At 46.0% G+C, this 72,089-nt stretch overlaps 1 long non-coding RNA gene across 1 annotated transcript; it reads left to right on the forward strand.

The window, feature by feature from the left end:
• The first annotated feature begins 6,834 nt into the window (after positions 1 to 6,834).
• Positions 6,835 to 31,814, forward strand: LOC123949658. Its single transcript, XR_006820061.1, has 4 exons — positions 6,835 to 7,312; positions 11,187 to 11,247; positions 28,430 to 28,692; positions 31,537 to 31,814. It is a non-coding gene; the product is annotated as an uncharacterized LOC123949658 (long non-coding RNA).
• The last annotated feature ends 40,275 nt before the right edge of the window (positions 31,815 to 72,089 follow it).

Consider the following 72,089-nt stretch of genomic DNA (forward strand, 5'->3'; position numbering starts at 1 on the left):
TTCTCTACATCCCCAAAACCCAAGGCTTGGAGCACCCGGACTCCTTTAGCACTCTGTGCTCTTAGGGGCCTTTATCCCTTCCACGAGCAGTGACGGGGTAACTATGATCCCCAACTTTTCACCCCACGCTGACAATAGTGCTCAGTAGGACTGGGTCTTCGTATTTCTTTTTATTTCCCCATATCGGATTGATCTGAATGTATTTCTTTTATACCTTCTTCCAGATTATCAGTTCCCTGAAGGCAAAGCCTCTGGAAAATGTTACTGTTCTTAATCACAGCCTGGATACCGCACATGAGAACACCCCTAAAGAGAGCGGCGTGCCGCCTGGATTTGCCCAACCTTGGCTGCAACATCAGAGCTCGGGGATCCAGTTGCAGACCAGCCCAGAGGTCTGTTTCTGATCAGCTCGGCAGCCATCTGTAATGCCTGCTAGATATTTAACCTGGCAGAAAGCACGGGCCTCTCCCCCAAATAGAGTGTAAAACCACAACCGCAACCCGCAAGACCCCGAGACGTGCAAATCCGGCGATTACCCAACGGCAAGCGTGGGTGTGCGGGAAGGCAGTCTTTTCCAAATCCTCTAAGTCCGGAATCACTTGGATCACATCACAGTGGCCCAAGAAGGACACAGAAGGACGGGTGACCTTCCCACTTCCCTAATCCTGACCATTTCAGTCTGAGGTTGATTTTGAATCTGAATGCTTCTTGGGCCTCAAATGGTCAGGTCACTTGGGGATTCTGCAAGAGGAAGGATTGGCTGGTAATGATGTCACAGCCACGCCAGCACTGTCCCCTCCTGACTAGCTGCTTGCCTTTTTGACTAGCTCCTACCCCGTCTTGATTTATATGTGATATTTTATAATAGCCAAAGCGACGCTCAAAGAAATTTCCTCAGCCTCAGCCTCCTCGCACCACCCCAGGCATGTAATAATGTTCCAGAAATGCACAGCCTGTCATGTCTTATTACGTAAATACAGGCCTGAGAAGCTTCTCTAGGTGACAGCAGGATGCGAATGCCATCCAGGAATGGCCCCGGGGAAGAGGGAGACAGAACACTATCATCTCAGAGTTCTTAAGTGGAATTATCATCTGCCAGCATCATTCCAATTAAAGCTGGAAAATATGGAGCCCACCTCTCCTTTCTGGATTGTCAGGGCAGAAACACAGAATGAAAAGGATATGTGCCCCAGAAGCCCTGCTCTGGGCCCCGGCTGGGCCGCTCACCACCTCAGTGTGGAGAAGGTCACTGTTTTCCAAGTTGTGCTCTCCTCCTCTCAATAATGAGGGGTAATGGTACAACTCAACAGGTGAGTTTTTGACAGGATGAAAAGGTGCCCTAGGTTTAAAAATGTGAAAATATGTCACAAACTACAGATCCACAAATTTTATCCCATAGTCATTATAATAATAGTGATAATAACGATATATTTCCATGCCTATTGACCTCAGCGAAACCCCTATTTTATATGGAATGGTCATATCAACATTAAGTATATATAATATTTCACGGTTTGACAGAGGATATTGATCTCCCCTCTCCCATGTTTTATTATTCCTCATTTATGACAGAGGTGAGTGTTTCATGAGGAGACCGTGTCACAGAGGCAGTGCAGGGTAGGGCTGAGTCCGTCTGCTCCCCACCCCCGGCCCAAACCCTGTGCTCCCCGTCTTGTGCGCTCCACAAGTAAGAGTGGGAGCAGTGGGGGGGGTCGTTTGTGTGTGGAGATGCAGGCGCAGGTAGGTGGCTGGGTACGTGGGGTTCTGGTACCCCCCCTCCCACACCCTGAGGAAACTCTAGGCCTTGGCTTGTTTATATAGAGATAACTTCTTTACCCGAAGCTTCTGTCGAAAGTCATTGCATTTACTGGTGTCTCTCTGCTCAGACCTCTCATCCTCTGCACCATTAATGGTAACTGTACCATCTGAACTAATTTCACCGCTGGCTCTTCGATACTAAAAAAAAAAAAAAAAAAAAAAAAAATTGTGTCAAGCAGACCCTTTGGGCTGAGGTAGCTCTGCTCCCTGGTCACTCTGTGCTCAGGCAACTGGGTCACCTTGTCCCTCTGCGCTCAGGTGTCTCTGGCTCTGTTCCTTTGGTTCTCAGGAATCTGTATGCTCTGGTTCTTCTGCGTCCTTTTGGGAGGCACTGGGATTTTTCTGAGCTTAATCCTCCTGGCTGTGGGTAATTTGTGAGTCTACCTGGAAACAGCACCTAAGGAAGGGGCCGTTGTGTGCAGGTAGTTTACTTGGGCAGGGAGGGCTCTGGAGAGGAGCCCGAGGGAACATGACAGGATGTGATGAGCAAGTGGCCACGGCGACGAGCCACTGATGCGCTTCCCATGGGGCCTGTGCAGGGGCCTCAGAAAATGTGTCTTGGACATCAGAGTATGAAGGAATAACATACGTATCCGTCGGCTTCTCTCCTCCACTGGTCCAGGTGGTCCTTTGGTCATTGACGTGCCTGTGCCTCCACTGGCACGTGCCTGTGGCTAGCAGGTGGCACAGTTGCTCTCAGCTTCAGGTCAGAGAAGTCCCAGTGCAGGGAGGGGATGGGTATGTGATGTGCACCTGGGCAGAGAGAGCAGGCGACCCCTGGGAAAACCTGTCACCGTCCATGCGGAACCGAGGTGGGCATGACGGTCATGGACCTTCTGGGACAGGGTTGCAAGGCAGAGGAGCTCGGCCAGATCCTCCGGGTGCAGAGCCATCAGAGGCACCGTCCCCTCAGCCGCACACCCCCAGAACGCCAGCTTGGCAAGAGTCTGCCTGAATTGATGCGGTCATAGAATCAGCTTTGGATTCCAGGGTGGCCAGTTCTCCCCGTGACCCGAGTCTGATACGAGGAGCAGCACAAACCATTAAGCATTTAATAACGTGATTATGACAACGAGACACAGTGTGGGGAACAGAGAGGCACTTGGCAGCCTCAACAGCGTGCTCCAGGCCTCGGCGAGGGCCACTCCTTCAAATGAAGGGGGGTGTTGAAAATGCAGAGCAGAAAGATTGATAATTATTTGAAACAAGCTTAAACATTTGGATTGCTCCAACCGCCTTAAATCACTCTGCCGTATTTATACTTGACTAGTGTTCTACATAACAACTTCCAAATCAAAGACTTTTGAAAAATTTCAATCACTGTGTTTTGAAGTGATTGAGAGCTCAGGGCGTGAGCGGTGTAGAAATAAGGCATATTAACATTATTAGCGCGACAAATTTCCTGAAGTAGTTACATTAAGAAATGATCAAGGCCTTAGCCTCTATAAAAGGAGAGGGGGCGGCATGTGGCTCAGGCGTTTGGGTTTGAAAGGATCTTAACTCTTTTGATGCTGAGAGCAGATTGGGGGTCTGGAAACTGAGAATTGCAAATGGACTGTGTCCTCAGAAGAGATCTTCTGTCCTCTCAGGACAGTGGGAAAGAGGAAGATGGACAGGAGGAAAAGAGGAAGAAAAGCAACCATAAACGTAATTAACGCTTATATAGAAATTACGACACGTCAGGTGCTGTCTTAAATGTCTTAAATCTATAAATAATCTATAATTATTCACCCCATGATTAATCGATCCCATGAGGTAAATACTATTGTCTTGTTTCACAAGGTGGAGGGGCCGTCAAAGTCCGATATCTGGAGAGTGAAGAAATCGTGACATAAGCCAGACTCAGTCCAGAGTGCCTGCTTTTGAAAGAAGGGAGGAAATCAACATATTTCTAGCCTCGCAGTGTGCCAGAGACATTAACCATTTAAACCTCTAAAGAATCTCCTGAGGTTTTGCCTTTCATTTGATAGATAAGGAAGCTGATGTCCAGGCAGACTGACCAAGGTCACATGGCTTGTGAGGGGCAAATGTCAGATTTTCCTACAGATCCCTTTCTGGCCCTTTCTTTCCCATCTGGGATGTTTATTAAGAAGTGGGCGACCTGGTATTCAGTGGGTACTCAGTAAATATCAAGATGCCAGACTGCCATGAAAACGGGCACCCCTGCCAACAATAATTGTAGTGATTTCAGGCTATTGTACAAACAACATCCTATCAGAGGTAATGGCTCCCTAACGCTGGAGAAAGTTCCAGTGAAATGTAAACTGTTGACAGATGCGATCTCAGGAGGTTCCTGCTGTGGGGTCTCTCAGATAAAGCCCTAAACTTTCCTCAAGTTTTCAGAAAGTGAATATTTGGGCTCCTCTCCCATCAGTTCTCTCTCCTTCCTTTTTTTTTTTTTAAGATTTTATTTATTTATTTGACAAACAGAGAGATCACAAGTAGGCAGAGAGGCAGGCAGAGAGAGAGGAAGGGAAGCAGGCTCCCTGCCGAGCAGAGAGCCCGATGCAGGGCTTGATCCCAGGACCCTGGGATCATGACCTGAGCGGAAGGTAGAGGCTTTAACCCACTGAGCCACCAAGCGCCCCAGTTCTGTCTCCTTCTGAAGGCACCCCCAGAGTCACTTTTTCTGTTGGAGTGGCCAGGGACAGATAGGATAGAAAGATTGCAGCCTTCAGTTTAGTTCTAAGACATCCATCAGGTGTAAAAAGAGCTTTTTTATGATGGACCTCTTGTTATTCCAAAGGTTATGGCAAGACTTCATCACACTTCAAACCATTCACATCTACATAACCAAGATTTTAAAAATATATATTAGCTAGAAAAAATACAAGTTCTTTGTTTTCTCCACCTCCCTTTTGACCAAGGCAGGTTATAACCTTAAGCAAGCTTTAAAACTTAACTATTGATACTTTACCTGTATCACCTAATTTAAACCTCATAATAGTACTACTGAGTCAGAATCATAATCATCATTTCACAGATGGTAAAGCCATCGGCACAACTGAGCCTCACTCACGTGAAGTGACTTAATTTAAGCAGATGATAATGGTTGCTCAATATTTTTTTTGGAGTGTTTCAATGACTGATAATCAGACTAATTTCAAATGGTGTTTCAGCTTCCAAATCTATAAAATGAAAACGCTTTAGATGATCTCTTGTTCTCTTCCAACTCATGCATTCTAGAATCTCTTCCAAGTTTAGGGAAAAAGAGAGAAGAAAGAAAAGAAGAAACATTGTTACAGCTTCAGTCATGTGCCAGGCACTTCACACTTAATCATCAAGAGAAACTTTGCGAGAACAAAATCAGCGTAGGCTTTGGACGGGGGAAGGAGTGAAGATCATCAGGTTGAGTTGTCCAAGACCATAAAGCTTGAAGTCACAAATCCGGAATTCCAATCTTCTGTCTGAACACAGAGCCTGGAAACTTTTCTCTACTTTAAAGCCAGATGGGCTCTCCAACAGTGCCTGTCCTGCAAAGATCATACATTTCAGAGATTGTATCTACTATACTTTTCTATGAACCACCTGCAGCTCTACTGGGTCTTGGAGACTTGAGGGCCCTCCTGGGGCTAAGCAGTCTCATCATGTAAAGATAAAATCTTGATCTTTGCCAGAGACAGTCATGTGTTATGAACATTGGCGTTACCTGGTCAGCTTCTATATAATCAGTGCCGAGGACACTCTCCTACCAGTAGATTACATTAGCTGCCTCTGACATGAATAGCGCCCCCTGAAGTTGTTCAGTGTGGTCTCGCTACCTGCAACCTCCTCCAAATGACTTGGGAAATGTCTGTTAAAACAATCATTCCCTAGGACTGTATGTAACTACATGTTTTATGTCTGCCTTCCTTGATGGACTCTAAGCGTCTTGAAGAAAAGGACCGTGTTTTATTACCTGTAAGCATTAGTTGTATAAACTCACCTAATGATGGGTGAACTGGAGAGCCCCCCACACTTAATAACTCCAGACCTCACTAGGTTTTATTAGTTACTCTTTTTTTACTGGGTGGCTCTGCCATGGACCATGCCAAGGTATAGATTTATGGAGCTCTTCTCAGAACTGTGTGTTTTTCTCTCCAAAGACTGATCTCTTCATCCTTTGGTGCACAGTGTCCTTTAGGCTAGGTTGAATTAGAAGATAATGATACTGAACTAAGCCTTGGTCAAGGCAGTAGGTTGTAGTTGACACTGACAAGAGGTCGGGGGTAAAGTGTATCTTGGTAAGAGACCAAGGAGGATTTAGGGGGAGGAAAGAAGGGGAGAGCCAGTATCATAGCAGGTGTCCAGACATTTAAGAACTAGGTGAGCTTAGCAGGTGGCCAGACATTTAAGAGCTAGGCGAGCTGAGGAGCATCATTCAGGACTGAACCTGTGAGTAGAGATTATGCCCTGAGATACAGCTTTTACTTAGTATCCACTCCATGGAGTTGGTCTGGGTGTACCAGGGTAAGGCGATAACAGTCTGGATACTCCGTCAGTGATGAGAGGTACTATTCTGCCTACCTGCCCTATCTTTCTGCTAAATATCAGAGCAGTTGGCTGTATGCCAGTGACTGTAATGGATTCTGTATTTGTGGCAGCTGTAAGTGACCACACTTGCAGAATTTGCTGGACTTTGATCATGTTGTCCTGTGTATCACTTATGACCAGGATTCTTGGGGTGAAAATGGGATGAGGAGGCAGCTGCCGATCAATCCTGAGCCCCTGGAACACAAAGACGCTCCCCTCACCCGACCTACCATCGGACAAATGAGATAATGAGCGTGAAAATGCTTTGTAAACTACAGGGTGCTTTCCAGATGGGAGGGGCTTTATGATGAAAATCACATGTGGTCTGGAGAGAAGTGTTGGTGTGACCTGAGGTCTACAGTGCTCCTTGCACAGTAAACCGATTCCCCAGGCTGAGCTTGTGTGAATCCTTATCAGAGAAAAGCCAAGCCCAGGCCCTTGAACTTTCATCTAAGTCTAGAAATGCAGATGATTATTCAACTTCATCTCTGTTGCCTTTTGAGCCTTGCGCGAAAGGCTGGCTGCGTAAGGGAGGAAATGCACAGGAGGGGTATTCCAGGGAAGAAAGCCCAAGGACGTCTGCAACCCTCTCTTCCTCATTTGTCATGGCTTCAGTCCTCTGCTTTCTCAAGCCTTTTCCTTGGTGAGCTTCCTGGGTTGACTTCTGTCGAAGCCGGATGATTATTGGAGTATTGGATTCCTATAGCCCTGGACAGAGCCCAGAGCCGGCACTGCTGTTCATGTTTGATCTCCCATTCAAGTTTCCGGAAGAAGTTGGCTGAAGCGAGGATCAAAGATTTCTCCACTTGCTGCTGCTTCTCCCCTCTGACAGCCTCACTGCTCACCGTTTAGCACAGCAGCAAATTAACTCCTCAACTCATCCTCGGCTCCGAATCCCTCCCGTCCTTGCAGAAAGGGCAGTTTCAATGGACCCAAGGTTTCCAAGAAGGGGATTTTTATTTCAGCTTGAATGTGCCTGCAGGTAAAGACATAGTTCAGTGTTCTTTCATTCCAAGGGGCCTCTCCCGGGAGCCTGCTCATTCTCGCCAAATGATTTTGTTTGCTGGAGAGAACTCCTTATAGGGAGTTTTCCCACAAACACCAAGAACTTGGATGCTTCCATTGGAACATCTTGGTTTCTGAAATGCTCAGACTGGAGACTTCACAGTTTTGAACAATCACTTGGGCTCTCCAGGGAGGAGTCAAATTCCTGCACAAAGAAAACCAAATCAGAGAATGTTATTTTCTGGTGCCAACACTCTACTAAGTAATAGTGTCAACCTTCCCCCTCTCGGCCTCAGTTTCCTAAGTGAGCCCATCACTTAAAGGAAAATTAATTCTCAACTGCTTACTATATGTCTGGCTCTGTGCTCATTTCTGTCCTCAAAATTTTGATTGTAAAGCTTCCCTTTTCAGTCTTCAAGGTGCTTACAAGTCACCTAAGGATTATGTTAAAATGCAAATTCTGATTCAGTAATTCTGGAGTGGAGTCTGACCTTCTGCATCTCTCATAACTGCCTGTGTGGTGCTGACAGTTCTGGTACTTACCATCCCCTTTGAGCAGAGACGGTCTGGATGAGCTGGGATGCTAGTGTAGACTGAGAAGGTTTATGATAAATTTGATAAATTTTATCAAAATATTTATTGTATCAAATAAATATGATAAATTTTATTGGTTTCAATGGAAGTCTAATACATAAGAGATGAAAGTGGAATTACTCTGGTTAAGGGAGGGCAGCATGGTGGAATCCTTGGATATATCCAGCTCAGGCTTTCTCCTCAGCCTCTGCCTCTGGCCTTATCCACTAATGAGGAAATCTACAAGGTGCCTCCATGGTTCCACTGAGTCCACACGGGGCAGAGCTTGAAGGCCAGAGCCCTGGGCTATCTCTGGGCATGCACTGTGTTGATGAGGATAATGTGGAAAGACGGCATTGACATTTTAAGGGCAGGAAGGAACATGGCACCTATTATGATTAATTTTAGGTGTCAAAATGGCTTGGCCCCTGTACCCAAATATTTGCTCAAACACCAGTATAGATGTGCCTGTGAAGGTTTTTTTTTCCCTTTCTTTATTTTAGATGAGATTAATATTTAAATGAGCAGACTTTGAGTAAAGCAGATTACCTTTCTTACTTTGGGTGGGTCTCATCTAATCAGTTGAAGGTCTTGGTGAAACCAGACCACAGTCCCCAAGGAAAAGGAAAAGGGAATTCTGCCTCTTAGACTCAAGCTGCAACATCAACCCATCCCGGGGTCTCCATCCTCCTGGTCTGCCCTAAAGATTTGGACTTGCCAGATTCCACAATTACATGTGCCAATTACTTAAAATCTCTCCAATTGGTTCTGATTCTCTTTCTCTAGAGAATTCTAAATAATGAAGTCCCTTCAGGAAACAATGAGTTCTTCTCTTCTATCTTAAAATATGTGACCATTTGAGTCTGCAGATGGGTGATTTGTGGTCTATGATGAGATGCAGGGCACTTCTGGCTTGAAACTTTGGGGGCCTCACAACTAATCCTCATGCTGCTCCCTTTGTGGTAGTGGAATCTGGAATGAGGCCCAGGCCTAGACTCAGGTCATCTAGGTTGCTGTCTCAACCTTACTGTTAACACACTGTGACCTGGGGCACATTATTTCCCCTGATTGAACCTTGGTTTATTCCTCTATTAAATGATATGATGATCTATATCAACATTTTCTAAATGATTTTTCTGAAGAATATTAGAATCCCAAATAAGTTTGGGAAATGATGCATGTACCTTCCCCTTTATTCATTTCAAAGGCCCTGAGAAGTCCTGTGGCAAAGAGTCCTACTTAATTTTTTTCTCAAGCTTATTAAATCTAGCGCAGACATATTTTGAGACATGTAGTAGAGAATGACTCTTCTCTTCAGCTCTCAGATTAGCTATTCTTTTCATGGGATTCAAAGATTCCAAGACAGAGGCCAAAAAAAAAAAAAAAAAAAAAAATTAGTCCAAATCTCTTCCATAATACTTGAAGGGTGTGCTGCTTTTTACATCCTTAAAATGAGATTATTAATAGAACTTACCACATTGGGTTGTTATAAGGATTATGTTAAATAATGCATGCAAAACACTTAGCACAGAGCCTAGCACCTAGTAGGCAGCCAATATATCTATATATACATACTTTTTTTACCTCGAGCCAAAAATAGTCCTATTTGAAGAGTTCGGTTCTAAGAAGAATTCAGGCATTCAATCCTTCAAACCAAACCCAAATCATTTTATGCTTGGATTAGTTCACCATGGGTGAAGGGCGATTTCCAGGCATTTGAAATCACTGCCGTCCCTCTGGCAACCCAAGAACATTCTGGAGCCAAGATACTAATGATTTAAGCATAAATAAATCCAGAGATAGGTCATTGAATTTTCTTTTAAATGCAGATCATAAAAGAGGGAAGACTATTTTGGTCAAGACGTACTGAGAGTTTTACTGAATCTGAAGGCTTTGGAATGTATTTGCAGCAGCTCCCAGGTCTAGAATCGCGCTGCATTTCCTTCTTCCTAGTGTTGGGAAGGGGTTGTTTGAACCTTGAGCCACACTTTTTCTCCCTGACCCTGAAAGTACTCCAAAGCTGCACTAAGCCTGCACCTCACCTTTGGCTTATCTAGGGATATCCACTTCTATTCCGTGCCTTCAGCAACTCAAAACCCACTGATTTAAGTAGCGTGGGTCAAACTAGACTATTTAACAGATGTGGAAGCTGAGGTCCAGAAAGTTACAGGATTTATTCGAAGTCCTAAGGTGTATTGGGCGAAGAGCCTGGACGAGGAATGCCCCCTCTTGACCCTCCAAAGGGGGCTCTGCCTAGCGGTCCTCACACCTGCACAGGTGACCTGCGGTAGCTGGGACACCACCCTCACCCCTGCACAGGTGATCTGCTGCAGCAGGGATGCAGCCAGGGCACTGAGCAGCCCGCCCCTGGGAAGCAGCAGTTTTGGTATGCAAGCTTGGTGGGCTCTGGCTAATCTTGCTGAGGGAACCCTTCAATCTGAATAACAATCAACAAGATTTTAAAGAAATTTGGGCCAATTTCCTGGAAGTCTATGATTAATCTAATTGCTGGGTTTTCCTCTGTTTTTGTCTCCCACTGTTAATTTCATTTATTTTTCTCTTTCTTCCCCGACACAGACTGCCTTGTCTCTGTGCGCGGTTTTGTCACTGTTGTTATTTGTCCATACATAGTTTATCATTGGCAATGCATTCAGTGGGATTGTTGTACTCTGTGTTTGGGGAAGGAGAATTTTTCAACAGAGACAACATCGTGCAGCAGGAAGAAAAGCACTGGGCTGAATTTCAGAGCCCCCTTTCCAAAGCCTCTCTCTGCGGATACCTGCTATCCCTCCCTGGCTCCTCACGTAGCCTACGGTTGAAAAGACCGTCTGCTTCTGCTGGCCCCTCTCTCCATTACAGAGTACCTGGGATTGCATGAGGAACTTTAGGGTCTGTGCCATGCTACCAGCTGTTGGTGATTAAAAAAAAAAAAAAAAAAGGTTTTGGTCAAATAGAATAGAAAATGCCTCTTTTCAGTAAGGAGGTTTGGTTTTCTAGACAACACATCTGAGAGATAGAGGGATGGTCATAATATTCTCAAACCAAATGGACAAAGGCATCCCAGCACTTGGGCAAAGACAGAAGTCAGGGAATGCCTTGGGGAGAGGTCAGAAGGGTAGCGGTGAAAGTCAGCGCTGGCCATGGCTGCACATGTTAGAAGAACCAGAGGTGGTCAGAGAGGATTGGAGAGAGAGGGACATTCTAATCTATCAACCAGGTGAAACAAGAGTGATGCCAACTTTTCTCCCACCTGTTTCTTTCCAATCGCTCACTCCCAGACTCGGAAGGGCAGAGACGAATGATTGGTCTGGCAAAGGAGTATCCAGAATGGTCAACTTGGTGAGTATAGCAGAGTGGCTTTGCTACCAGGGGTGAGCAACAAGGAGAGGAGAGTGTGATCTTGGTTCTTGGGCAGGCTGTCACCCAGGGGACCCCTGGCCTGCTCGCCACAGCCTGCCATCAGTCAGCACTATTTTATACCCTGTGGGGTTCCTGGGGGAATGTGTCATGTGGCCAGCCACGGTCTCTGGGTTTTTTGGGTCTGAATTCTATTAGAAGATTAAAGCCTGTCCTTGATTGTCTTTGAAGCCCAGAGATGTCCTTTCTCACCAACTACCTGCCAGAAAGCTGGAGAGGCATGAAGTACTTGGTAGACAACCAGGAGGCAATGATCATATCAGCCTTTAATACTGGGGTCTTCCTGTATGCCAGCTACAGATCTGCCTTATCTCACTGTTCTGCACCCTCGTTCTTATAAGAAATATTTTATAACATTTATTTATTTGCAAAGCCCAGCCCAATTCAAAATGAAAACATGGGCTTTTTGTTTTTAAAAAATTACAAAGAATTTCAAGACGGCAAGAGCAAGGCATCACACCAAGTAGAGGGCCCTAGGAGCATGGGGCTCTGTGCGAATGCCCGAACCAATGATCATGAAGCCAGCCCTGCTTATAATTATAACTGAGTACCCAGAGTTGCAAAGTAATTTCCCCAGGATGATGAAGCTAATAAGCTGAGTTTCCAGGAGGAGAACTTGAACTCTTAATCGCTCTGCTAACTTGTCTCAAGCTGGAGAGATGGTGAACAGCAGACCCTCCAGCTTTGACCACACTCCCCTGTGACAGGCAATTGTAGGGGAACCTGGATGATCCCATTGAAGAGGCCAGAGCCTCACACTGTGAGCATGTGCGGGAGGCTCAGTGCCCGGCTGGTCTCCAGCCACTGGTTCTCATGCCTAAGAGGCCTGCACCTTCAGGCTCTGGAGGCAACAACTTCTCCTGGACCACACTGCCTCTTCTAGAAGCAACAACAGCAACTAAATCAACAGCAACAGCAATGAGCAACGTTGTGCTTCCGGAGTGGCTTGCTCCCTGGCCCAACGGAAAGGAGTCTTCTGGGAGGAAAAAGTCTACACCCACACTCCAGGCTATGCTCCTGGGGTCCCATCTCTTCTCTGTCCAGAGAGACAGTGACAGAGGTGGCATAGAGCTCTTCTATCCCTTCCCTGGGGCTTCTTCTCCCAGGATCCCCCAATTTCTCTTCTGCATTTTCTCCAAGGAACCTAAAGCAATCCGTGCCTCACATTTCAGGGTGATTGAGACATAGAATGAGGCTGGGCCACGGGCTATCTTCCTGTCCCACCCACCATCTGGGAGCTTATACAAACCCTCTCAGAAGCTCACAGGGACTCTATGATACTATATAGGGGACCCAGGGCACAGTCACGAATGGGACTGGGTGGGTAAAGGCAGGAGGACATCTTTTGTCTGAAAGAAGAGGAAGATTTGGCGGTGGCCGTATGAGGTCTGGGAAAGGACTAACCCAACTATATGTCAGGCATGGTAAACGCATAAGCCATTTGTAAGACAAATGGGACTTCCCCCCCTTCCCCCCCCAGAGCTCATGGTCTTGCAGCTAATACAGACTGCAAATGAATTATTCTATAAATACATAACTGTGATTTTGAGAGGTGCTGGGAAAACACAAGATGATATGAAAGTGCACACAGATGGCCTGATCCAGTCAGAGGGGTCGGGAAGGGTTTGAAGAAATGACAAGTAACCAGAAACTTCCATGAGGAATAGAAGTTAGCCAGTAAATGCGGGGGACAGAGGTGGCTGGAGGCGGCTCCAGCAAAGGAAACGGTAACCTTAAGCCAGGAATTTGCCTGGCCCTTGCCCCAGGGGTGCCGGAGAGGGTCCCCAGGAGAAAAGCTGCCACAGAGAGCTCAGCTTGGGTTGAGAAGGGATCAAAAGAATGCCAGAGAGCAGCGGGAAGAAGCAGGAAGGGGAGGTCAGAGTGAGGGAGCGGGGCCAGAGACCCATGGGGAGCGTGGGGTCCTGATGTCCCAGTTCCTGGGCCAAACTTCAGGGGCTGACCCTCAGCTCGGGGAGAGGGAGGCAGTAGAGTTTCTGGACCCTCACCAGAGGCAACCTCCTCAATGGGGAATTATGACTCTGAGGGGTAGAGAAACCCCCCAGTGTCCCTGCTGTGGAGTGGAAGAAGGTAAGCTTCAGACCTTGCATGGCCAAAGTTTGAGACCTACTTGTCTCCCTTGTTCCGTGACCTGGGCGGATGGCTTGGCCTTCTGTGATCCCACTTTCATCATCTGTGAAATGGGCTATTAGGACTTCCTAAGGCAAAAGCCTAGACACACAGTTAATAATCATCCCCTTCCTCTTTATATCCTGAGTTTTTTAATCATAAATTCAGCCCGTCTTGACATCTGAGAGATGAGGGTCTTTGCACCGTTTGTCAGCTTCTCTTCAGGCCATCTCATGGATGACGGGTCTGGCTTGGAGCAGAGGGGTGCCCTTACCCACTGCCTGCAGCTTTCAAAGCTAGTCCATATGCTTTGCAAACTGCGAGGCTCAGAACGCTCTGGTAAAGGGACCCGGAGGTCAGTTATCATCTGCTTTTCGCAGAGAAGAAAACAGAAGCTCCGAGAGGTCTATTTACTTCTCCAAATGGCCGAAGATCCACACCCAACCCCACATAGGAGAGCACACCCCTTTAGCAGCTACAAACAAACAAACAGAACAAAACAAAACAAAACAAAAAAGAAAAAAGAAAAAAGGAAGATCAGAAAAAGATCTTCCAGGATGTTTGGGTATAGAGTCGGTAAAATGTTAAGGGAGGTTGCTCCAAATGATCTTGCAATAAGGAGTAATTCGGGGTAGACGTGGACTGCTGGGGGTCACAGGGTTGCGGGGGAGTGGAGGAGGGGGAAGAGATGTACCAGATTGTAACAAATTCATTGTTATGTAGCCCTTGACCTTCAGGAAACACCAGGCTCCAGAGAAGGCTAGAAGGTCCATGAGTGCCCGTGAGGGCAGGCAGATACTGGAGTTTCCTGCTGTAAGAAGCAAAAGCGGGCCCCAGACACTCCTCCTGGCTCCTCCCTCTCTCCCCAAGGAGAGCCCGCTTTGCAGCTAATCCCTGGGGGGGCGGGGGCGATGCTCACTCTCCCACCTGGGCTCCATCCAGTACTTCTCTGCTCTTGCCAGGGGCTGGAGTGCTGGTGGCCGGCTCTCCCAGCTCCCCTCCATTGGCCTGAGTGCGTCCTAGCCCACTCTGGATATTAGAGCATTCTCGCGTTTGAAAGGCTCCTTTATTTTTAGTACTAAATCAACAAAGCTGTTACTGTCATTTTCCATCAGACCGTCATCTTCCACGGATTCAAAATTACACTCAGCTGCAAACTATTGACACTCCTCTTAACAAAAAAATGGTTTTAATAAATCTTTACATTAGCCTATGAGATAAAAAAAAAATCTTTACCATGAAATATACAAGTGTATAAGTGTTTTATGAAAGTTTTATTAACTTTACAAAAGAAAAATTGGCAGTGGACCATGAACATCCTGTACTCCTAACACGTGGTTATAAATTACATGTTCTTTCCAATAACGTCTGAAAAAGAGACTGTAATTTAAATTTCAAAACCACTTGGCATACCTACTATATAGTGCTGACATGAAGTAAAAGGAGGAACTAGAGAGGCCCAGACAAAGAAGGGAAAATATAAAGACGTCCTTAGCTAAAAAGCTGCTGATGGGTACAATCCCCTCCAGCTGGACAGGGATCAAGTACTTGCTTGTCATATCATTCAATGCACTGTTCAATCTGGGATTCTTCCTTTCAACAAAAAGAGAACTTAAGTGCTAGTAATCATCGCTTGCAGAACTTTATCTCCCAGATACCTTCTTTATGTCAGGATTTCTCAATGACCGCTGCCGCTGGCAGAGGGATCAAAGTTGTTATTAAACACAAATGCAATTCCAGCCCGAGCAGGAGGTGTGAGTGGCGAAGGTCCCTTCCCGGGATGGGAGCCTGCACTGCCTGAATGATTTCTCCTTTTCTCTCCCCGCTTCTTGGACTTTTAAATAAAGTTCCTATGGGGTCTGTCCCATATCGGGACTGGGCTCCAGCTTTTCTCTGTGAGTGAGAGCTTGAGTGGGACCATCAGCCCAGTGGGATGCCTGGTGTTTGGAGAAGCCTCTGGAAGTAAGCAGACGGCAGGGGATGGGGCTCTAACCTGTAAAGTTTACAGCTTTGGGGGAAGGTGACGTCTACCAGGATCTCAGCTGCACTGAGACTGCCTTCCAAGTAGAAACAGAGCAGAAAGGTTGGTCATATGAAGTCATATAAACTTGGATTCGAAATCTGGTTTGGAGAGTCACGAGCTGTGTGACCCTGAGCAAGTTGCTTACCCTCTCTCTTCTCTTGCAGTCCTGTTGAGAATGTCTGAGGCAGCTTCCTTTGCTGTACAAGCTTGTCATGTATGTAGCTCAAAGATGGGGCCTAGAGCACATCCCTTCCAGACCTAAGAACAGAACATCTGTTGAAGATGGTTCAGGAGAGGTGGAAGGGGTGGGGTCCCTCCACAGCCATCCTTGCAGGCCTGGGTTCCCACGGCCCCATTCAAGGTCTTGGATCTTCCAGTCTGTCGCTGACCAAATCTTAGCCACTAAGAGGTGTCCCCAAGTTGGGGGCTCCAGGCTTTTTAGCACTTGTAGCTAGAAAAATGCCAACTGGCCCTTTTAGCTAGGTGACAGGTGGCCCTGGGAACTCCAGCAAAGTTTCTGAGCCGAGAGGCAGGGCCCAGGTCTTGGAAGGAGCCCTCCAAATCACATCTTTCCATAGTAGAAAGAATTTGAATTGATTTCCAGTCAGATGAGGGACCTTCTTACGGTTCTTTCAGAAACATCACAAAGGGAAGAATCTGGCTAACACACTGGCTTCCCTGCCTTTCCCCTCCGTTTGTGGTTTGTGGGGTTATTTGTGGACTCACTCTCTTGGCCGTTGGATTAGTTCACTGAAATCAGGGAAGAAAGCCCCATGCTGGAATGACTTTGGAGAATAGGGGGTATTCTGGGGGATCCATTTCCCATTACAAAAGGGAAATATGTGCCCTTGATAGAAAAAACACAACTTTGACCAAATAAATTATTTTCTTCCAGTTTAAGATAAGTGACGGTCCTTACAAAGTAGAACTTGCCCTCCTTCCAAATGTGTTGGAGGAAAACGACATGTGTTGTGGATGCAAAATTACAAGGACATCATGTTAATCTCCCAGGGTTGTGTGGTCCCCCGATGAGAAGGCAGACAGATGCTGGGGGAGCCTCACAGCGCAGTGCCGGGGAACAGCTGTGACGGTGTAGAGGTCATACCCGGGGACCAGGCAGGAGCCGGCAGTGGGCAGCCAGGGCCGCCCCCGACTTCATTATGGGGGGAACATGTGCCCGGGGGCAAGATGCAGAAGATCTGAGAATCGGTGAGAAAAGTTCATTTGGATTGACGGGGACTTGATTAGTTTGAAGCCTGGTGTGTGGCTACTGCCTCCCTGACTTAGTCCTCAGAATATTAATGAGCAGTTTGAGGGAAAAAGAGCAGCGCGGGAGGAGGCGTACCTGGGCAGGCTGTGCGCCCTTCGTGGACACAGCAGCAGCAACAGGGACAACAAGACAGAGTGGCGAGGAAGAAGGCTCACGTTCATTCAGCGCTCACGGCGCACCAGGCACGGAGGTGAACAGGCAGCATGTAACGTGTTCCTGAAAACACTTCACAGAAGTAGTTATTATGCGTTCTTGTCTTCGGTTTGCAGATGAAAAGCCCTTTGACACGGAGAGATAAAAGGCACATGCCTGAGATTAGACGACAACGTGGACACCGGCCACGTGTGCTTACCCCCAGGACTTAGCTGAAGGAGATCCCTGGCCCCGACCGCCTTCCACCGGCCCACCTCCAGATCTTACTAGGCATGGCCGGATTGCCACCGGCAGGCAGGAAGGGTTGGGCATGGATCTTCGGGGACACCCGAAGGCTGGGCATGTGTGGGTCATCTGAGCTGGGAGTCAGGGGCTCCTGAGGATGGGAGGAAAGTCTGGCATAGAAGGATGGAGCCCTCTGCCAGCCATAATGGGAAGGAAGGGAGGCTGACCTAGCAGTCAGGGAGACACAGACACAGAGATGGGGAAAGCAGGTTGGATGTTCATAATCTGGGAGGCCTTTCCACGGCAGCAAGCAGGCCCTACCACCAGCCAGCTAGGGCGACAGGTGGGAGGAGAGGTCAGGAGGTGGGGAAGGATGAGATGCTGTGAACCTGGGGCTTTGATCCCCGTGCAACACGAGGTCGGCAATGGAAGACCTGTAAGAATAAGCTTTTCCTAAGTCATGGAACCTACAAAAAGCCTGAACTCATTCACGGATGCTCTCCTCTCTCCCTCCTACTCTCCCTCCCTCCAATGTTCTCCTTCTGCGTTTATGAATGTGTTCATTCCATAAGCTTGATCTGAGCAAGTATCTGTGATGGAACCTCGTATAAAGACGAATGGGGCACGTGAGAGCACCCAGTCTGCTCAGAGAGAGTCCTACAATCAGAGGGCTACACCGGGACAAAGGTCATAGCCTTGGGGTAGATGTAGGACTGTGGAAGCATGAAGGAGGGGGCACTTGACTCCACCTGGACTCATCCAGGATGGCTTTCTAGAGGAGGCAAGAGAAGATTGTGCAAAATCATTGAGCTTAATTCACCAGACAGACACAGGGCAGTGAGGAAGGGGGTCAAAGTGCAGGGAATGGCTTGGGGAAAGGCACAGAGGACAGAGAGCGTATGGCCCATTCAGACTGGCCGTGACACCGGGGTGCACGTGTGTGGGTTAAGGACAGAAGGGACACTTGTCATTTTCAGGGGAGGAAACAGGCTCTAGGGCAGCAAGCCGACGGTGAGCCAGTGCCCGGATGCAGGCCTCTTACCCAGTGCCCAGCCACTCACTTCAGGGAGCAGGGGTTGCTGCAGAACAGTCTTGGGTTAGACTGTCCCCTCGATCCTCAGCTTCCCCCCAACCAGGCTGAGGGCCCTCAGGAAACTGCTCATTTCTCTGAGACACAACATCATTTTTATAAGGGGGCAGGCCAGGCCCTTAACACCGATCTCGCGGATTGGTGGGAAACGAACATGAAGAATTAAATCAGATAACGCTGTTTGGTGAGGAGGAACTCAGGAGCTTGCTGGTGGAGCTTTGACATCCATCTGGTTTTGCTCCTTTGTTTGGGGGGAGATTCAGGTGACTCCATAGGCAAGAAAGAGGAATAGGGGTCTGGGACTGATGCCTCTGGGAGACTGAGTCGGGAGCCTGGCCAGGACATGCTGTACAGAAGGAAGGGAGGGTGCGAATGCCTACTGGGTGCCAAGACACGCAAGGACGTTGACCCCCATCATTTCACTCCACCCTTTCACAAGCCAACATCCCAGCGTACGGTCTGGAATATATGGATGCAGTAGCTGGTTAGGGAAAGGAGCCTATGTTCTGTGCCCATTGTTTTTCATGCAATGGTTCTGCATTCTTTAAACTATACATATTTTGATATATTCATATATGTTTACTATATTTAACATACCATATATGCTCACACTTGATTCCGTGATAGCACTCACTCTTTTCATCTCGTGGATGGGGAACTGAAGACTGGAAGGAGTTGATTTGCTCAAGGTCGTCAGCAGTCAGCTCAGGACTTGCACTCAGCTATTTGTGGCTCCTAAGGCAGTGTGTCGTTTTCCACCTCCCAAAGTGCTCTCCCTCCCTGGCCCTGTCTCTCCTGGGAATTCCTGGGTCTGCAGAGAAAGCAGTTCTAGCTTTCTCCTCTGATTCCCTGGGGCCCGCAGGTGCTGGGTATAGCCAGCCTAGATGGGGGCAGCAAAGAGTTAATGCAGCTCTCAGGGGGCCAGTGTTCACTGTGGACACAAGCGGATGGCCATGCGTATGTGTGTGTGGATGGGAAGAGCTGGACAGGCACGTACGGGGCATCCAAGGGAACTCTCCCGTTCTCTGCATGGGGAAACATGTTCATAGAGGTGACCCATCCAGAGTCATGAGATTACCTGTAAGGTAGATTGGATTCATCTCTATTTCTCACTCCTGCCTTCCCTGGGACTCGCAGACCAGAAGAGTGGGCAGGATCCATCTCCCTGTTCTACTGACATTGGCCTTGACCAGGTCACCTGCTTTGACCATCGGGACATGAGTGGAAGGGAAACGGTGCCAGGTAAAAGCCAACGATCTCAAGGGGCACTTGCACTCTGGCATTGTCTTGAAAATTTGTCCCAGGGAAGCTGCTGTTCCCAGAAAGACGAGATGGCTCTGGAACCACCTGAATGCCACATGCACCTGGGAGTAAAACCCGCGGGCCTGAGGCCTGGGGCAGAGCCGCCGCCCGCGCTTCCAGCCAAATCCCATTCAATCTGCATTTATGTGAGCAGAAGCATGAACGTTGGTTGCAGGCCACTGAAGTTGTGAAGTTGTCTGTGATGGAGACAGCTCACTGACCCACTGGTGGGACTGGGGCTTAGGGCGGAGGCCCTGTTTCCAGCTCCCCAGGATTGTCTGGGGTCCTCTGAGGGGCTGGGTCCCTTCCGAGAGAGAGGATTCCAACCATCTGGGGTATGGTCTGGGCTTTGGAAGTTCTAAAAAGTCCTCAGGTGATTTGTATGTGCAGACAAGTTCAGAAACACTGCCGTTCACGTCGGGGGAGATGGTAGCCATGGCGCAGGAGGAGAGAGGTAAGCTCGGGCTTCACAAGGTGATCACTGCCAAGCCAAAGATCTTGGCTTTATTCTGCCAGCGACGTAGGACTAATGAAGGGTTTTAAGGAGGGTGAGGACATGTTCATATTTGTGCTTTAGAAGGATTGCCCAGGCCGATGCAGGGTGTTTTGGAAGCTGGGTGCTTACCTGGCCGGGCTCCTGCATTTCCTGGGGACATCTGCCTGGACAGATGTGGGGTACAGACTTACACCTGAGCACTCCTTCTGCCTTAGAGCCCATTTCCGGGGTGTTCAGGACACACTCAAGTGGCTCCGTAGCTGCTGATGACTGTCTTAGAAGAGGGGAAAGAAAAAAATCAACAACTGTTCCCAGTAATGGCTCCTCCTTGGGTTATATCCCAGCCCCACTGCCTGTCTGCTCCCTTTCCGTGCCTCCTTCCATCGTGGAAAGTCTCTCATCTCATGAGCCAGTCCCAGCTCCAGCTGCCTCTAGCTGCCAAACCCTTTTTTGGGGGCAAGACCCCTCCTGTTCCCACCCAGATCTGCCTTTCCAACTTGCTTTCCTCACCAGCTCTTTAGAGGCCTTGCAGGGATGTCCAGACATCTGCAGCCGTGCTCCTCCCCGCCTTCGAGCACAGCGGTCCCTCTGCCCAGGGGTGTTCCCCTGCCTTCTCCCCCTGTCAGAATCACACCATTCCTTCACAGCCCCACTCAGAGGCTTTGTTCTCTAAGAAATACTCTTGGGCTCCCACGACCTCAGACAGAATGACTGCCTCCTTCGGCAGAGTCCTAAAGTCTGTCCTTTGTCCCCCTCTTGTTTTCCATGGAAGGTTACTGACCCCCATGTCTTGTTCAGCCTTGGCGAGCCTTCGGAGATCAAGGATCTCAGCCTTTATTATCTTTAGCCCCTCTGCCCCTAGTGGGCCAGACAGGCAGGGGTGGGGGGCTAGGTTCGTGTTTGTTGAACTTGACTGAATTCTTCGTCCTGTGTCTGGGCTGCGGGGAGAGCAAGCACAGTGAGGCTGGCTCTGTGCCCTAGAGAGAATCTCCCAGAGGCATTCTCTTCTGCCTCCCCTACCCCCAACTTCTCAAGGATGCTCAGCCTTTGCCCTGCCTTGGACTCAGAGACAAATACATCTCCTGGAATGTTTTTGCCCTCCATTATCAGGACAAAGGCTGGGCCACTGACAGCTCTCTGGTCCTCAGGCCCAAGTGCCCTGAAAGGTCACGGGCTTTATCTTGTTTATGTCTGTGGCTTTCCTGAGGCTCCTTGCTTCTTGACAGTGTCACAGAGCAGGCCTGTTGCCTGGGATGTGTCTGGAAAGTGGCCCAGCTCACTCCTTCAGGGCCACGGGAGAGAAGCCAGTCACTAATGGTGGTGGGAATGGCAGGCCAGCCCGTGGTCAGTCTGTTTTCTGACTTGAAGGCTGGACATGAATCTGAGTGTGGGCACAAGGCACAGAACTCAGCCATCATCCACCCTGTTTCTTCTTTGATCGCCTGTAGTGACTAGCTCCTAAAAATTGAGATACTTGGGGTTGGGGGGAGGATAGAAAGGGAAGGGAAGAAAAGGAAAAGGAAGGGAAGCAAGAACCAAGAGTCCCTGCTGTTCACCTTACACCAGAGAAAGTAATAAGTGCAAAGGCCCTGAAGTAGAAACACACTTAGTGTGTTCTAGGAGTGCAAAGGAGCCTGTGAGGCTAAGTGGATTGGGCAAGAGGTAGAGTGCTAGGAATTGCAGTTAGGAAGGCAGAAGAAAATAGGATTATTTAAACCATTGTAAGGATTGTGGCTTTTCCTTTGAGTGGATCAATGAATGATCTGATTGACTTTCCTAAAGGATCATCCCGGCTACTTTGTGGGTCACAGATACCCCTTGCCTCTAAAGTGTGGCCCTTTCTCTCTTGTTTTCACTAGCCCCTAGCACTAGCATGGTGCCTCTCACAGAGCGAGCACTCAATAAATAGTTCTTAAATGTCTTGGCCAGAATTCAGTTCCCAGATCTTCCTTCTGCTCCTAGTGAGTTTTCAGGACTTTGCTACTGTCACCCAGAAAGACACTTTGTCTTAGTGGCATGTTAGGAGCTTCTTCTCTTATGGGCCCTGTTCTCCAGATGTCCTATGGGAAGGAATTGGCGTATGGTATCTTCTACAGCTGGCAAAAGCACAGCTGGATGCAAAGCTGTGCACATCTGGTACCCACATGTCTAACTGTGGACTTGATAGCCAGCCAGATATCTGGGAATGGGTTGTAGGCAAGCAGGAAAAATGGGAGGTCCTAAGTGCTAGCGACAGGGGGCAAGTGCAAGTGGCCTTCTGGACAGTTGGTGGCCATTCGGCGCATGTAATCTGGTTCCCTGTGCCACGGCCAATAAGGCTTCTAGTCCAGGAGCTCCTGAGGTCCCCCAAACACAAGCTCAAGTTTAACAGGTGGTGGGATCCAGGGCGCCTACTTTCCTCAGCCTCAACTTCCTCATCTGTAAAATGGGATATGCCTGAGCTAGAAGAAGCACTTTAAAATCTTTTGGCTGAGGAGTCAAGATGGCGGAGAAGTAGCAGCCTGAGACTACATCAGGTAACAGGAGATCAGCTCGATAGCTTATCTAAACATTGCAAACACCTACAAATCCAACGGGAGAGCGAAGAGAAGAAGAACAGCAACTCTGGAAACAGAAAATCAACCACTTTCTGAAAGGTAGGACTGGTGGAGAAGTGAATCTAAAACGACGGGAAGATAGACCGCGGGGGGAGGGGCCGGCTCCCGGCAAGCGGCGGAGCAACGGAGCACAAAATCAGGACTTTTAAAAGTCTGTTCCACTGAGGGACATTGCTCCAGGGGCTAAACTGGGGTGAAGCCCACGCGGGGCCAGCGTGGCCCCAGGCCCCGCAAGGTCACAGAAGGATCGGGGGTGTCAGAGTGTCGGAGAGCTCGCAGGTATTAGAACGGAGAAACCGGCTGCAAAGACAGAGCCGAGGACTGAACTCTCAGCTCGGGGTTACCTTGAACTGGTCGCGGGCTGGGTGAGCTCGGAGCGCGGCTAGAGGCTGGGGATACGGGAGTGATTGGGTGCTGTCCTCCGGGGGCGCACTGAGGAGTGGGGCCCCAGGCTCTCGGCTCCTCCGGGCCGGAGACTGGGAGGCCGCCATTTTCATTCCCGTCCTCCGGAACTCTACGGAAAGCGTTCAGGGAACAGAAGCTCCCAAAAGCGAACCCGAGCCGATTACTTAGTCCGGCCGCCGGTAAGGGCGGTGCAATCCCGCCTCGGGCAAAGACACTTGAGAGTCACTACAACAGGCCCCTCCCCCAGAAGATCAACAAAATATCCAGCCAGGACGAAGTTCATCTATCAAGGAGAAAGCAGATTCAATTCCTAAGACAGCAGAGCAATTCCAGAGGAGGAGAAAGCAAAGCACGGAACTCATGGCTTTCTCCCCATGATTCTTTAGTCTTGCGGCTACTTCAATTTTTTTTTCTTTTTTCAATTTTTTATTTTTTTTTCTTTTTTCAATTTTTTTTTCTTTTTTCTTTTTTCTTCTTCTGCTAAATTTTTTTAAAAACTTTTACCCTTTTCTTTTTTAACGTTTTTGACTAGTTCATCTAAATATATATATTTTTTCTTTCTTTTTTATATTTTTTTATTTGTTTTATTTTTTAAATTTTTTTTTCTTTTTTTTTCAGAACCTGTTTTTTATCCCCTTCCCCCCCCCCCCCACAATTTGGGGTCTCTTCTGATTTGGTTACAGCGCATTTTTCCGGGGTCTTTGCCACCCTATTAGTAGTTTATTTGCTCCTTCATATCCTCTTATCTGGACAAAATGACAAGGCGGAAAAAATCACCACAAACAAAAGAACAAGAGACAGTACCGAAGGCTAGGGACCTAATCAACACAGACATTGGTACTATGTCAGATCAAGAGTTCAGAATGACGATTCTGAACATTCTAGCCGGGCTCGAAAAAGGCATGGAAGATATTAGAGAAACCCTCTCTGGAGATATTAAAGCCCTTTCTGGAGAAATTAAAGAACTAAAGTCTAACCAAGTTGAAATCAAAAAAGCTATTAATGAGGTGCAATCAAAAATGGAGGCTCTCACTGCTAGGATCAATGAGGCAGAAGAAAGAATTAGTGATATAGAAGACCAAATGACAGAGAATAAGGAAGCCGAGCAAAAGAGAGACAAACAGCTACTGGACCATGAGGGGAGAATTCGAGAGATAAGTGACACCATAAGACGAAACAACATTAGAATAATTGGGATTCCAGAAGAAGAAGAAACAGAGAGGGGAGCAGAGGGTCTATTGGAGAGAATCATTGGAGAGAATTTCCCTAATATGGCAAAGGGAACAAGCATTAAAATCCAGGAGATGCAGAGAACCCCCCTCAAAGTCAACAAGAATAGGTCCACACCCCGTCACCTAATAGTAAAATTTACAAGTCTTAGTGACAAAGAGAAAATCCTGAAAGCAGCCCGAGAAAAGAAATCAGTAACATACAATGGTAAAAATATTAGATTGGCGGCAGACTTATCCACAGAGACCTGGCAGGCCAGAAAGAGCTGGCATGATATATTCAGAGCACTCAACGAGAAAAACATGCAGCCAAGAATACTCTATCCAGCTAGGCTATCATTGAAAATAGAAGGAGAGATCAAAATCTTCCAGGACAAACAAAAACTGAAAGAATTTGCAAACACCAAACCAGCTCTCCAGGAAATATTGAAAGGGGTCCTCTAAGCAAAGAGAGAGCCTAAAAGTAGTAGATCAGAAAGGTACAGAGACAATATACAGTAACAGTCACCTTACAGGCTACTAATGGCACTAAATTCATATCTCTCAATAGTTACCCTGAATGTTAATGGGCTAAATGCCCCAATCAAAAGACACAGGGTATCAGAATGGATAAAAAAACAAAACCCATCAGTATGTTGCCTACAAGAAACTCATTTTAGACGCGAAGACACCTCCAGATTTAAAGTGAGGGGGTGGAAAACAATTTACCATGCTAATGGGCATCAGAAGAAAGCTGGGGTGGCAATCCTTATATCAGATCAATTAGATTTTAAGCCAAAGACTATAATAAGAGATGAGGAAGGACACTATATCCTACTCAAAGGGTCTGTCCAACAAGAAGATCTAACAATTTTAAATATCTATGCCCCTAACGTGGGAGCAGCCAACTATATCAACCAATTAATAACAAAATCAAAGAAACACATCAATAATAATACAATAATAGTAGGGGACTTGAACACTCCCCTCACTGAAATGGACAGATCATCCAAGCAAAAGATCAACAAGGAAATAAAGGCCTTAAATGACACACTGGACCAGATGGACATCACAGATATATTCAGAACATTTCATCCCAAAGCAACAGAATACACATTCTTCTCTAGTGCACATGGAACCTTCTCCAGAATAGATCACATCCTGGGTCACAAATCAGGTCTCAACCGGTATCAAAAGATTAGGATTATTCCCTGCATATTTTCAGACCACAATGCTCTGATGCTAGAACTCAATCACAAGACGGAAGCTGGAAAGAACCCAAATACATGGAGACTAAACAGCATCCTTCTAAAGAATGAATGGGCTAACCAGGAAATTAAAGAAGAATTGAAAAAATTCATGGAAACAAATGATAATGAAAACACAACAGTTCAAAATCTGTGGGACACAGCAAAGGCAGTCCTGAGAGGAAAATATATAGCAGTACAAGCCTTTCTCAAGAAACAAGAAAGGTCTCAAGTACACAACCTAACCCTACGCGTAAAGGAGCTGGAGAAAGAATAAGAAAGAAACCCTAAACCCAGCAGGAGAAGAGAAATCATAAAGATCAGAGCAGAAATCAATGAAATAGAAACCAAAAAAAACAATAGAAAAAATCAATGAAACTAGGAGCTGGTTCTTTGAAAGAATCAATAGGATTGATAAACCCCTGGCCAGACTCATCAAAAAGAAAAGAGAAAGGACCCAAATCAATAAAATCATGAATGAAAGAGGAGAGATCACAACTAACACCAAAGAAATACAGACAATTATAAGAACATACTATGAGCAACTCTACGCCAACAAATTGGCCAATCTGGAAGAAATGGATGCATTCCTAGAGACATATAAACTACCACAACTGAACCAGGAAGAAATAGAAAACCTGAACAGGCCCATAACCAGTAAGGAGATCGAAACAGTCATCAAAAATCTCCAAACAAACAAAAGCCCAGGGCCAGACGGCTTCCCAGGGGAATTCTACCAAACATTTAAAGAAGAACTCATTCCTATTCTCCTGAAACTGTTCCAAAAAATAGAAATGGAAGGAAAACTTCCAAACTCATTCTATGAGGCCAGCATCACCTTGATCCCAAAACCAGACAAGGATCCCACCAAAAAAGAGAACTACAGACCAATATCCTTGATGAACACAGACGCAAAAATTCTCGCCAAAATACTAGCCAATAGGATTCAACAGTACATTAAAAGGATTATTCACCACGATCAAGTGGGATTTATTCCAGGGCTGCAGGGTTGGTTCAACATCCGCAAATCAATCAATGTGATAGAACACATTAATAAAAGAAAGAACAAGAACCATATGATACTCTCAATAGATGCTGAAAAAGCATTTGACAAAGTACAGCATCCCTTCCTGATCAAAACTCTTCAAAGTGTAGGGATAGAGGGCACATACCTCAATATTATCAAAGCCATCTATGAAAAACCCACCGCAAATATCATTCTCAATGGAGAAAAACTGAAAGCTTTTCCGTTAAGGTCAGGAACACGGCAGGGATGTCCATTATCACCACTGCTATTCAACATAGTATTAGAAGTCCTAGCCTCAGCAATCAGACAACAAAAAGAAATTAAAGGCATCCAAATTGGTAAAGAAGAAGTCAAACTATCACTCTTCGCAGATGATATGATACTATATGTGGAAAACCCAAAAGACTCCACTCCAAAACTGCTAGAACTTGTACAGGAATTCAGTAAAGTGTCAGGATATAAAATCAATGCACAGAAATCAGTTGCATTTCTGTACACCAACAACAAGACTGAAGAAAGAGAAATTAAGGAGTCAATCCCATTCACAATTGTACCCAAAACTATAAGATACCTAGGAATAAACCTAACCAAAGAGACTAAGAATCTATACACAGAAAATTATAAAGTACTCATGAAAGAAATTGAGGAAGACACAAAAAAATGGAAAAATGTTCCATGCTCCTGGATTGGAAGAATAAATATTGTGAAAATGTCTATGCTACCTAAAATCTTTTGGCTGAAGGGCCTCATTGCACAATTGGAGACATGCATTGGACAGATCCCTCCTTTCTCTGGGCCTCCATTCTCTGCAACGCAGGGATGCTTGCCAGAGGATTTCTTCCTATGAACCCCCAGGCAAACGGGGCGGGGGGTAGGCCTTCCCCTGAAATTCCAGCCAGCCCCTTCTCTGCCTGGGAATTGACTGTGCCTTGCACTTCAGTTGGTTTGGGGGAAAAAAATGTTCTGTTTTCTCTTCTGCATCCTTCCCACTTCCCTGGTGAGGAGGCCACGCTCTCGAATGAAAGTGGAGACTCTTAACCACAATTAATATAATTTTAAAATGCTGCATTATCGAAGCTGTCTTTCCCCAAACGGCTCTTCAATTACAGGCACTGGAGAATTTGCAGGAGCCTATTTTAAGCATTAGAGTCTCCCGTGCATTTCAGAGCCCTTCTTGAAAAGACACGGGCAACGTATGAAAATCTCAGATCTTTCTTCAATGCTCTCAGCATCTCTGAGCAGAAGATGGGGAAAGAAACCGTCAGCCGGCCCCCTCTGGGAAAGCGAAATCTGGACTGAAACTCCTCAAGATACTCTGTTACGAATTATTCCAGAAAAAAAAAAAAAAGTGTTTCCTCCTGGGAAAGGAGTGTGGAAATCCTAGGATTCCTGAGGAGGAAACGTTCTGGGGAGTAGGAGAGAGGGATGGAAGGCTGGAAGGAAGCTGGCCTTTGACCTCACGCCTAGGGCGACTGGGGTTTCCCTTAGCCGTGTCATTCAACCCTCACAAAAACCTGTGGAGTGTGTCACTCTTGCTTGGCAGGGATGAAGCCAGGACCCAGACCCAGGCTTACGGCCTTTCTACTTCCCTGGCATGTCCGGGCGGCACACAGTGCTTATGCCACGAACTCTGCAGCTGGACTGGCACCGGCAGCTGGGCAACTCTCCTGCTGCGAAGACAGAAGAGGCCCTTGAGGCTGGCAGGGTGATGGCAATCCCAGAGTCTAAATGTCCCAAACCCAGTTGGCAGGCCCCAGGACCTGCATTTCACACCTCCCAATCTGGGACATGTCAAGAGAGAAATCCAGACTTGCTTTCAAACTCTTGAGCTTCGGTGATATTTATGGGAAAAAAAAAAATCAGTATCTTCTGGAACATTTCTGAGTGGCAGCTATAAATGAAGACCCACTGACCATCATTTATTTATTCCACAGACAGTGCAGGCCCTCCGCTGGGCACCCACTCAGGCTCAGAAGTGAATTTGTGACGACATCTGTCAGAAGACTTTGATCGCCAGCAACAAAACCAGCCCTTGCTGGTTAAGTATAAAGGGATTTATTGGAAGGATAAATCCTTAACGACTCAACGGGAAATTTGGAGAACTGGTCTCCGAAGTAGGATAGAAGCAAAAAATGCAAAATTAGGACCTCCGGGTGATGTCTCAAGGCAGGAGCGATCAGATCAGGAAGCGGCGAGGGTGAGTGAACTCTAACCATGTCTTTCATCTTTCTGTCATTAGCTCAAAAATCAGACACTCAGCGAGAGCCTCAACCGGCCAAGCTTGGCCACTTACTTACCTGTGGGTCTGGCTGAGAAGACGCAGGGACTCCTTTGGTTTCCAAGGCCAGGAAGCTGGCATCTGGATTTACTCGTCCACCAATATTGCAAGTAACAAGGAGAAAATAATTTCTCCAAAAAACCGAGATCCTGGTTGGCATGGAGAATGAAGGAAATCTTACAGACAAAGACAATCAAACAAACAATCCAAGAACATCACTTCTACCTTTGTTTTCCCAGTTTAGAATGAGGAGTGTGAGTGTGTGTTTGTGTGTGTGTGTGTGAGTGATTTTGAACACCCAAATCCTCCCGCAAACATTTCCTGACCATCTACACCAAGGCAGACACGTGCCCACCCCTGAGGAGATCATGCTGTGTGGTGAGGGAGAGAAACCTCAGCAGACACGTGCACAGAGCTGGGGAAGCACATCCCTGTTGTTCCTGTTAAGATCCAGCAAGACTTCCCCACAGAAGTGACACAAGCCGGATATTTAAGCTTTAGAACAGTGGAGATAAAAATGGCTTGTTTGTGGTGCTAAGTAGTCATGTGTCCTGTTCATTTATAAATTCGTCCTACAAGCACTCCTCGGGCACCCAGATGTGTGAGACTCTGAGTCTGGCACCCACCACTGGACATAAAAGAGCCAGTAAACAAGAGGCTGCAGACTTTTCCAGAGTAATTTTCTCTCGAGTCATGTGTACCCGCTGGCGGAGGTCTGGTCCACTCCAACCACGGGTCCGGCTACCCAGTCAGGAAGACGATGAACCAGCCTGGAAGCCACAGGTCCTGCCATAGGCCCCCATCCTATGGACTTTGGGGTACCTGGTCTTTTTCACAAAAAGGCAAGGATGAGCCCTGCTGGGGCACAGGGAGAGGCGAGGATGGGAAGGCAGACCCTGTGTCTCACCTCCTTCCTGAGCTCCCAGCACAGACCTGCTGGCAGCATTCTCGGTTCGGGCCTGTCCAGATGCCTTCAGAGGACCTGAACCCCCACCCCAGCTCTGGACATCACCACAGCATGTGCCTCTGGACCAATTCCTCCCGTCTGGCTCCCTCTCTCCCATCTGAGAGCTGAGAGCTGAGATCCATGCACCTTCCATCTCTGGGATTCCCTTGCCTTCTCTCTCTCTCATGCTGCCCTGGGCTGAATCTTCATCTCTGAGACCCCGGTGCTCTCCACCGCCATGGGGGGCCAAGTCAGGCCTCCCCTGACACCCACTGAGCTCACTCCTCATGCTGGCCTCATGTCAGCACCCCCCGCCATGAAACCTAGGCTTCTCTCCTGGCTTCATTGAAGGTACCCCACCCTCTTCTCACCCCACACCAATGTATCTTATCTCTCCTAGCAGCAAAAACCTTTAGAAAACTCCAGAAGAGGTAGCTTCCAGGACAGGTGAGAAGCGAAGCAAGTGAGAGAGGAAGGCCGCAGAGACCGGACCTCATCCTCTGCTCCCTGGCCCTGTGGAGACCCCTCTGAACATTTGGCCCTGCTGGGGATGTTTGAAAGAACTCGGCTCGGCCCCACCTTGGCAGAAACCCTCCCCTCTCCATGCTCTCTTCCTCTGTTGTGACAGATTTTGCTCTGATGCCTTTGGTATCCAGCTCCCAAAGAAGAAAACAGATCACCCATCACTGGGTAATTATAGAGCAACTGAAAGGCCATTTAGCTGCTGTGTGATAAGCAATAGACTATTTTAATAATAACCAATTACCATACATTATAGTATATCATTTGGCATTTGATGATCTACCAAGGTCTCACCTGTTCCTTCCCTTACTGAGCATTTCACGGCTGTTCACACCTTCCCCAACAGAAGTTGTGTCAGTTTCTAATTGAAGCACTATTTTTAGGAAATAGTTAGGAAAAGTTTGTAGAGGTGGTGCAAATTATATCATGCCAAGTGGAAGGATGCCTTCTGCCAAGTGTCTTCGCTGACAGCTCTGCCATTCCATCGCACTCGGCAGGAGGGAGAGAGATTTGTTTCGAGATCTGTGTTAGCCTTTTGACATTAAAGGAGTGTAAACAGAGGCCCACTGTCCCTGCAGACGCGGGGGCAATCTGCCCAGACGTCCACTCTCCACTGCTGACCTCTCCTCCCCCCACTGAGACGCGTTCTCACTGCCAGTCGAGCTGGACATCATAGGCTGAGCAGCCTTCTACAAGATTCGCTGGGGATACCAGAGCAGCCCTGCCCAGGACACAGTGGCTTTACAAGGGGCCAGGGGAGATGATCCCCTACCCCCAAGATCTGCTCAGCCCAGTCTGCTCCCATCCTGCCTGGGCTCCCCCTCCCTTTACATTTACTCATGACGCTACCTCCTGAGGGTATAAGCCTGACCATTCTGGGTCCAGTGTTGTCCCCACAGCCATGTAGCCACTGATCTCTTTTCATGATCTATCCCATGCAGAGGCTTAGTTCTTAATCCTTTCTTCCCAAGAAGAGACCTGGAGTCTTCATAAAAATTTTCAGTGCTCTCACATACACATACACTTACGTTCAGTCATTAGCAGACTCCCTGTTGCCCATTTTGAGACTGATAAAGTTGTAATCATTTCTGTTTGGGACAGGCCTATGGGATCTCACACATCACCCTTCTCCCTGCACAAAGCAGATATGGTCCAGTTCAGGAGACCCTATTGTCATTGTCACAGCCCGTCACTTTGATCCCATCCAACGGTACCACCCGGACGGCCCGTCCCTCATGCTGATGACTGCAACAGTCCCATAACCAGTTTCCCTGCCCCATCTTTTCTCCCTACAGTCTGTTCTCAACACACCAACCAGAACGATTCGTGGAGACTTCACTCCAGTCAAGCCACTTCTCTGCCCAGATCTTCCGATGGCCATCTATATCATTCAGAAGAAATATGGAAGAAATATTTAAAATTTTCAGAATAAAAAATTAAGTCAAAAGTTTTCCTAACAACAAAGCCCTGCAGACTCTGTTACTCCACAGTTACTGTTACTTCTCTGCATTTATCTCGGACTAGTTCACTTTGCTTTTCTGTTCCAGCCCCACCGATCTATTTGCAATGTCCTTAGACACACTGTGACAGTTTTATTTCTGGAAAAACAAAACAAAACAAAACAAAAAATCCTTAAGCCATCTGTGATAACTTCAATAAATACAATGAGCTTTATTCTAACCGTAAAGTAATTTTTAAAGTGACATTCAAAATCAAGTGGAACTTAGATGAACCAACTGAGTCTCTGAGGTGTTTTAGGCGGGAATCTCATAGTGGCAGTAACAGAAACCCACTCGAATGGCGATCTAGCAGAAAAGGAGGACCTTAGAATAAAAAGGTCGAGCCACTTCATATACTATGAAGACATGAAGTGTTTCCAACCTAAACAGTGGGCTGAACTCAAGAGCCAGAGAGACATCTGGACCCAAGCAGCTGAGCGTTTATGTTGGGGATGCACAGGGAAATGGCCCCAATTCGGATGACTCAGAAACAGGCAAAAAGATGGAGACTAAAGATAGGATAAGAGCGGGCCTGGAAAGGGAGGTGGAGGCCGTGGAAGAAAACCACCAGGGAGGCAGAGCTGGAAACATGAGCAAATGACTGCTAGGTGAAGACTGTAGGGACAGTGGCTTCTCATTGTCCTGGGCAAAGGACCTACGCCCACTGAAAACCAAAGACAGAGTGCACAGTAACTGGTAAAAGGAATGCAACCTTCACATCAGCTCAAAGGTCCCTAGTGCTTCATCATACCCATACTTTACTAATTGAAAGATTTTATTAATTTATTTGAGAGAGAGAAAGTGAGAGAGAGCACCCACACACGAGAAGGGGAAAGCAGGGGAGAGGGAGATAATCTCGTGCAGGCTCCCTGCTGAACACAGAGCTTGAGGAAGGGGTCAATCCCATGACCCCAAGATCAAGACCAGAGTGAAACCAAGAGTTAGATGCTCAACTGACTGAGCTCCTCCAGGTACCCCCATTAAATCCATACTTAAAAAAAAAAAAAATAGAATCACAACCAGATATATATCTTCATTTTACCAAGTGTTAGTGACTATGCTAAGCTCAATGAAAGATCCAGAGGAGTATAAATCCCTCCCTTTTAGCAGCTTACAATCCAATGAGAAAGGGAAAACACACGTGGGTGAACTATTTCAATATTACCAGTGAAGGAGATCACCGGTGGTACTGGCTAGAACACGCGTTTGGAGTCAAACAGACCTAGATATGGATCCTGGCTCTCCCACTAACAAAATATACCTTCCTCAATTTTCTTAAACCCATTAGACCCCAGTTTCTTTATCTTAAAACAGGAATAATAATGGCTTCCCCCTGGAGCTGGCACAGAGTAAGAGCTCAGTAAATGTTGGTCCTTCATTTATAATGCAAGGTCATGTGTGACTGATTGCCAAGACAAATGAAACAACCAAAAAGATCTTCTAGGAGTTCAGAGAAAGGAGAATTCAAGATCCCAGGGTAATGAAAGGCTTAGAGAGAAGTCTTTCAGGGAGCAGGAAGGCCTTGAACCACTTGTGATGGTTAACTTTATATAAAGACTCAACTGGGCCACAGGGTGTCCAAGGTATTTTCTCAAACATGATTCTGTGTGTTTCCGTGAGTGTGTTTTTGCATGAGATTAACACTGAAATCGGTAGACTGGACTTGGGCAAATTGCTCTCCCTGGTGCAAGTAGGCACTATCTCATCAGTTGAAGGCCTGAATAGAATAAAAGGCCCGACCCTCCCTTGAGTAAGAGAAAATTTCTCCTGCCTGACTGCCTTCCCACTGGGACATCAGCTATTTCTTGCCTTCACATGAAAACTATACCACTGGCTCTCCTGGGTCTCCAGCTTGTCAGCTTGCCCTGCAGAAATTGGAAGTTGTCGGCCTCCGTAGCTGCATGAACCCATTTCTTATAATAAGTCTCTTTCTCTATGTGTGTGTTTATGTCTATTAACTGTATATACATGCACATCCTATTGGTCCCATTTCTCTGGAGAACTCTGGCCAGTACACACTCTTCCAGGTTGGCTTGGGTTTGAAGGGAGGGGGAGGGAGGGAGAGGATGAAGCCAAAGGCAAGAGAAAACGAATGCAAATCGATTCCATGTTTTCATGAAAACTAAAGAACTCTGACCGAGTAGTATTAGCCAACACTCACTGAACACATAACACAGAACAGTTTCTGCAATGTTTGCACTGGCTCGTGGAACCCTCCTAACAGCCCGATGGGGTTGGTACCAACACTATAGCCCTGTTACAGATGGACAAGGCTAGTCACACCAAGTCAAGAACAAGGTCCTATACCCAGGGCAGCAAGCTCAGAGTTCAGACCCTGGTAACTTGACTCCAGGGCCTATGCTCTTCGCCTCTATACAGATCAGTGTCTGACAAGGCTGAGGGGATAAAACTGGATAAAGGTGGCACAAACACAGGTGAGTCTAAGGTGCCGGACTAAGTAGGTTGGGTAACTGCACACTGTCCGCCCAACTCCCTCATACAGTGGAGAAAGAACCCGAAGTTCAAAAATGGGAGGTAGCTTGTCTGGCTTGCCGTGGCCAAGTGAGAGAGTCAGAACCTGACCACGGATCTCCTTTCAGCTGTATCAGGTCTTGACTCCCCTCAGGAAGGGCCCCTGCTCCTCTGGGAGCCTCACGTGACTCATACCTCCACTAGGACTGGGCCTCTCTAGGGACCTCTCTTCTGAGGGTCCTTCCAGACCAGCCTCTCCCTTGGGAAGCCACGAGGACAGCTGTGCCTCTTGGTCACATGCTATTGGCCTCTGACTGGATGGCACAGCTCTCTCTCTTCCTCTGGTTGCCTTCTCTTGCTCATGGGCCTTCCATGGGACCCACTGCCCACTCTGCCTCAGTCCCGACCCCCAAGGTCACAATCTTTCCCCCAAAGGGGTCACATGATACCAATTATAGTGCCTTATAAGATTCAGGGTCCAGACCCGTCCTCAGCTGGAGGTACTTTGAAGTAGCTATTGTTGGGGACCTGAGGTGACTTAGCATGGCCTCCCTGACTGCACCCTGACACTGACCTCGGGGCCCAGCACAGTTTCCAGTGGCCATAAGCTGTGCCTGACTCACCGATGACTTTACTCTAGGCCAGGAGTATACAATTGGCCCCAGTGCCCCATTACCTGTGTGGTCTTTAGTCAAATCAGAGTACATGCCTACCCTCTCTGGACGCAGTCTGTGGGAGGCTCTTCAGTCCTGATGAGGACTCCGGCATAGTCTCTGAGTCACTCCAGCACAGAAACAGTCCAACGAGAAAAACATGGTGGCCCCTCACTCCCTCAGCAATACTGCTTGCCCACTTACCGGATGTCACACGCTGGTGACACAACAATGGAAAAGACAGTCAGAGTGCCTGCCCTCATGGAGTTGAGCGCGAGGCCCATTACCGACAAATAAGCAATCCTATTCCAGATGGCAAGTGCCACACTAGCGGACATGCCAGCTGAAGAGAGGAAACACCTCAAGGGCATTTAAACTTGACCTGGACAGTAGGACTGGAGCAGGGCCATCTGAGACCGGCTCTCTACAGAGCAATCTCTGAGCTGGAGATTGCTGGAGACTGATCAGTAGGAGCTCGCCAGGCAGTCGGGAGTCCGGTGAATTCAAGGCAACATGGAGGGGTGCAGCTCTGGCTGGAGGAGTGCAGATAATCACCAAGTGAGGGCCCTGTAGACACCTGGCACGAGGACAGGAGGAAGCCTGTTTTGATGTGCATTTAAAGTGCTATGCGACAGAACAAAACTTCCCATAGCTGGAGCCTGGGGAGGCTGCAGGTACAATCCAAGGCTGGATTATGGAGAACCTCGTAAATCATTTTAGGAAGTTTCTGTATTTATCATGTAGCCTTGGGGAGCCCCTGAAAGGTCCTACCCTGAGGAATGACATGGACAGCTTTGCAACTTGGACAGAAGAGCCAGTACAATAACAGGGATGTGGGCAGTATGCTGGGGAGGGAGAGGAAGGCTAATTCACTCTGCCTGGTTTAGAAGCCAGACCAGACATTCATCCTTGAGACTCAGGGCCTTCCTCGGGATGCATTTCTGATCTGGGGTCCAGAATTCAGCCTGGGCTGCTAGGCCTCAGCTGAGCCTGACCACCAGCCCCGCTGACTGCCCTTCCAGCAGCTTGCTCCCTGCCCTGCTCCCTCCTGCCTCTGGCGGTTGGCACGGCCACCATTCCTGCCAGCTCTGGGCACAGGGCTCCACCTGCCCAGAGAGATGCCCACTCCCCGCTGTCACCAAGTCCGGCCCCAGGCTACAACTCTGCCGTAAATCATGCCAGGGTCCAGGCCCTTCACAACCTACTTCATTCCTCACTTCTGGTCTCTGACTCCTGACACTCCAGCTACAACGACAGCTGGATGAAGAAGTTCGACTGTGAATGAGGCACAGGACAGATACCCTGAGGGAGATACCCCTCTTGCCTCCTTTGAGGGTTCTAGCCTTGAACATGTTATCTAGCCTCTCTGTCCTTAATTCCCTCATCTGTAAATGGGTATAATAAAAAGACCTACTTCATGGGGTTGTTGCGAAGACCCAACGACTCAAAACACATTAAGCGCTTTAAAAAGCGCCTGACACGTAGAACCGTGAGTCTTTAGGGTAACCAAGAGCAGTCAATCCCTCTGAGGTAAGACAGAAGGCAGAAGGAGACAGGGGCAGCATGTTCGAAAGGGAAAATCAGTGGAAATTTCCCTCAAGTAAACAAAACCATAAAACGTCTCCAGAACTGAGCAAAAAGTCTTAGGAGAAAATGCTTCCATACACAGGGCAGCCATTCCATTGGCTCATTACCATCAGCTTCTGAATTTTCCTGAATCTCCAGGTCTCCCTCACTTTGAACCGTTGGGGGCAAAGGAAAAAAGCATGGCCTTTGGATTTAGAACCAAACTGAGTCTCAACACCAGTTCCACCAGGTCCTGGCTGTGTGACTTTGGGGACCTCACTCCAACTTTGTAAACCTCAGGATTCTCATCTGTAAAAGAGGCACAATCCCAGCAACCCTGGTGCAGGGATGAGGAGAAGGGAGAGGCCTTCTAACTGACCTGGTGTGATGGGGTGCTCCCGTCAAGGGGGGGCTCCTCTCTCTTGCAGTACACTTCAGCGAAGTATCCTGCAAGCAAGAGCTAGCCCGTGGTGTGCGCAGAGAAGATTCCCAGGAGGGGAGAGTTTATGGGGAGGGCACTGTGGACGCTGTCCGTCTCCTCTCAGGCTTTTCTTCTCTAAGGTTCTCAGCTCTTTCCTGGGAGGATTTGGGGAGTCGTCACTTTCAGGGCTGAGCCCTTTCGAGGACCGTGAGTGTCAGAGGGACTCACAAGGAGAAAGGCAGACCTCCTTCAGTGTTCCACATCCTGCTGCCCCCAAGCTGGGCCTTCAGCCCAGGAGTCATTAGCAGGTGGCAGGGCCGAGCGTGGGGCCATCCGTCAGAGGAGAATGTCTGCCTTGGTTCCTGAGATGCAATGGTGCCCTGAGGAGCCGTTGGCAGTAATGATGATGGGTATTTAAGCAAATGAACTGTTAATGACCAGACAGAGGTGAGCTGCCTCCCAGACCAGCTGGAGCCCAGAGCTTGTAAAGGAGGCCAAGGCAGGAATGAGAAGAGTGGAGAGGAAAGGGACTTCATTTCCTTCTCAGAAACTGCTTACCCCAGGGAATCTTGGCTGGTCATGAAGCAGGCCCTCCTTTATCTACCGCCCCTACCCCAGATCTCACCATCACTTCCACGAGTTACTGCCAGGAGACTCCTGCCCTCCCTCACCCCCATTCCCTAGCTGTGTCCTTCCCGCCACATAGCAACAAGGAATCTTGTAGGCAGCCCACATCAGCAGGGAAAGGACAGCAGGGATGCCGGCCAGCTGGGTCAGTCTCAGTGGATCCTGGGGGCAAGCAGGCTCGATGAAAATACTACCATCGGCAACCACATCATCCACCAATGACATTTTGGGGACGTCACCTGTGCACCCAACACCAAATATGTGCCAGGCATTATTCTTAACCCTTAATTAGCATGTTCCGTTTCCTCCTCATGCAATTCTGGAAATAGAGATTGACATGTCCATCTTAGAGAGGCGGAAGCTGAGACTCAGAGACATGAACGGACTTGCCCAGAGGTTAGGAGCTAGAGAGTTGGTATGAAACTCTGTGCAAGATCAGGAGAGTGAGTGAATTTAGTAATTCCAATTTTTCATCAGTCACGGCACAACGGAGGGAGAGCAAAGGATACCTGGATGCAGCCTGAGAAGGTAATGGCAGAGAGCGGGGAAGTGGAACCAAGATCATGGCTCAGTGCGCTTCAGGTCCATAGAGTCCGATGGACAGGCGGTAAGATGCCATAGCATCCTGCAGGGGGCGCTCTTGTGACAGCCGCTATTCTATTCTTCACACACACTTCACCCCATCCAAACCCACGCTGGTGAAAGAATATTTTCAAAAATCAAAATAAAACAAAACAAACATCAGTTCTGGCCTTAGAGTCTGCCACATCTTCACTATGTGACTTTGGGCAAATTACTTCACTGCTCTGAACCTGTTTTCTCTAATGTTAACACCCTGGGAATCACTGTGGTAAAGGAAGCTGATGATTTTTGACTTCCTGGCTCTGACTCTCACCAGCAGGGTGGATTTGGTAAGGGGTTTAACCTCTGTGACCGTCTGTTTTCTCGTCTGCAAAACTGGAATAATTATATCTACCCAGAAGGATCATTTCAAAGATTAGAGGTGGCGTAAATAAAACACCTGGCACATAATTGTTCCACAAAAATAGTAACCGTAATTCATCCTTCTCTCCACCAGGTGTATAAGGTGCCTGACTGGATGCCTGGGTCCCATGGTGAGAAGGTCCCGTTTCCGGTTTCTTCTACCCTCATCCTTAAGAAGCTTCCCTCGCATGTTCTCCAGGAAGGCTTCAGCTGTCCCCTACTCCATTCTATCTCCTCTGAACTCCAGAGTTTCTTCTAGTCAGTTAGTGATCAACTATAGTTCATCTTGTATTGTTTCCTGAGTTGGTTAACTACTGCTCTGGAACCAGAAGCCTTTAGTCGGGTATGTGGATTTGGACATATTCCTTCCCTAAACCTGCTTCCTCATGGGCAGATGGAGGCTTGGACCGGAGCTTGGTCTTCTTTTTCCAAACCACAGGACCCTGAGCCCAGCCCACACCTTCCCACCTCCCACAGGATCCCCTCTTCCTCAAATGCCCTGACCCCACCTCCACATCCCAGGACCCATTTTCCATGCCACTTCTGCTGTATAGTTTCCTTCATCCCCTCCAGATGGAGGTGATCTCCTCTGTAAAATCCCAGAATCCTTGGTTTTATCTGCAGCCCCACATAGATCTTCCTGGACTCTACTCAGAACTGTCATCCCCTCCTATGGGATCACAGGAGTGTGGGGAAGGTCTTTGTGTCTCCTACAGCACCAACACTCTACGTCTTGCTCAATAAGTGCCCCCTGAATCTTAGGGTCCTATTCAGGGCCCTGCGGAGGAAACCAAAGATGTACTATGCAACCCTTAAAAAGGAGAACAAACATCCAAGTCACTACTTCTGCTAAAAGGGGGACAAATCCAGACATGGGGGTCTCTATGTATCACTTTCACATGGACAGAAACTAGCACCCCATCTTCTTTGTTCCCTGATGTCCTTCCTCTTGCAAAATTATCTTCATTTTGTCCCATTCCTTTTAACACCTGTGCCAGGAGCTCTAAACCAGAGCAAATTCCATGACTCCGGGAGCTGTATTTCTCTTCTGCTGTAACTGGCACCTGTTCAGGCGGATGAGTGAATATTAATTAGATCTCAGCAGGCTTCAGTCACTTTAATTGTTTTCTAGTGGAATGTGCCCATTGCTGAAACCAGACTTTGCTGGCCATTTATCAGGTCAGCTAAGTGAAAGGGGAGCCGCATGGAGATGGGAGTTCAGGCAGGTCCAGGAAATTTTGGCCGCAAAAAGAAGTCACACCAAAGAAAAATGAGTCCCTGGATGGTCATTTGAAACTGATGGATTAAGAGATAAGCACCGGAGTTGTGATCTCGACACACAGAATCACTGGACCAACCATCCTCTTAATTAGATGCAAGTGGCAAGCATTTAGTGTATTTTTTTTTTTTAACTTTCAAAAGTGCATGAAGCAAAAGCCATTGGAAATGGTAACTGCCATTCTTCGAAAAAGACGCTGGTGGGGGAAAGCAATATTTATTAAGTGCCTAATACATACTAAATCTTTGACATGAATTGGTGATTTCCAATTTGATTTTTTTTTTACAGGGAACCATTTTTTTTTTTTTCACATGGGTAATTCCCCAAATTTCACCATCCAAAAGAGACAGAAGAGGAACTGCTTTTGTGGGAGCTTGGGTGACACAGCTGAAGCCCACATACTCCTTTGGTCTCTTCCTGCCCAAAACTCTACCAGATTAGCCCTTGAAATCTCTTTCAAAATTATGGATAATCTCAATCCTGAGCAACTCGTCAATGATGGCATTATTTTCCCATTTTATAGATCAGTTAAGTGAGACTTAAAGAGGTATGGTCACATGGCTGGAAAGTGAAGATGAGTCAGGCTTGGAACTCTGGACTCCTGATTCCAGCCAGCCCAGTGCTCCTTCCACACCATCGGAAGAGGAGAGACCAAGGTGGTGGGGGGTCGGGGGTTGTCCTTGAATCTTCATGTGAGGGTTAAGGGATGAGAGAAAGAGGAGCTGAGAAGCAGAAGATATTAGAGAGGACCAAGCAATAGGTCTTTGGCGTGATCTGGTGGAGGAGGGGAGACGAGAGGCAGCAGAGACAGGAAATCATCATGCTTCTGTCCAGCCGATACTCCCCACCTCAGACTCTGCATTTCATTGCACCTCCCATTGTGTAAGAATGTGCCCCTCCAACTCTCCATCTTCCACTTTGCCTGACTGCCCTTCTGCCTTCAGCCCTGCCCTGTCTCCAGGTGACACAAGCCAACCTCCTGCTAGGAACCTGTCCTTACAGTCAAAGAGGGGAGCTCTGAACACAGAGCTTTGGCAAGGAGAAGCCGATGCAGCCCCTGGTGGACAGTCACCAATGGTAAATATGTTTTAGTGTCCTGAAATGCCAATGTTTGTGGACATGTTGAGTGTGATAAGAGGGGTCCAGATGGAACTGTCCAGCATCCCAGCCAGTGGGAGTGGGGTGGGGTCAGGCGGATGTCTGTCCCTTGCTAGTCCTCAGTGGCATGCATGCTCACCTCACTCACTAGGTGTCCCTTCTTTTAGTACCAACGAATTCTCCCATGGGAGCTAGACTGGTAATAATCACCCAGTCCCCCAGTACAGAACCTTCAGCTCAGCCCTCTTTTTGTCATCTTGCCAACCTCCCCATTTTCTTTCTATTCCAGGGCTTCTGGCACATTCATAGGACCTTTCAGAAACAAATAAACAACAACAAAAACAATGAAAACACTCATTCAACACCAATATAGATGTGTCCCAGGACAGAGGTTTTATGCCAGCAGGGATAGTAGGTTGAAGACTCTCAAATCCTTCTTTGCCAACTTCCAGCCTGAGGTGGTCATATGACACAACTCTAGGTGTGATAAATACGTGGCAGCCTCTTGTGAGATTCCTCTGAAAGCTTTCGATTTCCTGACAGGGACACTTCCTTCTCCTTACCATTTCATTCCAGATTATAGACGTGGTGGAAGGAGTTTCAGCAGCCACTCTGCCACCATGAAGGAAAGGAGAAGAGAACTGCATAGACACCATCCCACATAGAGCTGAACTGATAACCAGCAGCTGCTTGCCTCTAGGTATCTCTTTGTGTGAGAAAAGTGAATTTGACTGTGTTTAAGTCACTAGAGCTAAGAATTTCTGTCACTCAAACCACAGTCATTTCTGACGTAACACCTGAGCTTATATAATCCTCACAACTACCTAGGAGGCAGGTATTGTCATCCCTCTTCTACACACCAGGAAACTAAAGTCACTCATCTTGTAAGCAGTAGAATCAAGATTTGAATTCAAGCTTCTCACGTGATGCTCACAATATACTGAATGAATAAGAAGTTAAGATATCATATTTATTAAACATCATATATAATATCTATATTATGTATAACCTCTTATACATATACTTATATGCAATACATACTTTCTTATATATATTTAATTCTACACACACACACACACACACACACACACACACACACACTTTCATGCTGTTGCCTCATTTCTCTTGAGCCCATGGTGATACTCCTCTTTATCTTGGGCCTGTGATGACTTATCTCATAGGTTAATATTACTCTCGCCCACTGGGCACAAGTAAAAATCACCCTGGAGAAAATACAGGTGATATGGAAATGGCATGCTTTCTAAATATGAAGGGGAAAAAAAGAGCCCAAGTGTGGAGGCAGCATGTAAAGCCGAGAGAGCGGTGACTGTGGGGCGGGAACGCGGAAGTCTCCATCCAAGGCTAATGGGCAGAGGCTTGGACAAGGTGCTTCCCCTCCCTGCAACTAGGTTTTCCCCCCTATAAAGTGAAATGAGTGTCTGGTGTGTGTGTGGGGGGGGAGGGGTGGGGGTCATCTTGTGTGTGTGTGGGTGTGGGTGTGGGAGATACATTGATATTTAAAATGATTTTAATGTTGAAAATGGTATGACTAGGACTTATATATATATGCATATACACACACTTGCTTTTATATCTATAGTACTGTATGTGTACATATATATCATATAGTATTATATATATATAAATATGTATATATAAAATATATGTATAATATATTATGAAGATATAAATATATGGGAATATAGGAAGGAAATATATGGCCATTGCCAGTATCCCCACCTCAATCAGAATCAGAGATTCTTTGATGAAGAGGTGGGGATGAACCCAGCTCTCAGGATGGAGTGGGGAGATGTGCCTGGGGAGAGACACCAAACAGCAGAGGGCTGGCTCTTCCTGAGTCTCAGAGCTGCCAGGGTCCATGTCCAGCTGCCACACTGAGGCCTCTGGGATGTGACACAGAGACTTGAGTTGGTTCCGAGTATAGACAGCCGCCCTCAGAAGCCAGACCTTCATGACCACACCCTGCCAGGATCTAGCAGAGCAACTATTAGCATGGGACACTTTTGCTACTTTCGTAGAGGCTGCATCGTCTTTTAGAATCTTTTCTTTCAGGGCACCTGGGTGGCTCAGTGGTTAAAGCCTCTGCCTTTGGCTCAGGTCATGATCCCAGGGTCCTGGGATCGAGCCCCACATCGGGCTCTCTGCTCCGTGGAGAGCCGGCTTCCTCCTCTCTCTCTGCCTGCCTCTCTGCCTAGTTGTGATTTCTCTCTGTCGAATAGAATCTTTTCTTTCTTCCTTTTTGTTCTTTTCTCCTTTTTTTCTTCTTTCTTTCTTCCTTTCTTCCTTTCTTTCTTTCTCTTTCTTTCTTTCTTTCTTTCTTTCTTTCTTTCTTTCTTTTCTTCTTTCCATTCTTCCTTCCTCTCTCTCCCTCCCTCCCTCTGTTCCTCTCTCTCTCTTTCTTTCTTTCTTTTTCCTTCTTGCAATTCATTCCAATGCCCATGTTCTGAGATTCAGAGAAACACAGCAGTGACTGCAGTCATCAGCTGGGCAGGGGACCCATCCCCTCCTAACATCATGATGTGGGGGGTGGAATGAGCTTCAGGCCTAATCAAGCTCGCATGGACAGCCTGCTTCCTCCCCAGACTTCACATACAGCCTCCTGTATCACTGAGCCACACCAAGAACAAGCCGCTCACAGAAGCTGCTTGATCTTGGATTACCCTTCCCTGAGATCGTAATGCGTGCTGGGATTACCCTGGATAGATTGAGATTAACATGTGGTGTTTCACTGAATAGCCTCAGGCTCTTGGCTTCCCTTCCCCACTTGAGCTGCCAAAACAAATTCCCACCCACACATGTCCCCGGTCTGTCTGGCTTCCTTAAAGTAAAAACATAGAGGCAGAGGAGCTGTTCTGAAGCAGATTTTCTCCGTATTCATGAAAGGCCCCCCCAAGAGTTTCTTTCCTTTCTGTCCTAACCAAAGGCTAAGAGCCAAATTGTGATCCGCTTCCTCCATTAGAGACCGTTCTAGGATCTCCACAGTCTCTCCCGTAGGCAGCCAGCCCGTTCACTCAGCCTGCATTCAGCAGACATTCATGAAGCAAATATATCACTTAACACTAGTGATGCCACGCGTGGTGCCAGGCCCTGGGAAGCCAGTGGCTAAAGGGACAGGACAAGATCCCTGCTCTTAGCTCAGACTGTACCACGTACACTGTAGCGGTCCCACTTCCCTCCTCCACAAGACCATTGCTTTGCCTGCAAAGAAAGAATCGTGGAGGAAGGCACTGCACCCTGAACCCGTGAGGGCATCTCCCATTTCAGCTTATCTAACACGTGGTGGAGTCCTCTGTGGCGGGCTCTGGGCTATAAGGCGATTTCACATATGGTCAGAATAATCCGTCAATGTCTGTGAAATTGGAATCTTTGTTAACATCATCACAGCTATGAGAGAGGTATTACTTGCCCAGTTTTCAGTTAAGATGAGGTGTAGACACGATCCTACGCGATCAGCACTTCTGCCTGACTCCCGTTACCGCTGGCCCCATCACCACAGGACTGCCAAGACCACAAGTTCTGACTACCGGCACCATGATGACTCCCCACCACGATCACCACTTCTCTATCACTATTAGCAGCTCACAAATTCTTTGGGCTCGGAATGCCAAGCCCTGTGTTAATGCTTTAAATGCATTAATTCCTTTAGACAACACAAGAATCCTATCATTTAGAGACTGTCTCCCATTTGGAGATGAGTAAGGGACAGTGACATAGCTGGAAGCAACAAGATCAGGCTCCAGACCCAGGCAGACTGACCTCAAGTCCATGCCCTTAAACATCTTCTATTTTCTCTCTAGATCTGTCCTGGCACCCAAAACTGCAGGATTCCAAAGCCCAGCTCCTAACCATGTGCTGTGCAACCACTCTGGCACCCTGGGGGCAGGTCCATGAGACAGGTAGGTGTTTGGAGCTAAGCCTGAGCCCAGTGTGGCTTTGAGGATCACCCTACACCTTGTGGCCAGGAACATTCCAGAACAAAGATGAAGTGAGTATGAAGGTTAGGTTGAGGACATGACGAGGAGGGTGAAGGATCCCTGAGAGAGCAGTGACCCAGTGAGCCTCTGATCCCTGAGCTCAAGGGGTAGACCCACACTTCCCCGATGGCCGCAGCATCTGCACTGAAGCATGACTCCGGCCTCACTCAGGACAGACTAGCAAGTCCTCTACCTCTCAGGCCAGGAGGGACTGACAACAGAAATCGGGGCCAGATCCCTCTTTATACCTCCAACCTCTTCTGCAGGTCACACCTAGCACCAAACATTCATCCTCGGGTAGCCAGACCTGAACCGGGGCCTCACGGAGTCAGTCCAATCCCCAAGCCCTTAGCCCCCTCATTCCCTGTCAACAAATGGCCTGCACAAGGGTGAAGCAGTGACTCAAGCCAGGTCTGGAAACCCCATGCCCTTCACTCCACTTGTAAGACTTGTGACATCCTCCATCATCTACATGCTCACTTCCCCTGTGAAACCTTCCCCTACTTGGGATCCCATCACTTTGCACAGCTTGGTCTTAGGGCAACAGTCGAGCTGTGTGGCTATCTTGTGGGGCTTCATCTGCTTCTGGACCAGGCTTGTGGAGACCAGGAACTCATCTTATTCATCTTGGCATCACACACACGGCCCAGACCAGTACCTGCAGCAGAGTGAGGGCTCTGTAAGTATAGAAGAAGAGAGCAAAAGAAGGAAGGAAAGAAGAAAGTCAAGAGGCATGGAAGGAAGGGAGGAAGGAAGGAAAGAAAGTGGGAAGAGAGGGAGAAGGATGGAAGGAAGGAGGGAAAGGGGAGAGGCTCAGGCATTTAGTACGCCCCTTCAGCCCTTTCCTGAGTGCGGCTCCGAATCATGCAAACTTCAGTTTTCAATAGAGGCCAGAGGAATCTGGTCTGACCTTGTGTTCATTACCAGAGACTTACAAGCAGAAGGAAGCCGATCTCTTTGGGACTAATAACCAAGCAGGGAGCCCAAGGAAGTCACTGGAACATAAAAGAAAGGAAGTATCCGGTGGAGAAAAAGGACATGGAATTTTAACTTCTAAAACTTACATTCCAGTTCTCGTAGTTTTTACTTTGGATTTGCCTTTTGACCTCCCTGCACCTCAGCTTCCCTCCCTGTAAAATGGGAATATCGTCACCTCCTTCCAGGGAGCATTGTAAAGACTTGAGCGAAAACCCCGACACCTGCAAGGGTTCTGTGGCTCGGAGCATCCCCTGCAGATGTCATTTCTTACTCCCGTCAGAGCATCTACACTGATTCGTGCTGCTTGGGATTTCTTCCAGCACACCGCGCCTATGGGTCACCACGCCTCGAAGGCAGGGCGGTCCGCGGTGGGGGGACGGCCAGCGGGCGCCACCAGCCTTTTTCAGCACAGCTACCCGCCACCTCCCCGCCGCGGCCTTGAGTGAGGAAGCCCACTCAGGACGCTTCTCCCGTGGCGTCTGGTGAGCCTCTCAACTGACCAAGTCAGAGAAGGAAGGAAGGAGTTGGAGGAGATGCTGCCGCCGAGGCACAAGCCTCCCGCGGGGTGAGCCATTCTAGAATAGCTCTTCCCCAGCTCTGCAGAGGCCTCGCCACCGAGGAAAATGCCGGAAAAATGCCGGCTAATTTCAGACGCTCCACGTTGGTGGGCCAACAGCCCAGGGAGAATGAGCAATTATGATTTTCATCTAAGCAACATATGCTGTTTGCTGGCCTCTTTCGAACAGCTGTAGGTTAGATGCTGTTAAGATTAGTCTCCTTCTCTCCTCCATATTTCAGAATTCAAATTAAACTAAAATAACAGCACCTGCTGAACAAAAACCCCATTGGAAATGTGTCCTCGTACACAATTACTGCAGGGAGGCTGGTCACCATTGTTACCCGCCTATTCTTCCTGAATGGGAACGGCAGCGAAGTTCCCCAGGCAGCTGCAGCGATTCAATTGTATAACTGGAGCTGGCCCTGCGCCAACCCTCAAGAACTCAAGTGGCACCAAAAGATACTATATTGATTTGCAATCGAACATAATAGGCCATCAGCTTAATTATTACTGAAGTGACAAGGTTCTGGGTATTTCATATTTATATTTCAGGGCCTGTGAAGGATGAATGTAAATCTTTTAAATGCACGGATTTGCATATCTTCAGAAGGGTTGAGTGCTCTTATTACATTCATAGCCTTTGAAAGACCAAAAGGACTGGCTATTGAACTCAGGTTGCCAGATCCCACCGGCATTTGCTTGGATGAAGAGACAAAAGGCATAAAATGGAAATTGCTTTTAGGCCAAAAAAAGGGGGGGGGGCAAGGGGAAAAAAAAAGCCCACTACTCCACTGCATCAAGCTCAGACCTCTTTGGAGGCCTTTGGAGGGAGCCTGGCTATATAGGTCTTCTTGGGACAGAGGCATTCGGACATTGAGAAATGAAGCCAGTGATACCTTGCACCTTGGATCCATGAGGGCCCCTCTGCTCTCTGCTTGCAGGCTGTTCCTGGCTCTTACAGGTCAGTAGACTGGAGGTCAGTAGACTGAGATGTAGGCGAGGGAAGGGTGGGAAGACACAGAAGTTCACGCTCCAAGTGTCTAGCCACATTGGTGCCATCTGAGAAAAGATGAGAAGAGAGATGGTCTCCTTGTTCTCCCATCATCGTTATCAACCCTCCTTTCCATGCCCTTTCTAATGGGAAGAAATTCTAGAGCCATTCCAAATTTCTCCCTATCCCTCACTCTCTCGATCCAATGTCATTGAATTTTCTGCCTGTTTAGTCCCTCTTGATTTTTGCTCTCCGTCCCTTTCAGACCTACTAACTCTGCCTTCTGTCAGGTCTCAAGACAAAGCATGAACCATGAGGTTTTCCTGTTCCCTCATGATGCCACTGTTTTACTGAATCTCCCCGGTCCATTCTCCATCTGGCCATCAGAGGGCTCTTCTGAGCACGCTGGGAGCAAGTATGTAGAGCTCCTGCCTATGGCCCACACTGGTATCCACAGGACCTGGATCACCTCCTTGCAGTCAGGCTTTATCTTCCCACCAGCCAAGGACTCCCTAGGCACAAGCTTTCACCCTCTATACATGGAGTTTCAGTGCTCTGTGCACGGATGCCTTCTTCACCTTGCCAGCGGAGAGAAGAGAAAAGAATCATCTTCCAAGAGCCACTTGAAATCATCCTACCATATCTGGGCCCCCACCGCCAGCAAACCCACTTCAGTTTGTTCATCTCCATGTTATAATAAAATTGATCACATTATGTTTTACATACCTGCTTACATGTCTGCTGCCTCCACTCAGAGGACCTCACAGTCAGAAAATGTACCTCTAAATCTCTTCATCCCCAGGACATAGGTCAGGACCTGGAATATAGGCCACACTTAGCAACTGCAGGTGCTTTCGACCTGAGGGAGCATCAGGCATTCATTGACCATCTCTTATATGTGACCCTCGTTCCAGGCACTGAACCAAAAACAACCCTTGCCATCTGAGAACCGAAGGCCCAAGACCAGGACACTGCTCTCAACATAGCTGTCTGTTCTATGTGGATGACCAAAGGAATGGATTAGGCATCAAGTGTTCCTAAAACACAGAGAAAGAGATCTGTGGCCTTGAGGGTTCATGAGAAAACAGAACTAGAACTGAATCTGAAATCCTATCATTGAAGCAGAGCTATTTGAATTCACCTACTCTGTTCTCTACATTTTACTGATGAGCACACTGAGAAACAAAAAGCTGAGGTTTACAAGTTTGTGAAAGCAGAAGAGTTAAATCCATGTTCCTTTCTATTACACATTATGGGATGAGCGGGACCTGCTTAGACATGGAGTAGGAAGAATATTCCAGATGACGGCTATCGTCACCCCCGCCATGTTCAGTAACGTCAGCGTGCCCACCACTGCCATCACCCCCACTCCCAGTTCCACGTCTGTCACCACCACTGCCAGCGTCTCCCCGACATTGTGCCAGCCCCGTTCCTGCCAGCATTCCCACCACCATCATTCACGCTGGGAGAGGCCTCTGGTTTGACAACGAAGTGGAAAGAGAAGGAGTTTTGTTCTTATTTCCACCATCTTTGCTGCTTTTATTCTTGCCTCTTCTCTACTCCATATTCTTTTTTTTTTTTTTTAAGATTTTATTTATTTATTTGACAGAGAGAAATCACAAGAGAGGCAGGCAGAGAGAGAGGAAGGGAAGCAGGCTCTCCGCTGAGCAGAGAGCCCGATGCGGGACTCGATCCCAGGACCCTGAGATCATGACCTGAGCCCAAGGCAGCGGCTTAACCCACTGAGCCACCCAGGCGCCCATCTACTCCATATTCTTACACCATCTCGCTGTCTTTTCGTGTCTTGGGCTCTGGCATGGCCAAGAGTGATAACCTCCCCACCCCAGGAAACATTTTCATTCTCTTGAATTGGGAAGCTGTTTCCAAGGAGCTAGATCAAAGAAGATCCACAAGAAGGAAGGAAGGAAGGGAGGGACGAAGGAAGGAATTAGAAAAGAAGAGGAAGAGCACTACAAAATTTGGGAAAGAGAAGTCTCTCTACAAAGGTAATGGGGGAATAAAAATGCAGATTCAGTAGTGCTTGAAAGCACACAGACTTTGAAGAGAGAGGTGACCCAATCAGGAAACCTTGAGACGTTCTTCAGGACAGAGCGGAGTCCCTCTCTCTGGTTTTTGAGGTCCTGACTCAGAATCTGGCTCCCCACTGTTATTTCCAACCTCTGCCTTTTGGGGGATCCCATTTAAACTCTCTTCCTTGGCTTATGCCCTTTGGGAAGCACCGAGCCCCTCCATCAGAACCAACCCAGGAGAGAACTCCCAGGCTGGCGAAGACTCAGTCCTAGAGTGCCAGGCAGCAGTGTCCCTGTGCTGGCCACCCCTGCTGGCTGAGCACAAAGGAAGGCATTATTCCGAGAAGCAGAGGAGCGGCAGAGGACACCTGCTCACGCAGTTCTGCAATAAAGGAAGTGAGGATGGAAATTGGACAATTGTTACTAAGTAGCTGAGGACCCAGCTGAGTGGGGTTTTCTTCAATAAGGATGATAGAAACCAGCTTTAAAGACAGATGAAGATTTTCCAGAATCTAGGGTTTCACTGAGAAGAATGGGAGGGGAAGGTAAACTCAGGGAAAAACATCCCTTCACATTTCCGTGAAGAGCAAGGGTTGGGATGAGGTTCTTTGTTACAGCCTTCAGAAGTATTTCCCATGGGTCAGTGTTTATTCCCTGTCCTCCTAGTGGAAGCATGGTCTCTGGGAGCCCCTGCAAGGGAGGCAGTGATCCCTGAGACTTAGTGAGGGTTCCCTAAGAACTGACTGCGAAGGAAATGACTCACTTCCTTCTGCCACTGCTCCGTAGGCTGGTAGATTACGGAATCAGAGCAGAGCAAGTATATCTGGACTATAGCAAAGCATCCGACAATGTCTTCTATCTTCTTAGAGAAGATGGAGGTAATTAGGGGGATTTGGGACCAGCTTGTACCTACGACTGACTGAGTGCTTACCATCCGCCAGGTACTGTAGTAGGATTTCCATACATTGTACTGTTGAATCACTCTGTTGTCCTTTTACAGATGAGGAGCGTGGGTCTGGGAGAGGTCTGGTAAACACAGGGCAGGCTTCGCCACCCTATTCTACAGGGTCATCTCCAGGCTAGAATGGTGGCCTCCCCTCACATACCGGGCACACTCTTCCGCTGGTGCGTAGAGAGACAGCAGTAGAAACCCTTCTAGTCACAGTCACAGACCGTTCGAACTCCCACACACACTCCCGCGGGTGTGCCTGTGTGCACACATACTCTGTAAGTTACAAAGAGGCTTCCACACGACGATCCCCTATAGATAGTCTTGCTTATTTTTTATCTCCTGTCTCCAACTGATGGATAGAGCTCTTCTCTCTCTACTCCTGAAGTCGGGGCAATTCATGATCTCATCTCTCAGAAAATAGTATTGATCATCTGGGACAGCACTTGGAAGTCTAGGGGGCTAAGCACTGTCCCAGGGGTATGGCTGTGATGGACTTGGGGACCTGCCACCACGAGCTCTGTTGCCCAGAAAGTACTCAGGGCCAGCCTGTCCTCAGGCTGTTGTCATGAGGCAGTGGGGAAGAGAGGCCAGAAGACCTGAGGGATCCGCAGGCCAGGTCTGTGTTCAGATGCCCAGCCCAGGCTTGCCTTAGTAGTGTGACCTCAGTAGCCGCTGAACTTCTCCAACCCCCTCTCCCCCCACACTGAGAAGATAAGGCAAGAAATGCCCTTCGAATACGTTTGCTCCAATGATCAAAAAGCCCGGAGTACAGAGCTGGCACTAAATGCCCATGCCTGACCAAGAGCCAGCTCTGGCCACTTCTGCCACGTCCCCATGCTGCCACCTTCTGATGCCAAAGCCATCTCTGTGGCAAGCTGCACTGCACCCTGTCAGCAGCCCCCAGGGAGAAGGAGGTGGCAGAGAGTCAGGGGGGGTTGAGACCCTCAGCTGCTCCTGGAGAAGCAGGGCTGACAAGGCGAGGATTGTTTTTCTCCCCTGGTGTGAAGCATGTTGACTTGCTGTTGATAGATGGTGGGATGATATTAATTAAAATGCAGGCAGGTGTGAGGGCTCCTCTTAGAGCTGCACTCTCTTTGGGGGTTGGGGGAAGGCATCGGGTCTCTATTTTACAGCCACAGTGGGAAGAGTGTCCTCTTACCCCCTCCTTCCCTTCTGAGATCAGGTGGGACTTGGGTCACTGGAAGAAGCAGGTGTCAGGAGCACGGGGCTCCAGCTGGAACACGGACACATCCTCCCATTCTGACGGGTGCGGGGAAGGAAGGGGCACAGCCTCTTACCGACTCTCCTTTCTGCCAAGAGGTCTGAAAAGGTTCTGCTTTTGGTGAAACTGCTTGAGGGAACACTTAGCTTCTCTGTTCTCCGCTAGCTCTACCTCTGGCTCCAGGAGGCAGGGCTGGGGAGCAAAGGGCTCCTTGGGAGGGAAGAACCCCATGATCTGCAGCGGAGTCCGCGGGAGAGAGCTGAGGGGCCAGTGCCTCAAACCGTGGCACAGGGGCTAGGTCCGGCGATGCAGGGGCTAGACCTCACAGTCCAGAGACCCCTGGAGCTATCAGAGCAAGGGCAGAGCAGGAACAAAAACACGGAGCACAGAGAGGTGGCCGCACACAGCCACGGGGCATCCTCAGCCCGGCTCTATGGCCGCTCAGTGCCTCCCTCCCTGGGTCCCTCGTGCCTTGGCCAAGTGGGACGACAGGAGGACACAGAGGAGGTTCTCTTTGCTTTCCAATTCCTCCTTCTTGCCTCTTCCTGCAAGAATGAGAAATGGCTCCTAGGACTCCCAGTTCTGAGGTGCTAATGTTGGAGGTGGTAGAAATTATCGAGGATCTTAGCAGTCACCTGATTGAAATGGTAGAATCGCGGTTCCAACACCTAACCTTGTTTCTGTAAGCCAGAGCCCTGAGCCACTCCATTTCCTTACATTTTATTTGGATAGGAGCCCATGAGACTTCCCAAGAGTAAGTTTGTCCTGTCTCCTTCCACCTCCTCCCCTCCCCCTCACTGCCCTAGGTCAGCCAAGCACTCAGGAAAAAAAAGAGGAAACCCTACCTGGGGAAAGAGAGAAGAGCCCAGCAGATAGCTCGGTACTTCTTAGTATCTGATTTTACAACTCTAACCACAGAGTTTAATCTTCAACTTCCCCCGGGAAGGGCAATGTTGACTTACCTGTAGGAAGGAAGGAATGAGATTAGGAAATTTCCATCCTGTCTGCCCGGCCTCCCTTCCCAATTTTTTTCTCCCCCTTCCCCAGGGAGAATAGGACAATCTGCATTTTGTGTTCTTAAATATGTATCATCATTTTTCCACCATCGGACCTGTAAATAAAAACTTTAATGAGGATTGTTGGGACACATTCCCCAGGTATGGCAATGAATTATAATGTAAACTGAATGAAGCTCTCCTATAAGTCTAAGTGCTAGAACTGCGAACAAAAAGGATTATTTGGGAAGTGCTGAAAAGACAAGGTGCAGCCCTAAATAAATCTCTGGAGACTCAAAAGTCCCCTCTTGTCTGTCCCATTTCACCTCGCAACAAACTTCTTCATCGTGAGGGACAAAACTTTCGTGGCACATCAGGGCGTCCCATATCCCTGGACTGTAATCAAGAATGTTATCCCAAACTAGGGCTCTGGAAAGAACCAGTCAATGCAAACAAGCAGAATGCTGTTTCCAAATCAGAGTTTAACCTCGATCTTTTGTTGGGAGGCCCTGTTATCTTTTTTGTTCATTTCCACCTCCCAGATCAGGACAAGCTAGTCATCCTCATTTACCCCATTCAGAGTTCGGGTCCATACATTTGCACATGGTTAAGCATGATGTGCTTGCTGCCTCAGCAGTAGTGGGAAGTGTTAACACACGGTTTATGTCCTTTATTAACTTTCTAAAATAATTGTTTTTTTTTAAGAGATTCCGAGTATACTTAGTCCCAAAAGTTTGAGAAAAGGGATTGTGGGTTTGGACCATGTTATCTTCAGAGGTAGATAAACAGTGTTAGTGAGTTTCTGAGCAACAATGAATAACAAAGCAAAGTATTACTTTCACTAAAGATTAATTCGGCTTTTGGTAGGTTGCAGAAGGCTTTCACTCTCGTGTTTTCAACAAGTCATTTAATAAGAAAATCAGTAACCATCCATTTCAGATGACAAGACATTCTCTCTTCCTAGCATTAAATGAAAAGAAGCAAACTGCCCTATGCATATGCTAATTAAAATTTCGTAGTGGCTGTTGGAACCAATAAAAATACAAATATCAGCAACGAAATTGGAGACATGTTTTGCTTTGAGTTGTCTTGGAAAAGTAGTAGGAAAGCTGAAAATTAGCATTCGTCCTTGGCACAAACTTTCAAAGAATCCAAGGGCAGACAGGGCCAGGTGCTGAGCCCTGAAGGAGAGAAGAGGTTCAGGCGAGTGCACCACACGGGTCAGGCACATGCAGGAGCAGTCAGGTTCCGCTTGTCTACGGTGGTTTGCTGTGGAGACTGAGACCGGAGGCACGGTTTGAGCCCACTTCAGTTTTCCCTCCCCGTCCTCATTACAGTTGCACCCTCAACTGTCATACAGTGCATTAATACAGATTTTGTGCATTTTACTCATTTCCCATGGCCTTTCAAGACTATACCACATTCTTCCCACGTACACTTCACTACTCCAAAAATTAATAAATGAAAGAAAGATCATAGGCATATACAAAGATTCACTGGTTCACACAGAAGGGGATCACTTATACGAATCAGAACTAAAACTCCCCCTTTGAAATAAATACATTCTATTAATCAAGAAGGAGCTTTAAAATACACATAATCAGGGGGCCTGGGTGGCTTGGTCAGTTAAGCATCTGACTGTTGATTTTGGCTCAGGTCATGATCTCAGGGTTGTTAGATGGAGCCCCATGTCAGGCTCTGCACTGGACCGGGAGCCTGCTTGAGAGTCTCTCTCTCCTCCCTTTGCCCTCCTCCTCCCCCCTCCTCACCCCTACTCAGACAAGTGCACATGCATGGGCTGCTCTCCCTCTTAAAAAAAAATAATAAAATGAGATAAAATATCTATAATCCATCCTCTTACTGAGATTTAAGAGGACAATCTCTCTATCCAAAAAGGATTATCTGAGATCAGAAAAGAGTTTCTAGATGAAAAATACGGCTTTTGAACATAACAACAGCAACAACAATAAAACACAGCAAATCAGTGGATAGTTGTTTAAATATTGCAGAAAATTAAGTTTTCTTTGAATGGAGAAATTATCCCAGAATTAAGTTAAAACAGATGGAAATATTGAGAAAAAGATGATAGAAGCAAAAGATAGAAGCAAATGTTGTTGAAACCTAATCCCCCATGTGATGGGATAAGTGTTTATATTGCAGGCTTTGTGGAAGACACCAGAGAGCCAGTCCTATCCTCATGGCTATAGAGTTTATGGATGTGTGGGGTAGTGGAAAATCAATAGATAATTGTTATGTGTTTCATTGTGATAGAGGAATAGAAATTCAATATGCTTTAAGGGGAAAACAAACAAACAAACCAGGTAATCATTATTAGAATAAAACAGAGTGGGTAGTTTCCTAATCAACAGAAAATTTTAAAAGAAACACAATAATATGTAAAAACAGCTGTCTACCTACTGTTTGTAAGTTGACTTTATAAGTCAACTTATAAACTAAGTTGATCTAGGGGCGCCTGGGTGACACAGTTGGTTAATGCCTGCTTTCTGCTCAGATCATGGCCCCAGGGTCCTGGCATAGAGCCCTGCATCGGGTTCCCTATCCAGTGGGGAGTCTGTTTCTCCCTCTCCCACTGCCCCTCCCTCCTGCTCACACTCTCTCGGTCAAAAAAAAAAAGACAAGTGGAGGCAAAAAAAGAGAGGGTAAAAGAAACAAAGAACAACATAATGAACAGAAACAATTACAAACATAGGAGACATTAATCCAGCTACACCAATAATTGCTACAAATGTGGATAAATTAAAAGACAGAGATTGTCAGAGCAAATTTAAAAACAGGACCTAACTGTATGTTGTTTATAAGAAATCCACTTTAGGGGTGCCTGGGTGGCTCAGTGGGTTAAAGCCTCTGCCTTTGGCTCAGGTCATGATCCCAGGGTCCTGGGCTTGAGCCCCACATCGGGCTCTCTGCTTGGCGGGGAGCCTGCTTCCTCCTCTCTCCCTGCCTGCCTCTCTGCCTAGTTGTGATTTCTCTCTGTCAAATAAATAAAATATTAAAAAAAAAAGAAACCCACTTTAAATGTAACATTCAGGTAGGTTGCAATTAAAAGGATGAAGAGAGATATACCATGCTAACAACTGATCAAAACAAAGCTAGAGTAGCTCTATTTTTTTTTTAAATTTTATTTATTTATTTGACAGAAAGAAAGCATAAGCAGGGGGAGCAGCAGGCAAAGAAAGAAGGAGAAGTAGGCTCCCTGCTGAACAGGAAACCCAATGCATGGCTCTATGACCCTGGGATCATGAACCCGAGCCAAAGGCAGATGCTTTACCGACTGAGCCACCCAGGCGCCCCTGGAGTAGCTTTATTAATTAAAGGCAAAGCAGATTTCAGAACAAGGAAAATTATCAGGGGTAAGAAGAAGCATTGCATAATAATAAAGAGGCCAACTCTTCAAACAGATACAACAATCCTTAACATGTATGCACCTAACAACAGAGCATCAAAATGATGGTCTGATAATTTTGTAACCAGATGATGGAACAGCAAAAAGAAATACACTGATCTACTGTAACAGCTAAGACTTCAACACCCACCTTCTGGGAACTGCTAGATCAAGCAGGCAGAAAATCAGTAGGGATATAGTTGACTTAAAAGTGCTATCAATCAACTTGATATAGTTGACACTTAGAGAATATTCCATTCAGCAACAAACACATTCTTCTAAAGCTCATCTATAACATTTACCAAGGTATACAACATTTATATGTTCTCAGATTACAATAGAATTAAACAAGAAATCAATGACTGATCGATAGCTAGAAAACTTCCAGATGTTTAAGAATCAAAATAACATACTTCTGAATAATATATAGGTGTCAAAGAAGAGGTCTCAAGAGAAATGTAAAAATATTCTGAACTAAACGAAAAGGAAAATTCAACTTAACAATATGTGCATTATGTACTGAAAACAGTGCTTGGAGGGTGATTTATAGAATTAAATCCATATATTAGGAAATAAGGAAGACCTAAAATCAACTTTCTAAGCTTCCACTATAGGAAACAAGAGAAAAAGAGCAATTTAAGCCTAAAGCAAGGAGAACAGGAATAATAACAACTGAAGGAGAGTGCAATAAAATTAAAAACAGCAAAACAATATAGAAAATCAACAAACCCAAAGATCAATAAAACTGAAAAACCTCCAGCTGGAATAACCAAGTTAAAAAAGAGAGAGAGAGAGAGAGAGAGAGAAGACACAATTACTAATATCAAAAGTGAAAGAGAATTTATCACTACTGATACCATGGACAATAAACAAATAATAAAGGACTATTATAAATAACTCTATGCCCATAAATTTGATAACTGAAATGGAATAATTCCTTGGAAAATGTAAACTATAAAAATTCAAACAAAGAGAAATAGATCACCTGAATAAGACTCCATCTCCTAAGAAATTGAACAAATAAATGATAAACTTCCAAAAGTGAAGGCACCAAACTCAGATTGTTTCACAGTGAATTATGCTCATCATTCAAGGAAGAAATGATACCAATTCTTCATAATCTCTTTGAGAAAGTAGAAGTAGACAGAGTACTTTACAACTTAGTCCATGAGGCCAACATTATCTTAACACTAAAACTAGTCATACATTTGAAGAAAGAAAACAACAGACCAGTATCTCTCATAAACATAGATGCAAAACTCCTCAACAAAATATTAGCAGGTCAAATCCAACATTGTATACAAAGACTTATACACCATGACTACGTGGGATTTATCCCAGGTGCAAGGATGAGGTAACATTACAAACAATCAACATAATACATCACATCAACAGGCCCAAAAAGAAAATCAAATAATCATATCAATTGATACAGAAAAATAATTTGACAATTTCTAGTTCCCAGTTATAATTAAAAAAAAAAAAAGACTCTCAGCAAACTAGGACTAGGAGAGAAGGAAATTCCTCAACTTGATAAGGAACATCCAATGACATCAAGTGACAAAACCTTACAGATGACATCATACTTAGTGGTGAGGATCTGGAAGGTGTTCCCCCAAGATCAGGAACAAGGTAAGACTGTCTCCTGCACACAGATATTTATAGTATTCATAATTACCAAAAACTGGAAGTAACCAAGTTGTCCTTCAATCAGTAAACAGAGACGAGCTGTGGTACATATATGTGATAGACTATGACTCAGAAATAAAAGGAAATGAGTTTTTAATCCATGTAAAGACATGGATGAAATCTGAAGTTATATTGATAAGCAAAGGAAGCCAGCCTGAGAAGAATACATACTGTATTACTCCAGCTATGTGAATGGAAGAAACAAAAAAAAAAACTAGATAGCATTGGTTAAAAGGACAGCGTTTGCCAGGCAGAGGGGCAGAGAGGTAAGACTGGATAAAAGAAGCACAGGATGCATTTTAGGGCCGTGGAATTATTATGTATGGTACCATGGGCATATCTGAAACTACGCATTTGTCAAGACCCATAGAACTTTACAGCACAAAGAGTGAATCTGAATGTATGCAAACTAAAATATCACTTAGGAGGTTGGGGAATCCCAGCAGCAATGCAGAATGTAACAGAACAATTTGTTTTACGACTCTATGAAGCAACCTCAGTGAAGAAGGCCAGGAGAAAAGATCCTGACCTAAGTAATTTTGGAAACAGAATGAAGTCTGTAAGATTAAAGGCAGAAGAAACCATACACAGCATTGTACTCTAGTCAATAAAATTCTTTTCCGTGGTGTATGCGTTAACAATTCTGGTACTATTACCCATACATAGTAGAAGTGAATAATTAAGTCATGATGGCAGGTGGTAGGACCCAAATTCTCAATGTTGTAGTTTACAGACAAGCAAGGGAAGGAAGCTAGAATCCTTCAAGTGATAATGGAGTAGAGCTGGAGACATCAGGATGAATGCATATTCCACATAGAAGTGTTATAAATATATGCATATACTGAGGTTATTATATATACATTATTGCCTTGCTGTATCAGTTGAGAGGGCCTAGAAGCAATGTCATCCAGTAGCAACAAGCACACCTATTACCTAAATCTTAGCATTTAATACCATTAGTAATGAAAGGAATCAGTGTTCTTTGGATAAATGGCTGATTCTAGGACCGAGGCAGGAAATATCCAAGATGAGTGTGGAGCATTTTATCGTACCAGGAGAGTCTGAGAAACTATCAGAGCCAAAAAGAGCTGAAGGAGATGTGATGATTAGATGCAATGTGGTATTCTGGATAGGATTCTAAAACAGAAAAAGGGGGCACATGGGTGGCTCAGTTAGCTAAGCGGCCAACTCTTGATTTCAGCTCAGGTCATAATCTCAGGGTCCTGGGATCGACCCCCCGGCGGGGCCAGGCTCCTGGAGCACTCGGTGTGGAGTCTGCAGGAGTTTGTCTCTTCTTGCCCTCTACCCCTCCCCAACCCCTCTAAAATAAATTTAAAAAAATTTTTTAAATCTTTTTAAAAAATTTTTATTTATTTGTCAGAGAGAGAGAGACCACAACCAAGAGGAGCAGCAGTCAGAGAGCGAAGCAGACTCCTTGCCAAGCAGGGAGCCCCATGCCAGACTCGATCCCAGGAGTCTGGGATCATGACTCAAGTTGAAGCCAGACACTTAAATGACTGAGCCACCCAGGGTACCTAAAATAAGTAAATAAAATTAAAAAGCAAAGCAAAACAAAACAAAACAGAAAAAGGACACGAGGTAAAAACAGAGAAATGTGAATGAAGTTTGAACTTTAGTAAATAATAATGCATCAGTATTGGTTCATTAATTGTAACAAATATATCACACAAACATAAGGTGTTAATGAAAGGAAAACAATGTGGGGTAAATGGGAACTCTCTGTACTATCTTAGCAATTTTTCTTAAATCTGAAACTGTTATTAAAATCAAGCAGATAAATCATTGTTGTAGACACTGAAATTCCTGAAGCCAGTAGTTTCTCAGGCAAGGTCTATCAGACTTTAAAGAACCAAGAATTGGGGCGCCTGGGTGGCTCAGTGGGTTAAGCCTCTGCCTTCAGCTCAGGTCATGATCTCAGGGTCTCTGGGATCGAGCCCCGTATCGGGCTCTCTGCTTGGCAGGGAGCCTGCTTCCTCCCCTCTCTGGCTGCTGCTCTGCCTACTTGTAATCTCTCTCTCTCTCTCTCTCTCTATCTGTAAAAAAGAAAAAAAAAAAAATTTTAAAGAACCAAGAATTTTTGTGTTTTAAACGTTTTATTTTCGTACTGAAAATAGACTATTGCAACTATATTACTTTTCTCCAAAGCACTGAAAAATACAGAAAACTTCTCAATTCACTTTATGAAGCTAGCATAAACTTAGTGATAGGCGTCTGACAAAAATAGCTCATACCCTACAAATGTATAACCACAGGAAAAAAAAATCCCATAAAACACTAAGAAAATGAATGCATTGGGATTTAAAAAATAATAAATCACAGCCATTCAACACAGATTTGATAAGTTTAAGGAATGACCAGGTAAATTCTAATTGGGAATTCAAAAATATTTGGAATAACAAAGTCAATCAATATTGACATATTAATAAACCAACAGTTCAAAGCCAATCATATCAAGTCATTAAAAAGTATATGACAAAATTCTGGGGCGCCTGGGTGGCTCAGTGGGTTAAAGCCTCTGCTTTCGGCTCAGGTCATGATCCCAGGGTTCTGGGATCGAGCCCCACATCGGGCTCTCTACTCCGCAGAGAGCCTGCTTCCTCCTCTCTCTCTGTCTCCCTGCCTACTTGTGATTTCTGTCTGTCAAATAAATAAATAAAATCTTAAAAAAAAAAAGTATATGACAAAATTCAACAACCATTTCTGCTTTTAAAAATTTTGCCCTAGTAAGAAAAATAAAGGTCCTTCATAGGCAAAGAAACTTCCTATCTGAAACCAAGAATGGGCATCTAGCATGACAGTAGGAAAACGGTAGAGTCATTCCAGTCAAGGATAGGACATCTCTACCTACCATTATCTCTACAATTAAACATCATGCTGCAGCTGAGTAATCCAATCAGAAAATATAGGAAAATACAAAACTATATTGATACCCTCCTTATATATGTGACTTTTTAATGTGATCCAAAAATCAGATCATTAGTTTTTTAGTTTAAGGGTTGGTGGCTGGACACTATTTGAATAAGAATCAAAGGTCACCAGTAGTCTTGTTCATCTTAGAAAGGAACACCAGTAATTTCGAACAGTTGTCTCATTCTCTGCTAATTCACATAAATGATCTACATCTCATATTTGCTAGAATCATATTTTCTGTGTCCAGGTACATAAATTCAGTGCATAAATACATTGGATTGGTTAATTAGTGGCACATAGACTTCCCACTTGCAATGCAGGAAATGATTTCCTCTGTATTTGTAGGCATTTGAAGAGTTAATCTTATTTAATTGGCCATATATTAAATGTCAAGGGAGGGAGGGAGAGGGCAGAAAGTGAGGCCGAGGAAAGAAAAGGGCTGTAGTAGGGTTTCAGCTTCAGCTGGTCCCAGTGCATTTACTACGACAAAACCTGAATACTCTTTTGGGAAGCATCAGAGAGAGGTTTGGAACCAGGCAGACAGGCAATGAGAAAAATGGCAACTACAGGAGAAGAACTCTGGAAAAGGGGAGGAACTTTAAGGGTATTTCTGGAGTTGAATTCGTCTTTACTCAGATTTGCTAATATAAAGACATGCTGAGGTTGTCCTCTCGATGGCTAGCAACTAGTGAGATTTGGGAAATAAGCAAAATTTAAAAAAAATAGCAAATGTTTATTGAAAACTTACTATTTTACAGGCATTGTTATACTGTTGGGGGGGCAGAGAGATCCTTTACAAGTGAAATTAGATGGGTAATATTATTTCCCCCACCTTACAGATTTGGAAGCCACATCCAGGTACTGAAATAATTAGCCCAAAGTAATGATGATTAATAAGTAGCAGAGGCAGTGTTTGAACCTAGACTGTCTGGCTTCAGAGTCCACGATTTCAGCCACTCCAATCTCAATTTATTGCTCTTTCTCTCTCCCATTGTTAAAATTTGAAAATGACTAAAGAATGAAATACAGTGTGAAATAAATCCCCCAGAATTAGGATGGAAGCTACGGAAAGTTGAATGGTCAGCTGAGTCTGTGAAAGATAATACTTACTTTATATTTTTTATATTTTTTAAAAGATTTTATTTATTCATTTGACAGACAGAGATCACAAGTGGGCCAAGAGAGAGGGGAAAGCGGCTCCCTGCAGAGCACAGAGCCCGATGTGGGGCTCAATCCCAGGACTCTGAGATCATGACCTGAGCCGAAGGCAGAGGCTTAACCCACTGAGCCACCCACGTGCCCCAATAATACTTAATTTAAAAAGAGAATGATGATTTTAATTTTATTAGAACCGTATTTTTTCCCAAAAATTCCCCTGCTCCAAAAGATCCCCATATTAGGATGCATGTCAAAACAGTGATTCAACCAAAATAAAGCCCATAAATATTATGAAGGAGGAAACAAAATTAATGTTACAAATGATTAAGGCTGTCTACATAGAAAAAAATGGGAATCACTTGAAAAGCAGAATTTAAAAAAAGCTTTTCATAGTTTGCAGTTACCAAAGTCACTTAAAATCATTAGCTTCTCTCTACAGTAGAAATGGCTATTTGGAAATACATTTTCAAATCAGACTAACAAAGGCAACAAAACTGTAGAACAACAAGGACTAATCTTAATAAGAGATATGACAGATCTAGCTGAGAAATATTACAGACTTAACTTAGGGACATAAAAGATGTTCATAAATCAGGAGGCATCCCATGCTTCTGGATTAGAAGCTTCAATATTTTAAAGATGTCATTTCTCCTCAAATTAATTTATAAATTTAATGCAATCCCAATTAAAATTTGATGAGATTTTTGTTTGGAACTTGACCAAATGATTCTAAAGTTCATTTAGAAGAATAATTGTGTTAGAATAGTCATGAAAAGACCAAGAAAAATGAGTAATGAGATTGACTTGCCCTACTGGAAATTAAATTATCACTGTGGTATGGTACCAAAGTAGTCAGACAGACCCATAAAACTAAAAAGAAAATCCAGAAGCTAAGTATGTATAATAATTTGGTATATATTAATGATGTCAGTTTAAAATATTAGGGAAAGAATCAACTATTTATTAAATGGATTATTCAATAAAATATGATTGGGGGCAAGTAGAAAAGCTTTGAAAAAACAGGTTTGAGCCTTACACCATAATTTATACTAAAATAAATCCTGGATGTTTCAAAGTTTTGACTGGAAGAAAGAAACCATTAAAATACTAGAATATATAAATAAGTATTTATGTAATCTTGTGGTGGTGAAGGACTGAATATGTGTGGAATTATTGGCTGAAAGGAAGAACCTAATAATGCATTTGACCACAAAAAAAACTCATAACTTGTGAAGAGCATTTAAGCCCTGATCCACCATCCATCTAAACACCATAAAACAACATTAAAAGACAAACGATGAAAATTATTTGCAAGAGGTATTACAAACAAAGGTTCCTTAATCTTTCCAGGTCTCATGCGAATCAGTAAGAGAAAGAGGATAGTCCAACAGAAAATAGCCTAAGTTCAGGTCAGGAAATTGTAGAATGGATACATATGTTTTCAGGATGAAAAAAGTGCCAAACCTCACCAGCTATCAAGGAAACACAAATTAAAATATCAGTGAGATGTCATTTCTCGCCTATTAGGTTAAAAGTGATGAAAAATATTGACAGTATCCAATGCTGGCTAGGGCAGGAGTAAACAGCATTCTCATATGCTCTGGTGTAAATTCAAATTGATACAACAAACTTTCTCAAGAGCAGTTGGGCAATACATTATCAAAATTGAAAATGTGCATCCCCTTCAATGTGGGAAGGCAATTTCTGGGATGTAATCTTGGGGAAATAACAGGACAAGTGTCTCAAGATACAGGCCCAAAGACATTCATTTAAGCATTAACAGAAGAGAAAAATTAGAAAACCCTATTCATGTGCAAAATAAAGTATTCGTTAAATACATGATGGTATCTTTGTACCATGGAATACCATGCAGCAGTTTAAAAAGAGAGCGGGAGATTTATACTCCTAACATATCATCATGCCTGAAAAACAGTAAGTGAGAAAACTGCATTGAAAGCATTTTGCATAGTATGATACCATCCCTTTATCTATGTATTGTGTGTGCAAATGCGTGTGACAGTCTGAGGATATCTTTCTCTTCCTCTGTGTGTGTGTGAAGAAAACCAGCTACTTCTCTAAAATTCTGTAGAATACCATGTCACAGGCAGTCATAGTTGAGTAACCTCTGTTCCTCAGTCTTCCCATTGGTAGAACACCATCTGCCTTATAGGGTTGTTATGGGATCATAGGGTTGTTATGGGATCATAAGTTGTTATGGGTTGTTAACATGTAAAGCATTCAGAATAGTACCTGGCACATCGTAACCAGTGTTTGGTAATTCACCGCCATCGTTATTGCAATCATCGTCATCATGATTTCTATCAAGACCCTCCACAGAGTCTGAGAGAGAAGAGGGGAAGAAGCATTCTACACAACAAAACAACACACTGAGTAGCTCTGGCATCTCACCCTTCAGAGCACCTAGGATGCCATGAGTGATGGTGGGCTCTGCAGGGCACAGAGGAGCCCGGTGGGCACGGGGAGGGGCATGCCAGCGTCGGGCCACATCCATTGAGAGCCGGCTCCCTTGTGCGTGTTGCTTAAGAGCCTCCCAGAATTCCTGGACTCACCATGTAAGAGGCAGACATGCTGGAGGCAGGGGGCCAAGGGTTGGGGTCAGAATCAGTGCATGCTTGACACTCTTTCCATCCATGCCTCCATGCAGGACTCTGGACTGTATGAGATTCTAAAGTTAATATGTAGCCAGATAACATACCATCTAAGAAATCTGTCCGTGCGGGTCAGTTAAAAGAAAACAAATATTGTGCATGTTCAAGTTTTCTATTGAGGGAACTGTATGGTCTTTAATACACACTCAGTTCATCTCAACTAATTCTGCTCTTGGAAAAGTCTGAATTAAGATCCACCCCAGATACCACTGCAGGGTCTTCCGCCAGAACTGGTTAAAATTATGCAGGGGGGGCATAATTAATCCCATTTCTGAATGGTCAGTTTGTGTTTTACACAGTTGCCCCTAACCATTGGCTGCACTGAAGCCTGGTCCCGAAGCAGCGCCTTCTGAAGCTTTTAATTCCTTAGAGAAAAGGAGTGACGTTCAGGATACCCACCAGCGGCAGATCATCAGCGGGACCTTTTTACCATGGAGAAATGTTGATTTCTTATTTGTCTGTATGTGTGAGATGAATGCTGGGCATGATTTACTTACTCCAGAGAGTGTTGCCTGTTTCATGGAGACACAGGACAGTTTAAAAGGAAGAGTAATCACAGCACACAGCTATTCATCTTCCGCTGCCTCTGGGAACCAAGAGCGGATTAACTCTTGCAGGAGCTGGCTGCTAGAAGCGATCCGCTCCCACCTCCAGGTGGCTCTCTCTCTAGCTCCTTTCTGGCATGAGGTTCCTCAAGTCCTTGCTCCCCACCCTGAACCCCTGGACCCCTTTGGGCATGAGAATTAAGTCGTCGTTTTCTGAGTCAAGACTGATGGGGTTCTGCCTCACTCGCCCTCACCAGACCATGGCCACTTGCCATCCCAGATTTGGAAACCTGTACGTTCAAGGTTGACTCCTGGCTCATTGTCTTGGCTGTGACAAACCTTCCTTTTCTCCTCTTTAGGTCGACTCGTTTGTTCCAGGATTCAACCTTCTTTCTCTTAGTTCTGCTTGATTCCCTTGCATGATTCAAGCTTTCTTGTTGACTGAGACCACCATAATCCCTAACTCAGAGTGGGGTCCTGTTGCCCTCTCTGGTCCATCCAAGACCCTAGTCCTAGCCCAGGGGGCTGGAATCTTGTTATCCTTAGATAACCTTTGCCTGTCTAACCCCTTACTTGACATCTTTGCTGATCTTTTGGTGGTCTGATTTGCCCTTTTAGTGTCAGCCAGCTTCTAGTGTAGCCGGACGTGCTTCTACAACAGTGTGAACTATCCATCCAGATTCTGGTTTTGCAGACTCTTCTATGTGCCAGTTACTATTCCAGGAACTGAGCCCACAAGAGAGAACAAGTCTCAGCCTTCGCTGTGATGACCCTCTAGCAGAGGAGACCTAGGAAGTTAGAACACAACTCAAAATAAGATAATTTCCAAAGGATCAGTGCCATGATGAGAATAAATCAGGGTAATGGTTTAGGAAGAGACTGGACAGGTGTATAGCATTTAACAGAATGGTCAAGAAAATTCTTTTTGAAGAGGCATGACATTTGAATGGAGACTTGAATAACAGGAAAGCCCGCCATTGAGAGAGGCTAGGGGAAGTGTGTTTCAGGGAAAACGGGCCATAAGGGAAAGCTCTGAGTTGTGAGGGAGAAAGAGGCAGCGAGGAGACAGGAAGAAGGGTGGCATGACCAAGGCCAAATGAGAGAAGGGAGCAAGTGGCAGATGGGTTTGGAGGGGGCAGAAGGGGCAGATCATGCAGGGCCTTGCAGGCCACAGGATGGAGCTCAGATTTCCTGCCAAGTTCCGTGGGAAATCTTTGGAGGGTTCTACGTGGAGGAGTGGCTTCCTGGATTCATTAGCTCTGTGTTGGTTTCCTCTCTCCTTTCACCCTGGAAATTATCATCATGTCCAGTGCTTTCCCCCCAACCTATGATGGCCACCCATTGGACCTAAGGACCATATGGACCTAAGGACCATATGGACCTAAGGAAACAGAGACATCGTTCAGAGGGTGGGTGACTCATTCCACTCCATCAACCACAGTGCTGTCACCTGCCCCCCATCCATGGGGAGGGAATGTGGTCTTTAGCTGGGGCTTAGTTAGAGCTCAGAAAAGTGCCAGAGAGGGATATGGTCAGACAGGGAGTCAAGGTGAGGAAAACTGCTGGTGGGATGCAGGTAGGAGCGGGGCTATTGAGGAGGGCCACGGGTCTGCAGGCAGTGCTAACACGTGGAGGTCAAGCTGAAACAGCCCATGAGGTTCAGGCTCTTGCTGGTGGCTGAGACAGGACCAGGGAAGAGTGGCAGTGAGCCTGCTTCTCCCACAGAAACTTAGAGAAGATCCCATCCTCTTCCTGGGGGCACCACATTGCCCAGAACTGCCCGCAACCCACAGTCCATGAGGACTAGATGGCACCTAGGTTCCTGGCTTAGTTGTCAGGTCATATGTACTTCTTCTGGGCCTGAGCTCAGCGGAAGGTGTATAAAAAGCAAGTGTGAAGTGGAGACAGGTGGAAGTTTTGTTCTACAGAGAGCTGGGTGGAGGGTGCGTTTTTAAAATCAGGATTTTCCATCTCAGGACTACAAGGAGTTACAAGATTTCTAGTAGCTGGACTCTGGTCTGCCACTTCTTAGGGTTTTCATTCTGCCCAAGGTTTCTGTGGTCCTAAAGCTTTGAAGACAACATATGGGTAGATGGAAGAAAGTAAATAACATTTTTTGAATATGTATTAGTTGCCTACTTTACACTAGGGACTTCACATATATTATTTTAGCTATCCTCAATAGTCCTATGACAGTATCCATAGGGTAATAATCCTATGTGTAATATACTCATTTTGTATCTAAAGAAGCAGGCTCATAAATATTAATTAATAGCCGTTGAACAGGCAACTAGCCAGCAGCCAATAAGTGATGGGATGGGGCCAAATTTGGACTTGAAGACAGATCTCCTGAAGAACATGGGCCATCTTGATGATTCCGTAACTCTCGCTGGTGGGAAAGGCGGAGTGCTCTACCTACCCCGTTCTGGCACTCTTTGTCAAAGCCTTTCAAACTTCTTCTGATTATTTTTTTCATATTAATTTTCTAGATGACTATGCCTTATCTCCTTAAATTGACTGTGATATTGAACATGGTGACATCCTCTTGACATCTTTTTCCATCCCTAGCAATACTTTGCCTTAAATAAGGTCTCAGTGTTGTCTCTTTTCGATGGGTCAGCAATTCTCAAGCGTGATGGTTTACGGTCTAATTAGATGGCACATCTGGGGCCACAGGGGAAGGACCCTCCGATGTGTAGAACACGGGGAGCTTGGAGTGCGTCTAACCCACCAGAGGCGGTGAGGCTATGGAGCTGCTCTGTGCAGAACACACTGAATTAAATTATACTCCCTGCACATGAAGGAAAAGCAAGAGAAAACAGAAGGGAATGGGAAATTAATTTCCCTTTCCTTTCTCAATTTCTATCTTAGATTATGTTTTTCTGGCCTTTTCCTGTGTTGAAAAGGGTCATCTTAGAACTCCTTTGAGGTTGTTTCACTTTCCAACAGTCCTACTGGTCTCCGGGTGCCAGGAAGCTCTCCAACTACGCGCTTCTCTACAGCGAGTGCCTGCAGAATCGTAGTTACACTCCTAGCTACACTGCATCTCGCTATGAATTACTGTTCGAAAGGGCTGATCCATACAAATATACATTTATTAGAACATAAAGGTCTTTTGGAAACCAAATGCTAGCAATATTAGGATATGCTATATAATTCTTTGAATAGGAAGAAAAACAAACTCTTTATGCTTTTTGTGTATGATAACCAAGCGATTTCAAAGAGTACCAGAATTTGTTTTCAAAACCAGTTGGAATGTTTCCTCTTTTGTTATTCTGATAGCTAATTTGATGCTCTACTATTGTGAATCCTATACGCCCTGGAATTTTTTGTTTCGTTGATTTTTTGTTTTTGTAGGACGATTTTTATAGCTGTAAATAAATTATTGTATGCTGTTCCATTTTTTAGAAGCGTTAGTTAATAAAGGCCATTCTAGATATTATACTCTGGCTTTTTCCATGTTCTAAGCATGGAAATCATATCAAAACCCTTTAGTTTTTAGTCTACACATTAATTTAGTGTCCTAGGAAAGACAAAGGGCAGAGAGGAGGTGAGGACACATAAATGACTCCTGTGTTCCAGCCATGACCTCGTAGCTGCTGAGGCCGCGAACTCACAGACCACTCTCTGTGAATTCAAGCATAGGGAGGTCTGGGACCTCAGTCTCTCAGGTAGATGAGTCTAAGCCAAGACAAGAAGAGTCATTTCCAAGAAAACTGAAAGCAAGACAAGAAAATGCCTTGGAATGGCCCATATTCAGAGTTGGCACTCAAGGTGCGTACACTCATGGTTTCTTCTACGTTTTAATAAAAAAGTAGACTTCTAGGCAAGAACTGGAAACAAAGGCCCAAAGTTACTCTGCAAATTAGAGTTAAAAGAAAGTGAACAAGGGAGGGAAAACAGACACAAGGAAGCCGGGAAAGTTTTAAAGCAGATGCAGGCCTTGGAAAGACATTTGACTCACTTAAGAATTCTGTGTTTCTACACCATCCCCCCAAGGCTGGAGTCTCAGGCCTGCTCTGTCACACATGCAAAACCAATCTGCTCCCGTGACATGGAGCATGAAAGTTCATCTCCTAAAACTTTACACCCTATTGAAAGAATATAATAGTGTTAAAGAAAAGCTAATTCTGTGATCCTTTCGCATCGGGCTACAGATGGGATGCCATTTTCAAGGGACATTTTTTTGCCCCGGTTCCCGTCAAATAGCTCCTGAAATAGGCAAGATACAGCCCCCTTGAATAAAATAAAATACCTTCTTTAATTGCCTGGATGACACTCGGGATTGTGCTGCCAAAGCAAGCCCAAACAGGCCCAACCAGAAGCAATATCAAGGGGGTAACTTGACTACGAGGCAGCTCCAGCCTGAGCCCCTACCGACTGCCGGCCCAGGATGATGGAAATGAAAACAGGTCTGGGAAAATGCAAATGAAATCTGCAAAGGAGCTGAAGGGAGGAGAAACGATTTCCCCGGGTAATGAGCTCATTGATTGCAAGGATGGCACCTCAGCCCGACCTCCGGGGGCTCAGAATGCCATTACACAAGGCCAGGGTCAGCTACCAACTCTAATCACCAGCTGCTGTCAAACTCTGCTGCCCCTGCTCCAGAATTCTGGCCCCTTTTGGGTTTCTTTGTGTATTTTTGCCATTTGAGTGGAATTGCCTGGGATTCCACCGGATTCCACCTATTGGGAAAACAGCAAGTCTTGATTCTTCCAGGAGAGACCCTACTTGATGTCTTTATTGAGTCCAACTCAGTTTTTAAAATATTATAAAAAAGTACAGAGACACTGACAGCCTGTTCTGTCTGTCATCCACTCCTGGTATTCAAAGAGCTTAACTGAAGAAGTCCTGAATTTTCCTGTTTTGTTGAAGATATATATGTATATTTTTTTTACTGGAAATAATACATTACACTAAATTAGTTGGTGATCTTTTCTCAGCACGTATCTTCCAAGAGCTACTGCAGCAGAATTATACCAAGAAGATTTATAATCAACGAGCACATTATTTAACTCAGTATTGGTGTACAAAGATGGTAAATTCCCCACTCATCCCAGCTTGCTTTAGGATGACAGAGGGTATGGGACACTGTCAACACCAGCTTCCTTCCTGGGCCTTGCCTATCCCAGCAACGTGCTTGGACCCCTGCCCACTATCCTCTAACCCAAAGGCTCTTCTATAGTCACTGATTCAGAGTGACTATTTCATTTGCTGTCATGTTTTGGGAAAAGGATTGGGGAACAGGCATCTTATTAGGGTGGCTATTATGGACTGAGCTGTGTTCCCCCAAATTCTTAAGTTTAAGCCCTAACCCCCAGCACCTCAAAATACCTCTGTAATTCATGTGACTGGTATCCTTATAAAAGGAGGAGATTAGGACCTGCAAAGAGGCACCAGGGATGCTCACACCAGAGGAAAGACCATTGGAGGACACAGCAAGGCGGCGGCCATCTGCAAACCAAGGTGAGAGGTGTCAGCAACCTCTGCCAGCAGCATGACCTTGGACTTCCAGCCTCTAGAACTATGAGAAAATAAATTTCTGTTGCTTAAGCCACCCAGCCCTGGCCTGAGGATCCAGCCAGTAGCCGTGGCAACTTTGACCCTGGGTCTTGTCCTGTCCCTCACTGGTTAAGGGCTGCTAGGGGAGGAGCTTCAAATTCTCCAGCCTTCAGGCCCAGTATGCACAAGGGTATGTGGTGCTCCCACCACCAAGGAAAACCCTATGGCCAGGAGACGTAGCTGTTGGCAGCGTAAGGCCCCCAGGGTAAGGACAAAGAGTGCTATACCTGCCTTCCCAACCCCAACAGAATCCTCTCCGGCACAGAAACAGAGGAAGAACCTTAATTCTCTCATCTTTACCATTTTATATCCTTCTTTCTTATGTCCTGCTGTCCTTTGCTGCCCAGAGATGTCATCTCAAGAGCATACTGCCAGTCATCTGTGCTATTAAGACTGTCAAGAAGAGGTTCTTAAATAGAAGGTCACACTGACAGGCCAGGAAAAGTCCTTGGCTGAAAGGATGATACCGTGGGCCCACCTAACTGTGCATATTGCCTTGATCTTGTTGTGCCCACCTGAGAGGCTACAGCCCCCTGGAGGAAGGTGCCCAGGATTTTTCTCAGAAAGATGCAACCCACTCATCAAGCACAGGTCCAGACGGAGGAGGAGTTTGTCACCATCTACATAAAGTCATTCCAGAACCAGCTACATGACAGTGCCACCGTCTGTCCCAGAAACAAAAGAACAAGTTCTTATGGTAACTGTATCCACTGAATGAGCTCTTTCCAATGGGGTCAGTGGAAACCAGGAAATAAATGCTCTGGAATATTTGCAGGCAGTGAAAAAATCTCAACCCTTGCCCAGACTGCAAGGTTTCCTTCAGGATTTTACCTGAAAAAATGAGCAGAAAAAATGGCAGAATCACATGAAGGTATTAACCCAAAAGGCAGGTACAGTCCAGGTGCCAACCAATAGTTTAGACACTTGGGTTTTCCAGATCAGAATAAGAGGGTCTCAAAAGGTACTTCAGGGGGGATTCTGAAGAGACTTATCTAGAGTGTCAGTGGCTTTAACTGTGTGCTTCCAAGGATATCGTGCCAGTCTGGGGGAAAGAAACCTTTTTTTTTTTTTTTAATGTGGATTTTGACAAAAAAGCATAATAGTGTGTTAAAGTGGAAAAATCCATGAAATAGAAGTCAAGAGACCGGAGTATTCCTAGTTTGGCCTTAAAATATTCATAATTTATTAACCAGTGATTTCACATCTAGGTATCAGTTCTAGGGAAAGAATCTAAAATGCAGACATGGATTTATGCACAAAAATGTTTATTGCAGCATTACCTGTAATAAAAATCCTGGAAATCACTGAAATAGCTGGTGGTTAAGGTATGGTTAATTAATGTAATTAATGTTTTAAAAGAATTTTTAATAACACAGAAGAGTAATGGTAAGTGAATAAAGAGAACTATAAGCACAATATATAAAACTGGGGGTCAGAGGCATGGAAGAGAGACCATAGGAAAATGTGCCAAAATATTAGTATTTTTTGCCTCTAGGTAATTTGGGATTATGAGTGATTTTTTTTATATTTCTAATTTTTCTACAATTAAGCATCCTGCGTATTAGGAAAA

This window comes from Meles meles, chromosome 8 (assembly GCF_922984935.1).
Source record: "Meles meles chromosome 8, mMelMel3.1 paternal haplotype, whole genome shotgun sequence".
NCBI classification, from domain to species: Eukaryota; Metazoa; Chordata; class Mammalia; order Carnivora; family Mustelidae; genus Meles; species Meles meles.